Source organism: Polypterus senegalus, chromosome 14 (genome assembly GCF_016835505.1).
Source record: "Polypterus senegalus isolate Bchr_013 chromosome 14, ASM1683550v1, whole genome shotgun sequence".
Lineage (NCBI taxonomy): Eukaryota > Metazoa > Chordata > Cladistia > Polypteriformes > Polypteridae > Polypterus > Polypterus senegalus.
This window is the reverse complement of record NC_053167.1, coordinates 124,590,188-124,662,276: the sequence shown is the minus strand read 5'-3', so window position 1 is coordinate 124,662,276 and position 72,089 is coordinate 124,590,188.

Below are 72,089 nucleotides of genomic sequence, written 5' to 3'. Positions count from 1 at the left end.
TAGTTTGAAGGGCCAATGGCTCTGGGAAAGAAAGAGTTGTATGTTAGCTTTAGTTTGAATTAACCTGAAGTGTTTACCAGAGGAGAGTTTATGGATAAATGATGAGCTGAGTGAGATGAGTCTGTGGTGGTCCTTATGACATGGTTAGTGACACAAGAGGTACAGTATACAGGTCTGCCACAGATGGAAGGGCACAGCCAACTATTTTCTCAGCAGACCTCACAACATGCTGTAATTTATTTCCAGACAATAATGGAGAATCTGATTATACTTTCAATTATGGCTTTGTAAAATTGAACTAGGATTGGCAGGGAAATATTTAATTTCTTTAGTTGGTATAAAAAGTACAATCACTACTGGGCCTTTTTAGTGATGTAGGTGGTGTTAAGGTCCCAGCTGAAAGTGTTTGTGATAGATGTGTCCAAAAACCTGAAGGATTCCACCATATTGACTGCAGAATTATTTATTTCTAGTGGGAGAGGTTATAACTGCTGTTTGTGAAAGTCAATTACCATTTCCACTGTCTTGGTGGTATTAAAGACTAGGTTGTTGGAAGCACACCAAGACAGAAGATGAGACACCATTCTTCTACATTATATCATGACAATGCCCCGAGGCAGACAGCTAAGGCAACACTGGAGTGGCTGCAGGACCAGTTTCTGACTGTCCTTTAGTGGTCCAGACTTAAAGCACATAGTGCAGTCAGCCAGCAGCCATAGCACATGGGCTTCAGAACAGACCATCCACTTGAAGCTAAGCATTTTCAGGCCTTGGATGGGAGACCATCTAGGAAAAGCTTGGGTTGCTGTTGGAAGAGGTATTGGTTAGGCCAGCAGGGGGCACTTACACTGAGGTTGGAATGTGGATCCCAGTGCTTCAGTTCAGTGATGGGGACACTGTGCTGTAAATATGGTGCTGTGTTTCAGATGAGATGCAAAACCGAGGTTCTGACTCTCTGTGGTCATAAAAGATCCCTGGGCATGCTTTGTAAAGAGTAAGGTTTATCCCAATGTCCTGGCTAAATTGCCCACCATGGCCTTGCCATTCTGGCCCCCTAATCATCCCCTGTCTCTAATTGGCTATCTCTCTCACCACTTCACCACCTAATAGCTAATGTGTGGTGAGTGTACTTGCGCAACAATGGCTGCCATCCCATCATTCAGGTGGATGTTGCACATTAGTGGTGGTTGAAGTGGCTCCCCACTCACTTAAGTACTTTGAGTAGCAAGGAAAGCTCTATATAAATGTAAAGAATTATTATAATAATTAAAATGAGAGACCAGAAAGTCAGTTTGCAGACACTTCCCATCCAATCTAATGGATTTTCAGAGGATCTGCCAGGAAGAAAGGGATAAATTGTCCAAATCCAGGCGTGCAACGCTTGTAGAGACTTCACCAAGAATACTTGAAGCTGTAATTGCTACCAAAGGGGCTTCTTCAAGGTATTGAATTAAGGGTCTGAATTCTTACATACATGAGAGGTTTCATTTTTTGATTTTCAATTATTTGCAAACCTTTCTGGAACAGACAGACAGACAGACAGACAGACAGACAGACAGACAGATAGATAGATAGATAGATAGATAGATAGATAGATAGATAGATAGATAGATAGATAGATAGATAGATATGGAAGACACTATATGATAGATAGATAGATAGATAGATAGATAGATAGATAGATATGGAAGACACTATATGATAGATAGATAGATAGATAGATAGATAGATAGATAGATAGATAGATAGATATGAAAGGTAGTATATGATAGATAGATATGAAAGGCACTATATAATAGATAGATAGATAGATAGATAGATAGATAGATAGATAGATAGATAGATACTTTATTAATCCCACGGGGAAATTCACATACTCCAGCAGCAGCATACTGATAAAGAACAATATTAAATTAAAGAGTGATAACAATGAAGGTATAACAGACAGACAATAACTTTGTATAATGTTAGTGTTTAAGGGGATGGAATTGAAGAGTCGCATAGTGTCCTCAGTCTGTCAGTGGAGCAGGGCGGTGCTCCTCTGCCTGGAGATGATCCTGTTCAGTGAATGCAGTGGATTCTCCATGATTGACAGGAGCCTGCTCAGTGCCCATCGCTCTGCCACGGATGTCAAACTGTCCAGCTCCTTGCCTACAATAGAGCCTGCCTTCCTCACCAGTTTGTCCAGCACACCACTGCGTAGAAGAGGGCGCTCGCCACAACCGTCTGATCGAACATCTGCAACATGCTTTCACTTTGACATTGTGGGCTATTGAGTATAGACTGATGGAAAAAAATGGCAAATGTATCCATTTAAAATTACATCTACAACCCTATAAAGTGTACAGAAAGTGAAGGTGTCTGAATACACTAAACATTTTGAATCCACTGTATATTACAGTATATCTTTAATATAAATTAGAAAAAGTAGAGGTCCGGGGTTAGACTCCCAGAGGGCCTCCACCGATGAGCCCATTCCCTTTGTATTGTTTGATCTCTCACTGATGAGCCAACATGAAGTCATTGATGCCAATCGTCTAAACAATTTAAGACATGCACACAATTCAGCGCTGTTAGCCAGTAGAGAAGAAGAGCACAAGATCTGTTAGATGCAATGCGAGGTGTAAGTACCTGCATGGATCTTAATTTCAGTTAACACAAAGCAAAGGTCATAGTTGTAAATGAATGCAGGATTAATATCGATATTAGAAGGGACGACATTTGAATTGACCAGATTCACAAATACAAAGATATGTGGTTTACCACTTTGATGCTAAGGTGGAAGGAAGAGTTACAACAGAACAAGCACTTTTTGTGTTTATAAAATGAGAAACGCCCTTTGTAATAGACAATTAAAGTTAAAACTGAAGCTTCAGATTCTAAAATGTCATATATGGCCGGCACTTCTTTACGGTTGCAAGTCGTGGACACTTAAATTCAAACCCCCTACACAGGATAAACACATTCAAGACGTAGACTTACAGGGGGACAGAGAGGATCACTAATGGAGAGGTTCTTTATAAAACTGAATTAGACACTGGAGGTGGAAAAGAAGTAAACTTTGGAAAAATAGAAAGATTTGAAATGGGCAATATATTGGAGGGAAAGAATGAAGAAGAATGTGTAAGAGGAAGGAGAAGGACATCCTGGATGAGTAATATAAGAAAGTGGACTGGAGTTAACAGAGAACAACTGATCCACATGGTGAGACATGGATGGTGATACAAAATGTAACTATCCAACCTTAGTCCCCAAGGTGACATCATCAGAGAGAGACAGAGATAAAGACTTATGCCAGTGTCCTTGAGAGATCATGCTGCTAAAGTCTCTCGGTCTTGCAGATTCATTCAATACAATTTTCACAAGATTTGAAAGTATCTGACAAGAATATGCAGCACAGCTCCTGGCACAGGTTTTGGTCGTGTCACGTTTGGATTCCCACAAATCTCTTCTGGCAGCAGAATAGGCATGTGTCACCAAATGCAGCGGAATATCTGATGATCAAGACAGGCACATGTCACTCCTCTTTTCAGGTCACTACACTGACTTCCAGTAGCACCTCATAATAAGTTCAAATCCTCCATGCTTACCTCCAGAGTAGTCAATGACCCAGCATCTCTGTGTATACGGAGACACTTGTGAGGTCCTGTGCTTATTCTCGACCACTCTTGTCTGCTGTTGAATGGTGTCTGGTGATGGCCCCTCTACGTGGTATCAAATCTCAGTCCGGATTTTTCACATGGAGCTCATGGCTCCATGTAAAGACTCTCTTGTTTGGTGAGTTCCTATCTAACTGATATTAGCTGTCAGGATCTTGTAACCAAGGAATTGTAACTCACTTGCATTGTGTTCTGAGCTCTTCACTTGTGACGATCAATTTTGTACTCTGTAACTCTTGCTCCCAACCAGTCCTCCAGACTTTTTGTCAGTTATGTGGATCTCTTTTTGAAAGTCATATATATGTTGCGATAGACAGCCGGCAGCTCATCCCGGCCGACACATCCAGGACACTAAATGGCGTCCTCCCTGTAGCCTTGAGGTGTCCCGGATTCCAGCAATGTCATCATGGAAAGTGGAGTCCGTTTCTTCAGCCCTGTTGGGTGCCGTGGGTACCACCAGGGGGAGCTCATCCAAAACCTGGGTTATTGTTACAGTTATACCAACCCAGAAGTACTTCACAGTCACAAGGACGGAAACCTGCAGTACTTCTGGGACACTTGAGAAAGGACTATGTGGAGCTGACATGGAGAAGGAGGACTTCTGGGTCATGGAATTGAAAAGGATGATGGGAAACCCCAGCAGACTGAGCCGGAGTTGGGAGGGTGTGTTACACAGCTGCTGGGTGGAGAGGAGGATTGATTGGTGTTTATTTTATATTTATATTTTATGGTGTTTATAAGAGGACTGTTTCATTTATGTTAGGTAGAATGCCCAGAGGGGACTGGGCAGTCTAATGGTCTGGAATCCCTACAGATTTTATTTTTTTATCCAGCGGTCTGGAGTTTTTTTTTGTTTTTTCTGTCCCCCCTGGCCATTGGACCTTACTCTGATTCGATGTTAATTGTGATTTAATGTTGATTTATTTTGTTTTCTTATTGTGTCTGTAATTTTTCTATTCTTTATTATGTAAAGCACTTTGAGCTACTGTCTGTATGAAAATGTGCTATATAAATAAATGTTGTTGTTATTTCTGATTACTGATTTGTTATTGTGTATAGTGGAGGTGGAGGTGCTTTGTGCACATTGTTATAGTAATAAATTCATTATTGGGACTTTTTATCTTTTGTTTTGGCATATTGTCTGCTCCCCCTACTGTCACAATATATATATATATATATATATATATATATATATATATATATATGTCTCTCTGTATGTCTATTCATTTTCACGAGAGAACTACTTAATGGATTTAGATCGGGTGTTTTTTTTCTATAATTTGCTTGAACATTCCAGTTGATTTTGCGACTTCTCTTGTTGTGCTAAGAATCATAGTTTGCTTGCAGTGCCAATTTATTTGCACTAATCCTAGACAGAGGCTACAGACCAAGGGGAAAGGGGAAGCGTCACGTCAGGAGTGGGTAGCCGGGCTGAGCCCTCACTATCCTTTATCACTAATACGCGGGTGGAGCCGGGGGGGATGGCTAGTATATAGAGGGTGAGTCAAAATTATGTTAACATTTGAATGGCGGAAACAATTTAGTAGAGCATTAGAACACTCTAGACGAGAACAGGCCATTCAGCCCAACAAAGCTCGCCAGTCCTATCCACTTATTTCTTCCAAGAAAACATCAAGTTGAGTTTTGAAAGTCCCTAACGTGTTACTGTCTACCACACTACTTGGTAGCTTATTCCAAATATCTATCGTTCTTTGTGTAAAGAAAAACTTCCTAATGTTTGTGCGAAATTTACCCTTAACAAGTGTCCTCGTGTTCTTGAGCAACTCATTTTAAAATAACAGTCTCGATTCCCTTCATAATTTAAAACACTTCACTCCGGTCTCCTCTTAATCTTCTTTTGCTTAAACTGTAAAGGCTCAGCTCTATTAATCTTTCCTCATAATTCAACCCCTGTAGCCCTGGAATCAGCCTAGTTGCTCTTCTCTGGACATTTTCTAGTGCTGCTATGTCCTTTTTGTAGTCTGGAGACCAAAACGGCACACAGTACTCAAGATGAGGCCTCATCAGTGCGTTATAAAGCTTCAGCTGAACCTCCTGTGACTTGTACTCCACACATCAAGGCGCTATATATCCTAACATTCTGTTAGCCTTCTTAATGGCTTCTGAACACTGTCGGGAAGTCGATAGCTTAGAGTCCACTATGACTCCTAAATCCTTCTCATAAGGTGTACTCTCGATTTTCCGACCGCCCATTGTGTATTCACAAAACATACTTCATATGTGCAAGATGATTTACAGGAATGTCTCAACTTGTTCGCCATCATGTTCAACTCACAAAAACCAACAAGCAACAGTACCATTTAAAGCCCAGACACACATTTCATAGATAGGAATAGATGATACCACAGTTCGTATTCTGTCCTTCAGTTCATTAATATTATGAACTTTTACACACGCACTCTTTTACCATACTCCATAACCAGAAATCACAGGGTGTCAAATCAGGGGAGTGTGGAAGCCATGGCAATGGTACACCACAACCTATCTATCAACCTGGAAAGGTGTGGTCGAGATAAAAATAATCTGTTAGTGTTAACATAATTTTGACTCACCCTGTATATAAAATCCACCGTCTGTCTATCTGTATGTATGTCTGTCTGCTTTTCACAAAAAAACTACTTAATGGATTTAGATCTGTTTTTTTTTCCATCATTTGCTTGAACATTCTGGTTGACTTTGCGACTTCTCTCATGGCGCTAAGTATCATAGTTTGCTTGTGGTATCGGTTTATTTATTTATTCTGAGAGAGAGGCTGTGGGCTGAGGGGAAGGGGCGGGACCCTCCTCACTCACGCACGAGACTCTGTTTGAGTCAATGTACCACTCGCCACGTGTTGGAGCGTACCTTGCCTCCGCTTAGCTAGTGATACCTGTTTGTGCAACAGACATTATCATCTACAGATTGTTAAGGAGTAATGTTTTTGAGAGAGAGAGAGATCACAGCTATGTGTGTTTTAGAGGGTAACTGCTGATAGCCAGTGATATCACAGCCATGTGCTTTCCTTCCCACACGGAGGACGCTCTCCTGTCAGAGCTGAACATGATCAGATACAGTGGCACCGTTTCACATTGGAGAGTAACTATCTACCTTCTGCCTGGCCAACATTACATTTTTTACAAATTTTTGTATTGATTTTTAAAATTTGGCCTGTTTCACTACTACGTGGGCAGAGCAGCGGGGGACAGGTAGTTTTGGATAAAAGTATCTGCTAAGCACAGACATGTTTATGCAACAGCTTCTTGCCTCAGTAATGGATTAATGGCTTTTTGAAAGTTTCTATGTGTGTGTCATTGACTCCTTTTGCTAAAGTGTGTCTTTTCCTAAGTAGTAAATGACTTGTGGGCAAATGCAGACAGAGGCCATTTATCTGTTCTCATCCTTTTAGATCTGAGTGTCGCATTTGACACCATTAATCACAATATTCTTAGAAATCGCCTTAGTCAATGGGTGGGCCTCTCTAGCAGTGTTTTAAATTGGTTTGAATCCTACCTGACAGGTAGAAAATTCTGTTAGTTGTGGTATTTAAAACTCAAAGACACATGATATCTTATATGGTGTTCCATAAGGCTCTATCCTGGGTCCGCTGCTCTTCTCAATCTACAGTGAACCCTCGTTTATCACGGTTAATCCGTTCCAGACTCTACTGTGATAAATGAATTTTCGCGAAGTAGGATTCTTTATTTATAAATCGAATATTTTCGCAGTTAGAGTATAGAAAACCTGTTTACGGCCTTTTAAATACGTTTTTTAACATTATTAGAGCCCTCTAGACATGAAATAACACCCTTTAGTCACCATTACACTTGTATTACCCAATATATTAGACAAAATAAGAGAAAATAAGACATATTAGACGTTACAAATATCATATTACTAGGCGCACTCGCCTTTTAAGGCGACCGACTTTTATCCTCAATTTTTGTGCGCTCCATGTGTACATCAGGCATGTAAGTGTAGGGAATGAGAACATCAAAGTGCCCATTCATAACATCTCCCGAAAACCTACGTTTTTTTTTATCCCCTCAAGTGCCTGTCCAAAGTCGTACAATGTCAGCCCGAATCTGTACCGCTAAAGGCGGAGTTTCATGCACTAAATAAGCTATAGATGAGAATAAGCAAGCACCATCTCCCCTGATATTTACTACGTTGTGAGGCATTTGTACTCCATCAACATTAATTATTTCCAGAGACATAACTTTGTCTATTTTTCCAGCGCATCGCGCACAAAAGCAAAGGAACGATGACAGCACCAGAACTCTGCTCACATCGCGTCACTTCGTACCTCAAGCCGCAAGTAGTAAGTCTGTGATAAGTGGAATACCGCAACGCTTTGCACTCACGGGACGGAAGGACAATCCCGAACACATTTGTATAGTAGATTATTGTACTGTACATTTAATTGCACACAACCACTAACCTATGAAGGCACGACCTCAGTAGGAGAGTCTTCAGGTGGTGTAGTATCTTCAGCAGGTGCGTCGTTGTCTTCAGTGAAGAAGTACTAGGAGTAGGCAGTGGGTGTCTGGGTGCGGCTGAAGAACATCTTGATAGGCAGTTGCTGGCGCTGTCTTTTCATATGCGTGAGGAGGCTTTTGTAGGGTATTGCCATCTTTAATCATATCCAAGAGTTTCACCTTCTCCTGGATAGTAAGCATCTTCCTCCGGCGCTTAGTTTTATTGTCAGAAGGCTTAGAAAAAGCAGCACGTTTGGGAGCCATCAAAGGGATTAGATAAAAGTTCTCAGAAAGCACATGCGTAGTGACATAAGTGTGTATGAGAAAAAAATCGCGATAGAGTGAAGCCGCGAAAGTCGAAGCGTGATATAGCGAGGGATCACTGTACATGCTTCCGTTAGGTCAGATTATCTCGGGACATAATGTGACTTACCACAGCTATGCTGATGACACGCAGCTGTATTTATCAATAGCACCTGATGACCCCGACTTTGTTGTTTCACTAATACAATGTCTTACTTGTGTTTCTAAATGGATGAATAGTAATTTTCTCAAGCTAAATAAAGAGAAAACATAAATTTTAGTGATTGGCAATAATAAATATAATGAGGTTACTAGAAATAAAGTTGATGCATTAGGATTAAAAGTCAAGACGGAGGTAAAGAATTTAGGGGTAACTATTGACTCTGACCTGAATTTTAAATCGCATATTAATCAGATCACTAGGACAGCATTTTTTCACTTAAGAAACATTACAACAACAACAACAACAACAATTATTTATATAGCACATTTTCATACAAACAGTAGCTCAAAGTGCTTTACATATTAAAGAATAGAAACATGAAAGACATAATTATAAAACAAAATAAATCAACATTAACATCGAATAAGAGTAAGGTTCAATGGCCAGGGGGGACAGAAAAAACAAAAAAACTCCAGACGGCTGGAGAAAAAATAAAATCTGTAGGGATTCCAGACCATGAGACCGCCCAGTCCCCTCTGGGCATTCTACCTAATATAAATCAAACAGTCCTCTTTGTATTTAGGGTTTTCATGGAAGGACCTGATGATGATGGTCACGTAGACTTCTGGCTTTCAGTCCATCAATGTTGGAGCATCATGAAGCTTTGAGTAGGTGGTGGTGGCGCAGGCAGAAACCGGAAAAAAGAAACAGAAAAGAGAGTAGGGGTCAGTACTGATTTTAGAGCCACCATGAATAGTTATTTTCAGGAAATTGAACATATACAGTATCAGGATTAAGTTAAATTAAGATTAAAATGAAGTTATAAAAAGGCCATGTTAAAGTAATGTGTTTTCAGCAGTGTTTTAAACTGCTCTACTGTATCAGCCTGACGAATTCCTATTGGCAGGCTATTCCAGATTTTAGGTGCATAACAGCAGAAGGCCGCCTCACCACTTCTTTTAAGTTTTGTTCTTGGAATTCTAAGGAGACACTCATTTGAGGATCTGAGGTTATGATTTGGAATATAAGGTGTCAGGCATTCCGATATATAAGATGGGGTGAGATTATTTAAGGCTCTATAAACCATAAGCAGAATTTTAAAGTCAAAGTTTAAGTAAAGTTTAAGTAAAGTAAAGTTTAAGTAAAGTTAGACCTCTTATATCACTGAAAGGTGCTGAGAAATTAGGTCACACTTTCCCAGTTTTCTGTGGTGGTGACCTGCCCCACCACCACCTAATCAAAGCACCATGATGTTCCTACATTGATGGATTAAAAGCCAGAAGTCTAAAAGACCATCATCATCAAGTCCTTCCATGAGAACCCTAAATACAAAGAGGACTGTTTATTTATGTTAGGTATTATGCCCAGACCGGGCTGGGTGGTCTCATGGTCTGGAACCCCTGCAGATTTATTTGTTCTCTCCAGCCGTCTGGAGTTTTTGTCTTTGTCTTTTTTTCTCTTTTCTTCATCATGTAAAGCACTTTGAGCTACATTATTTATATGAAAATGTGCTATATAAATAAATGTTGTTGCCCTAAGATTATGTCAATTAAACCAACTGCCATGCAACACGTTAAACAAAGCTATGCTTGGTTCAGCATAAGGCCTACTCACGCCCATATCCTTAACTTTCTTTTCTTCACAGCACTAGCTTAAAGTTCACCTTTTATTTTTATTTTTTTTTTACCTATTGGCCGTATATTCAGTCATTCAGGTAGATCTATATTTCATCTTTTCAAATGTAGCACTCACTTCACGGTGTATTTTTGTGTCACTTAGTGTAATGCCGTGGCCGTTATACTTTAAATCTATGTGCTACGGAACGAGGATTGATGGGCCTATTCTCCACCAATTATCCTAATAATGATTCTTATTGTAAACATGTTTTTATTTCAGAGTGCTTAGCGGCAGAAGATTTGCCGGCCCCTCTGCTGGATACAAAGTGTCCCGACAATCATTTTGTGAACGGTAATAACCTCAGACACATTGTGTTCCTTTTGATCACATTTGATGGAGAAGCAATCCATATGAATTACCTTCTGCCGCACTTAAGATTTGGCTCCGTTTTTTCCTGCCCTATTCATACAATTCAACGCTTATTGACACGGATGTCCTGTACCTTCATATTCACTCATTTGACTCGCCAGGGTGCAAAAAACGGTTTCTCTTTGTCACTTTTAACATAACTAAATAGAACAGAATGTGACAATCTGCACTCTAAAAAAAATGTCTTTTGGTTAATTCAGTTTTACCCTACACGTCACTTGTGGCAACCTAGAGAGATGGATTTGTTGTCAGATTGTTACTGTAAATCAAAGTCTTATGTCCATCACGATATTTCAAGTTATATTTTTTTAGGCTGATTGTATGGCATAGAGGATAAGGATTTGGACTTCAAATTTTGAGGATTAAAGTTCAAATCCCACTATTGATACTGTGTGACCACAAGCAAGCCACTTCACCTCCCTGTGCTCCAATTGGAAAAAAGCAAAAAGAAACGTAACCAATTATATCTCAAATGTTGTAAAGACGTCAGCCAAATAAATAAATGTAAAGGAGAAAAGTCTACAATGCAAATAAAAACAAGTCTGCCAGAACATAATAAGCAATTGGTAATAAAAAATGCAAAGACTAGATGAGTGGACTGATATGGATAATGTTCTATGACTTGACCATCATAATGGAGGGACTACACAGATGGATGAATGTTCCTCCTAGGATATCTGCCGCTCACTGTACTCAACCGTAGTCCACCTTGGAAAGGCAACATGGGATACCTACCTGTCTGGTTGGGATGGGTGGTGCTACCTGCTTCAACTGGGAGGAATGGATAAGGAATGGTGAGAGTGGGGCTGCCTCCCATGATCTGGTGTTTCCCTAGAGGTAGAAATCCTGTACTAGATGTACTGTGTGTAGATGGGTGAAGAATTGGCTAAAACACAGGAAACAGAGGGTGATGGTGTGAGGAAACCCATCAGAATTGGGAGTTGTTAAGAGTGGTGTCCAACAGGGGTCAGTGCTAGGGCCACAGTTATTTTGAATATATAAAATGATTTGGATAGGAATACATGGAACAAGCTGGTTACGTTTGCAGATGATATCAAGCGTGGAGGATTGGCAGATAACCTTGAATCATTACAAAGGGACTTGGACAGCATACTGGCGCGGGCAGATTTGTGGCAGATGAAATTTAATGTCAGTATATGTAAAGTATTACACAAAGGAAATAAAAATGTGAGCTTTGTGGAATAAATACCACAAACAAATGAAATCTTCACAATATAAAGGCTTGGGGACCGGCCCCGTATATTGTCCTGCGGACAAATGAAATCAAAACGATGCAAAAAGTTATCAAAAGTACATGAACTGTAACAGATGACAATGTGGAATAGACAAAATGGCGTTTTTATAGAAGGGTGGATGATGGTAACAGGAAATGATTGGCAGGAAGTGACGGTGTCATGGTGGAGGAACCGGAAGTGTTGTCCAAGGTGAGAGCCGGAAGTGATGCCATATGGATTTGGTGGAAATGACATCATGGTGGCCATTTTGGAACCCGGAAAGAGCCACAATTACTTTTCTTCGGTTCTCCTGTTGAAGGAAGAGGTTCAGGTAAGTACCACGTGACAATCCTTCCTCTCGCGAGATTTCACTCACCTTTGGGTTTTTTGACTGCCTCCTAATCGCACATGTGTGACAGCTTTTAACACACAATGGGAGGTCTGAAAATCAGAAGTACACCTTATAAGAAGGATTTGGATAACTCTATGTTATCAACTGCCAGGCAGTGTTCAGAAGAAATTAAGAAGGCTAACAAAATATGAGGTTATATAGCGCCCTGATGTGTGAAGTACAAGTCCAAGGAGAGTCTGCTTAAGCTTTATAACCCTACTGGTGAGGCCTCATCTGGAGTACTGGGTGCAGTTTTGGTCTTCAGGCTACAAAAAGGACACAGTAGCACAAGAAAAAAGGTCCAGAGAAGAGTGACTAGGCTGATACCAGGGCTACAGGGGATGAGTTATGAGGAAAGATTAAAAGAGCTGAGCCTTTACAGTTTAAGCAAAAGGAGATCAAGAGGAGACCTGATTGGGGAGTTTAAAATTATGAAGAGAATTAGTCCAGTAGTTTGGGACGGTGACTTTAAAATGAGTTCATCAAGAACACAGGGACACAGTTGGAAACTTGTGAAGGGCCCCGTCCCTCTCCCCTCGGCCAACAGCCTCTGTCTGGCGCAAATAAATCAGTGCCGCAACCAAACTATGATACTTAGCATGATGAGAGAAGTCGTAAAATCAACCAGAATGTTCAATTAAATTATAGCAAAAAACTCAATAATGCAAAAGTAGACAGATAGACACACCTTGGATTTTATAAATGTAGTGATTTTATAACAATTCTTCATTGCCCTCTTGTTTACTATCTGGGGTCTGAAGGACAAAACTCTCTAGGAAGGAGTGGAGAAAAACTTTTTAGAAGAAAACCTGCAAAGGTTTTGGTTAAACAAAGGGTCATTTGAACCCCGGACTATCGACTACATACTTGTGTCTGATACTTGACATTTCCTACAGGTTATACAACTATACACAATGAGATACCACACAAAGCTATCATAAACAGTAAATTTTACACAAAACAAATGCAAACAGCACATCAAAGATACACACAGCAAAGACAAATAAAAAGAACAAAAACAGGCTTCCTCGACTGCTCACGTATAAGCAGAGGTGGGTAGAGTAGCCAAAAATTGTACTCAAGTAAGAGTAGCGTTACTTCAAAATAATATTACTCAAGTAGAAGTAAAAAGTAGTCATTCAAAAAATTACTCAAGTAAGAGTAAAAAAGTACTCAAGTACTGAGTAACTGTTTGATCATAATAAATTATTTACTTTTTAGAAATGTTGTAATAAGACAGACAAAAATATAAAATAATGTGCAAATTCTGATATTTCTATCCACCCATTCATTATCCAACCCGCTATATCCCATCTACAGGGTCACGGGGGTCTGCTGGAGCCAATCCCAGCCAACACAGGGAGCAAGGCAGGAAACAAACCCCGGGCAGGGCACACACACACCAAGCACACACTAGGGACAATTTAGGATCGCCAATGCACCAAACCTGCATGTCTTTGGACTGGGGAAGGAAACCCACTCAGACACAGAACCCAGGTCTCCTTACTGCGAGGCACTGCGCCACCCTCTGCTATTTCCAAATAATAAAATAAAAAATGAGTAAAAATAAATAACATCTTTACAAAATAAAGATGCACAAATAACACAAAGTTCCAAATCTCAGTTTTTCACAACAAAGCTTTTGAAGCCGAGACTTACAGTAGGTAACATGAACAGTGCAAACTACTTACAGTGACAAGATATACTGTACACCAGAGGTGCCCAATATGTCAATCACGATCGACCGGTAAATCGGAAAGAAAGTGCAGGTAGATTGTGTTGCATTCAAAAAATTTTTTTTAAAATGTTTGTCTGTCATATATCCTCCCTATGGCGTTTGCCACTTGATTGACATACAGGGCGGCCAGTCTGAGATCTCTTCTCTTCTAACACACTGGTCATCCCGCACACACGATCAAACGCGTGAGCTACTGCAAAACTCCGGTTACCTAAGTGATCTAGTTAGCCTTCCAATTTACATCGACTAAAGAAAGGATTTTAAAAAAAATTGGCTGGGGGAGGGGGTAGGGTATGGGCTGGATGTGGAATTGGAAGAGGATTTTTTTCCCTCACAATGACACAATCGAAGTGCGCTTGTCTGATCTGTCAATCTATCATTGCTATTCCAAGGAAGGAAAATGTGGAAAGGCACTTTCAAACTGTTCATAAAAACTACGAAACTGACTTCCTTCCAAAAAGCGATCTGAGAAAGAGAAAGGAGAGGGAACTAAAATCGTAGTTAATCGGACAGCCGTCATTTTTCACTGAATTCAAAAGCAAAGGCAGACACACCGAAGCATCGTTCCAGGTGAGTCACTCGATCATTAAACATAGTCCTTCCAAGATGGAGAGATGATAAAAGAGGCCTTCGTTGAGGCAAATGGCTAGGGAGAAATTCCTACTGCGATTTCAAGACCCCTGGTCGGAGAAAAAGGACTTTCTCCTTGTCATTAAACATGCAGAACACAAGCAACGTAATAACGATCAATGGCCGGTAGACTTGGCATTTTTTTTCCGATCTGACCAACATGTTGAATGAGCTTAATTTACAGCTGCAAGAAAAAGAGGAAATCATGGTCAATATGATTAGCTCAGTTAATGCTTTCAAATGAAAAATCTGATCTGAACATCTGTCCTCAAATCTGCAGCGCCTTGATTTGGGGAACACCCAAAACCTCGCGTCAGAGCTGGAGACGCATTGGAAGGCGTGTGCGCAACTTCACGGCATACGCTACACAGAGCAGATTGAAATTTGTCTGTCAGACTTTGACAGATGGTTTCAAGACTCAGCTTTACTTGAGCCAATCGCTACATTTAAGTGCTATCCATTTAGGGAAGATGTTGAGGGTGATTCACCCGCATCAAAAATTGCAACACTGTTTCACCTAAAACTCCTCTACAGTGGAGGATGAGATTTTGACACTACAGGATGACATTCAGCTGAAGTCTGGGGCTCATGGACAGTTTTGGAACTTACTCACAGAGGAAAAGTACCCAAACATGAGGAAATGTGCTACCTCCTTGACTGCATTATTCAGCTCTACTTAAGTCAGCCTTTTCCCACATGAAGATTATTAAATCCAAATACTGCAGTGACCATAAATGTATTGAATTGTTATTGTGCCATAAGGGTTTTTCTGTTATGCAAGGTACGACAACATATATTTTATGTATAAAGTATACTCAGTATATACATTGGCACATAAAAACCCCTAAAGGGCCGTCTGTATCTATTCCTTATCAGCTCCTTAACATGTTACTTAGCAGCTTGTTGCTTTCCTTTGGTCAAGTGTTCAGTCTTCAACTGCTAAGCTCATAGGTTGGCAGAGCTCTTTGTAGCAAATGCCCAAAAAACGGGCACAATCACTACACTTTAACACCCGCGAGGGAAGTGGACGACGTTCAAAGGATATATTTGCATTAAAAAATATTCTGTCCTCGACCTCTCTTCTCCCCTTTCCACGCCCACCAATGCTTGACAGAAACCCAGATGGTAATTCGTTTGGTTAAATAAGCAAGTGAAATAAAAGGCAAATCAAAAGGAGAAGCATTAAACACAGTCTGTGTGAAACGGAGATGAATCCAGTCGTACAGCTCCAATTGATGAAGGAAAAAAATGGACCTCAACTAATATGGCTGCCTGTGCTATATTCTTAGGCATAGATAGCTCCTTGCCTTCTGCTTCACTCCCTTCTTTCTTTCTCAGTCCACGGTTCCCCTTAAAAAGAAAAGATTTCCTGCAGAAACATCCATTTCCTGCTTAGCTGTCATAGCAACATAACGCCTACACAGGGCAGCTGGAATTCTTACTGGGCGGGGTCCTACTAGACTTGCTCGTCCACAATAATGCCTGAAGAGATATTTCTTTGACAACCTCCAGACCATATAATACAGTGACGACCAGTCCAGAAAGCCAACCTGCTTGTAGTGTTACAGTATGTAGGCTTGCTACATTTTAATGTGGCACCCCTTACACCGTCCTTGGCTGTTCCTGTTTGTCTATACTGTATTTTGGGTCATGTTCTTCTTTCACTATTGCTAATTCTTTTTTTCTTTAAAAGTACTTGTAACAGCACTTGTTAAAATAGCCTACAGCAGCCCCAGCTGTATGACACTACTGGGCAGATTCAGAGGGTACAGGAGTTGCTGGGAAGAAGGTTAATCAAGCAAGCTCTTTAAAAAGGAGCCAAAAAGACGCAGAGGGGAGACTGCCATCAACAGTCTGTAACTGTCTCTATGCATCACACACACTATTGGATTATAGCTTCAACTGGACTACAGTTGCTTCTAAATGTATTTGCTGTCCTGTGCCTGCTTGTCTGTGTGGATTCATCTTAGCCAGTTACGTCTTTGTCACATGAAATCTTCACTCTGCAAAGGGAACCTGGTAGGACAAAACTTTAGATTTCCTTCAGAGGGCTGTTCACATGGTTTTCCATTCTCCATCATCATCTGCTTCTGCTGTACTGGACTGTGTTATCAGTGTTAATCGTTTACTGTGTGGTGTAAGTGAATAATTACCACCATCGGGAAACTGGGGAGGGATATCACATGCATGTTTTTGTGTGATTTTTTTGATTAATATACTTTTTAGATTTTTTTTTTCATCATTTGATTAAAATATTTTTTATTTATTGATTCATTTTGTTGCTTCTCAGTTTCTCTGTGTGGGAGTGTGTGATAGTGTGCCAAGTCAAGGCTGGGTGTGCTCCTGGGGTCCCCACAATAAATCACCATCTTCAGAAGAGTGTGAATCTTAGTGTCCTCGTGACCAGCATTTCTTTCCCATGTATTATACCACGTTTGTGCCAATTTCTTCACTCCAGTGTCATGTCTATTTGTACTTAACATCCATCCATCCATCCATTATCCAACCCGCTATATCCTAACTACAGGGTCACGGAGGTCTGCTGGAGCCAATCCGAGCCAACACAGGGTGCAAGGCAGGAAACAAACCCCAGGCAGGGCGCCAGCCCACCGCCGGGCACACACACACACACACACATATACCCACACCTTGCCAATGAACCTAACCTGGATGTCTTTGGACTGTGGGAGGAAACCGGAGTACCCGGAGGAAACCCATGCAGACACGGGGAAAACATGCAAACTCCACGCAGGGTGGACCCGGGAAGTGAACCTGGGTTGTACTAAACATGTAAGCAATAAATGATGAAGCTAAAGTAAATAATATAACACAAAGCAAACTGGCACATTCTTTCCTGCTCTCTGTACAAATCTCTACATTTCTCAAAAATAAAAGAGATTGTTTCACTTCTGGTTGGCAGTGGCTTCCCTACAGATGTGAATTAGATACCTGAGCTACAAAAAAGAGGACATGTTATTCAGACCTGGCTGAGGCAGTACTGCATATCTGCTTACCAGAATTCACTTTGTAACCAGAGATCGTGTCATTCCAGAAACTCACCTGCATGTGTGCTTTTCCTGTATGTCTGGCTTTTAATTCCCAGGCAGTTGGGAACTGACTCTTTGCGGGCTTTCCCTTTGTTCTCCATATCACTGTCTTGCCAACAGAACGTTTAACAGGATGAAAAGCTTAGCACCATGTAGTCATTTTCCTGGAAATGCTGCACGAATCAGAATAGTTGAATGGTCATTTGTAATTTGTCAGGTAATTTATAATCTAAGTTGATCTGTAAACCTTATGTAAAACACACCATGCGTACTTCTTTTATATGGCACATCAAACCAAAAAGTTAGTTGTCTGGAGAGGAATTTCTTAATCATGCTTAATCCAGTTAAGAAGAACAAGTACCGTATATGCTCACATATAAGTCAGGTCTTGAAACCCAAAAAATCGATCATAAAATCAGACCCCGACTTATACGCCCCTTCAAAAATGTAACACTTACATTTTTTTTCACATCTTCTTGCCTCCTCCAGTCTCACATCAGTTTCTTAGGCATATCGAATTTTGTTGCAGCAGCGCAATTACCAATTTCTTTCGCCACTTCAATGACTTTTAATTTAAAACCAGCTTAATACTTTCTTCTGATGAAACGCTCCACTGTAGATAAGGGATACTCTTACAATAAAGGTGTATGAGGGTGTAAGATACAAAAATACAAATCAGTGCAATCATCACTTCAGAATAGTTTGGGTCTCGTCCGTTACAGGAAATGGACGTCTGAAGCGGAGCTCCATTAGCAGCAGCTTTATTTTCTCTCTTATTTCTTATTATCCCGAGGTATCCTGTATTTACCCAACCCGAGGAGTTTCTACTACAGTATATAAACATGAGTAACAAGAAAGGGGGTCAGAAAGAAACGGAAAGGAACCTTAAAGCTACATTCAAGTCTAGACAGATATCAAGCCCAAGTGCAAGGTACGGCCTCTTAGAGACTGACCTGGAATAGGCAGACGAAAGCACAGACTTCTCAGGAACCCACTCCACTGCATCATCTCCAGACAAGAGCGAAAATGGGAGCAAAGTTGCAACTGATGCAGGTCACGATAGCTTTCCAATTCCAGAAGATCACTTGAAACTAGAAATTGCCTTGCAATCCGTGCTTTCATCTAATCCTCGCGAGCCGGAAACATCGGCTATAATCGTTTTTGCCACTTCACCCACTAAGCACGAAAGCCAAAACGATTTGTCCGAACTGAAGGAAATGATCATAACATTGCCCACGGCCATAAGTGAGCTTAAGAAAGACATTCAGAAAAATACGAAGAAAGAAATAAGTGGCTCAAGACAAACAAGAAGCTGCAAAACAAGACAAATGAGAAGCTGTGGCTGGAGCCGTGGCAGGATAATAAAGACTTGGAAAAACGCATATATAATCGTTTTGATGCAACCTTTAAAGGGATGCTGGGGAAAATTGAGGAACACATTCAGGAAAATGTGTCTAAACTGAGAGAACTTGCCGATCAGCATAAGACGTTAAGCAGACATTCACAACTCGAACTGAAATAGCGGAATATTTGGCATCTACTGCCGATGGAAAAGTTACAGCTGCGAATTCCGAAAGCAAAAAACTCGCATACAGACTTGCGGCTCTGGAAGCTGGTTGCAGAAGGAATAATATTAGAATCGTAGGTCTACCTGAGAATCGTGAAAGTCCAAACCCAGTAATATTCGTAGCTGAACTATTCTCAAAAATAATTGGAGAGGACTTTAAATCAGATATTGAGATAACAGCAGCTTATCGCATATGTGGATCAAATACTTTTAAACCTAGGACTCTAATTGTCCGCTTCAAGAGATTACAATTTAAGCTTAATGTAATGGCACTTCTCAGACAGAAACAAGAGATTATATTTGAAAATAACCACATTCATATTTTCCCTGATTTCTCACCCTTAACACCTGCTAAACGTGTAGCTTTTTACAACATTAAACAGTGGTGATGTGGGCTCTGCATCGGTCTGTCATGGTGAAAAAAGAGCTGAGCCATAAGGCAAAGCTCTCAATTTACCAGTCAATCTACGTTCCTAACCTCACCTATGGTCATGAGCTATGGGTAGTGACCGAAAGAACGAGATCGTGAATACAAGCGGCTGAAATGAGTTTCCTCTGCAGGGTGTCTGGCCTTTCCCTTAAAGATAGGGTGAGAAGCTCAGTCATCCGGGAGGGGCTCAGAGTAGAGCCACTGCTCCTCAGCATCGAGAGGAGTCAGATGAGGTGGCTCGGGCATCTGATCAGGATGCCTCCTGGACGCCTCCCTGGTGAGGTGTTCCGGGCACGTCCAACCGGGAGGAGGCCCCGGGGAAGACCCAGGACATGCTGGAGGGACTATATGTCCCGGCTGGCCTGGGAACGCCTTAGGATTCTCCCGGAAGAGCTGGAAGAAAGGGCCGACAAGAGGGAAGTCCTGGCATCTCTGCTCAAGCTGCTGCCCCCGCGACCCGACCTCGGATGAGCGGAAGAGGATGGATGGATGGAAACAGTGGTTACAGAAAGCCAATATCAGATACAGCCTCTTGTATCCTGCCAAACTGAAAGTGGATATTCAAGGTCAATATTACATCTTCTCCAGCAAGGAGGAAGCAGAAAAGGAATTAACAAAGGTGATCCCAACACTTTTTTGAAATACAATAGTGAGTTGCATCCTGTCATGGCATGGCAAGAAGATATCACCTGCTGTCTGAACTGCTTGCAGTGATACAGGTACCATAATTATACATTATTTTCTCTTCTTGGACACTTTTTGTTTATGTTTTAATTACAATTATAGGCGTATGTGTGGAAGAAATTAAAGTAGTTTTTTTTGTTTTCTTTTTTACTATTCTAAAGGAGACTGTTTAACATCATACCCTTGGTTTATTGTTATTGTTATTATTGCATTAGGGTTTACTATGCTTATCCAGGATGATTTTTTAACACCATTCCCTGGGTTTATTATCTTAATATTTCAAGACTGTTGAAGATTATATTTTACTAGCCAACCCGCGGCGTACCATATGCCGCATAATCAGGCAGTTTTTTTAATGATTTTTAAGCACAGGAAGAAAATTAACATTTGAAAAATTGGTAATGTAATAAATCAGCAAGAAAAGCAACATTGTAACAATGCACGGAACAAACCAACACACAATCGTCCGTGCGGCGCTCAGGCGCGGAGGGTGGAACGGGAAGAGAGAAGGACATCCACCCCGCTCCTTCCGTCATGCTAGTCTGCTGATTTTTCGTTCAGTATGCATTGCTTGCTCATGTGCCCACCTTCAACTCATCACTCGAGTCGTTGTCGTCTTTGCACAGTCCAGATGCACCTGTGACTCCCGTAGAGTTTTCATTGCTCTGTGCGGTTTTGGCTACCTTTCCAAGACACCCGACCACGGTGGTAGCGAAGTGGGAGGGGGGTGTGTACAAAGTGCAGGAGCATCTAAGAAGACGCATGTTTGTCGTGGATGCAAATTGCTGTATGTAGCATGTAAAACAGTTTGCTATGGTCACGCGGTCGTGCGTCGTAACTGAAAACTTTTAAAGACCGCTTACTTCATTGTGTATACGACTGTAGGTGAATGAAAAGATATAGCTCTGGAGAGGGCAACATACAATACAGCGTTTTACACGCTGCATACAGCGATTCACATTTGCGACAAATATGAATCTTCTTAGATGGTGCTGTCGCGTCCACCCACGCTCTCGAAGCACACACACTGCCTGGTCATGTGCCCACTCGTAAGAGCAACTAACAGAGACCTGCCCACCAACTGTAAGACCATGGAATACCCCTCGCAAACTGCTCTACACGCCGCATACAACGATTCACATCTGCGACAAACAAATTGTTTTACACACTGCATTCAGTGATTCACAGCCGCGACATGATTTTTCTTAGATGGTCCTGTCGCGTCCACCCTCGCAATTGAAGCATACACACTGCCTGGTCATGTGCTCGGTCACAAGAGCAACTGACAGAGACCCGGCCACCGAGTCTAAGACCATGGGAAACCCCTCGGAAAATGTTTTACACGCTGCATACAGCGATTTACATCCGTGACAAACATGCCTCTTCTTAGATAGTCCTGCTGCATTCACCCTCGTTCTCGAAGCACACACACCGCCTGGTCGTGTGGTGCCTCTGTGTGAACCGGTCAGGCACAGAGAAGGTCAGCTGCTGAGAGAGCGTCTCGACTGTTGCAGGGCCTGCATTGGTGAAGCAGGTGAGACGGTAATGAAACAGAGGCACAGGTAGCGAGGTGGGTGTGTACAAAGTGCAGGAGCATCTAAGAAGACGCATGTTTGTCACGGAAGCGAATTGCTGTATGTAGCGTGTAAAACAGTGTGCTATGGTGCACGTGGGTCGTGCGTTGTAACCGAAAACTCTGTTTTTAAAAATTGCTTACTTCATTGTGTTTTAACCTCAGTTGTGAAGGAATGTTTTAAGGATCCCATGGGATACCCCTCACAAACCGTTTTACACGCTGCATATGGCGATTCACCTCAGCGAGAAACATGCCTCCATGAACAGTCAGTATGGGTCAGAGCTGCATGTTGCCTCTACGACAGACGAATATAAATGACGGCATTTTTTCTGTGCCGTCACGTCTGAGTTGGTGGCCGTGGCTCTGCGAGTTGTCGTCGTATCCAATGGACTTGGAGTTGGTGGGCGTGGCTCCTTCCAGCGTGCGCCATAGGTGTCTCACTTGTCGGTGGCTTAGTGAATCCACGCCCCTTCCGCCGTGCTTTCCATGGTTGTCTTGCCTTAGTGAATTATATATATAGATGGTCTTGGAGTTGGTGGCTGTGGCTCTGCGAGTTGTCGTCGTATCCAATGGTCTTAGAGTTGGTGGGCGTGGCTCCTTCCAGCGTGCACCATAGGTGTCTCACTTGTCGGTGGCTTAGTGAATCCACGCCCCTTCCGGTGTGCTTTCCATGGTTGTCTTGCCTTAGTGAATTATATATATAGATGCATATAGAATGTAGACTTTATCAGCAATAGATATCTCTGCTTTAATCCTCAAACGCAGCTGCTGGGGGGCTTGTTTTGTTTTGGATGTGCTCTGTCTCTAGGTATGTCAGAGGATCGGGACTTTGTGAAGTAGGGTGCAGCCTCACTTGGGGGGTGGGGGATAAGAGGGCGGGGGGAGAGAAAGAGAGCAAGCTATATCTAATCAGTCCTTTTAATTCTTGTAATTATAACTTTCAAAATAACAATAGGCTGCATGGCAATAACTCATGGGAAAATTGCAAATTAAGGTTAAAGCTGTCTCACTTTCAGTTAAGACTACAAAATGACATTAAAAATTCAGAATCAATATCTCCATGATGGGACAGCTAACTTTCTGAACTGGAATGTTAAAGGCCTGAATCACGAATTAAAGAGAAAGAAAGTACTCTCTCACCTAACATTTCTAAGCGCTAAAACAGTATTTTTACAGGAGACCCACTTACTAAGCAAGGATCAGTTCTGGCTGCAAAAAGGCTGAACTGGCCAAATGTTCCATTCCAGCTTTACAAAGAAAGCTAGAGGCGTGGGAATTCTCATACATAGAACAGTCTCATTTGTAACAGTAAATGTAGTATCTGATTCAGAAGGGAAAAATGTGATTGTCATGGGCAATTTATTTAACTGTAAAGTGATTTTGATAAATGTTTATGCACCCAATGTCGATGATAAGGAATTCATGCAGAATGTATTTGCATCCATTCCCAATGTGAACACTCATAAAATTATAATGACATGGGACTTTAATTGTGTTTTAAATCCACTCATAGATAGGTCTCCTGTCACAGGGGGAATGACATCTAACATTGCAAAGACAATTATACAGGTTTTAACTGACTATAACCTATCAGACCCCTGGAGGTTTCTAAACCTAAACTCAAGAACATATTCCTTCTACTCACCAGTGCATCATTGCTACTCAAGAATTGATTATTTCTTTATAGATAATAATTTCTTGCCTACGATTAAATCTTGCAAGTACAACACTGTTGTTATTTCCGACCATGCCCCTCTGATCTTGGAGCTAAAATCATTATACCCCACACACTCATCTCACAGATGGCGTCTTAACCTACTTCTGTTAGCAGATAAGAACTGTACAGAATTTATATCCAAATAAATCTGTTTCTTCCTAGAGACAAATACATCCTCAGAGGTCTCTGCAGGAATACTCTGGGAAACTCTAAAGGCCTTCTTAAGAGGAAAGATTATTTCATATCTTTCCCACAGAAATAAATTAGAAACCAAGGAAGTATCAGAGCTAAGAAGGGAAATTACTAGAATAGATGAAGAACATGCCAGGTGTCCAAGTGAGGCTTGGACACTGAGGCTCTTCATAGGAAAAGGCAGGCTATGCATTCAAAGCTCCACCTCTTAACCAAAGAAACTGAACAACTCATTTTTAAATCAAGACATTATTACTATGAATATGGGGATCAAGTTAATTAACTATTAGCTTAATAAATCCACAAAAAAGAAATTCGCAATGCAATCCCAGGAATCACCAACACGAACGGAGATAAAATCATTGACCATAAAAATATGATGCACACATTTAGAGACTACTATAAATTTGTATATTCTACTAAGTTACTGAGTTTAACGAAGACAACACACAATTGTTGCATTTCTGGATACATTACAGATACCACAAACAGATACTTTTAGTGCAGAGGAACTGGATCACACTCCTCAGCCTCCCTGGAAAAGACTATTTGGGGGTCCTGGAGAGGAGGGTCTGTCAGATAGTCGAACCTTGGATTCAGGAGGAACAGTGTGGTTTCGTCCTGGTCGCGGAACAGTGGACCAGCTCTTCACCCTTGGCAGGGTCTTGGAGGGTGCATGGGAGTTTGCCCAACCAGTCTACATGTGTTTTGTGGACTAAGAAAAAAGTTTGACCTTGTCCCTTGGGAATCCTGTGGGGGGTACTCCGAGAGTATGGGGTACCGGACCCCCTGATAAGGGCTGTTCGGTTCCAGTACAACCATTGTCAGAGCTTGGTTCGCATTGCTGGCAATAATTCAAACCCATTTCCAGTGAGAGTTGGACTCTGCCAGGGCTGCCCATTGTCACCGATTCTATTCATAACTTTTGTGGACAGAATTTCTAGGTGCAGCCAGGGCATTGAGGGGATCCGATTTGGTGGACTCAGGATTGGGTCACTGCTTTTTGCAGATGATGTTGTCCTGTTTGCTTCATCAGGCTGTGATCTTCAGCTCTCTCTGGATCGGTTCGCAGATGAGTGTGAAGCACCTGGGATGGGAATAAGCACCTTCAAATCCGAAACCATGGTCCTCAGCCAGAAGAGGGTGGAGTGCCCTCTCAGGGTTGGGAGCGAGATCATGCCCCAAGTGGAGGAGTTCTAGTATCTCGGGGTCTTGTTCACGAGTAAGGGAGGAATGGAGCGTGAGATCGACAGGCGGATTGGTGCAGTGTCCACAGTGATGCGAGCTCTGCATCGGTCTGTCGTGGTGAAAAAGGAGCTGAGCCATAAGGCAAAGCTCTCAATTTAACAGTCAATCTATGTTCCTACCCTCACCTATGGTCCCTTAAAGATAGGTTGAGAAGCTCAGTCGTCCGGGAGGGGCTCAGAGTAGAGCTGTTGCTACTCAACACCAAGATGAGTCAGATGAGGTGGCTCGGGCATCTGATCAGGATGCCTCCCGGACGCATCTCTGGTAAGGTGTTCTGGGCACATCTAACCGGGAGGAGGCCTCGGGGAAGACCCAGGACATTCTCGAGGGACTATGTCTCTCGGCTGGCCTGGGAAGGCCTCAGGATTCCCCTGGAAGAGCTAGAAGAAGTGGCGGCGGAGATGGACGTCTGGGTATCTCTGCTGAAGCTGCTGCCCCTGTGACCCGATCTCAGATAAGCAGAAGAGGATGGATGGATGGAACGGGATAAACCTCTGGCGCTATCAGAATTACTAGATGCTATAAAGTCACTTCAAAGCGGGAAAGCAGCAGGCCCTGATGGCTACCCCGTAGAATTTTATAAGAAATTCTCCACTCAGCTAGCTCCCCTCTTATTAGCAAAATTTACAGAAACTAGAGACAATTAAATTCTACCTGAAAATTTTTGCCAAGCATTAATCACTGTCTTTCCTAAACAAAATAAGGACTTATTACAATGTGCATCATACAGACCAATTTCACTTCTGAATAATGATGTTAAAATACTCTCCAAAAAAAGTGCTGCCTTCGGTAATATCACAAGATCAAACTGGATTTATTAAAGCGTGACAGTTAGCTTCAATCTTCGATGCCTTTTAATGTAATATATTCACCAGCAAAGTCAAACACCCCAGAGATATTATATTTGTTGGATGCAGAAAAAGCATTTGATATGATTAAATGGAACTACCTTTTCACTAAAGAGAAATTTGGGTTTGGCTGGAACATTTGTGCAATGATCAAACTACTGTATACCAATCCAGAAGCTTCAGTTTGTATTAGCAACATTTGTTCATAATACTTTAAACTAGAACATGGTACCAGACAAGAATGCCCCTTGTCACCACTGCAATTTGCAATCACCGTTGAAACACTGGCAGTTCACTGTTGAAATGCTTAACAGATAAAGAGGATTATCAGAGAACAGAAAATTTCTCTATATGCAGATGATATGGTACTGTATATATCAGACCCACAGAATATTGTGTCTGCAGTCTTAACAGCACTTACAATATTTCAAAGGATCTCTGGTCTCAGAATTAAATTGAATAAAAGTGTGCTCTTTCCAGTGAATTCTCAAGCATACAATATCAGATTGGACTCCTTCCCTTTTATCATCGCAGATCAATTTAAATACCTAGGGGTAAGTATCACAAGTAAACATAAAGGTCTTTATCAAAAAAAATTTTAACAAAATTTTGCCGTCTGTATGGAAAAAATTAAGCAAGACGCATAGATGGTCAACCCTTCATCTCACTCTAGCTGGAAGAATTAACGTTGTTAAGATGAATATCCTTCCTAAGCTTCTCTTTTTATTTCAAAACATTCCAATATACATCAATAAATCATTTTTAAGCAATTAGATTCAACAATAACCTCATTTATTTGGAAATCAAAACATCCACGTATCCAAAAAATGACCCTACAAAGACCTAAGACAGAAGGTGGCATAGCTCTACCTAACTTTCAGTTTTATTACTGGGCAGCAAACATACAAGTTATAAAAACCTGGACACAACTAGATGAACATACACAGGCTTGGTCCGCAATAGAAATAAAATCCTGCAGTACTTCTTTATATTCCCTGCTTTATGCCCCAATAAATGCAAGTTATCGCCAATATACTAATAACCCAGTTGTGCTTCACTCACTCAGAATATGGAACCAATGCAAAAAGCATTTTAAGATAGAGAAGTTTTTGTCTGTGGTATCTCTGCATGAGAACCATCTTTTTCAACCCTCGCAAACATATGCATTTTTAATATCTGAAAAACATTTGGGATTAAATTACTAAGAGATCTTTGCAGCCTATGAACAATTACATTCGAAATTTAACTTTCCAGCAACACATTTCTTTCACTATCTTCAAATTAGAAACTTTGTTAAACAGAACTTTCCTGATTTTCCTCATGTCGCACCCTCTTCTATGCTGGAAAATATATTGCTCAGTTTCGAGGACTCAGACAGCATTTCTGCAATATATAAAATTATTTTACCGTCCCTCCCTTTCAAAGATCCAAGAGTACAACGGGAAAAAGATCTCTGACTCAACATATCAGAAAAGAGTGGTAGGTAGCAATGCAGAGAATTCACTCGAGCTCCTTATGTGCAAATCATACAATTATTCAACTCAAAATGAAATATCGAGCACATCTGTCTCACTTAAAACTGTCCAAAATGTTTCCAGGGCAGGATCGAACCTGTGAACGCTGCAATCAAGTCCCAGCCTCACTGGGTCACATGTTTTGGGCCTGCATCATTCTGGACAAAAACATTTAAGTGCCTTTCAGACATCCTTGGTGTCACAATCCCTCCTAACCCATTAACAGATGTATTTGATGTTCTTCCAGATGGGCTTAAAGTGGAAAAGGACAAACAAACTGTGATTGCCTTCACTACACTATTGTCACAAAGACGTATTTTGCTAAACTGGAAGAATCTGAAGTCTCCTTTTTTAAGTCAGTGGGTAACTAATGTTTTATATTATTTGAATTTGAAAAAAAAAATCTAATTCTCAATTAGAGGATCTGTGCAGAACTTTTTCAAAACGTGGTGTAGCTGCGTTTTTTCCAAAATTACCAAAGTTCAGCAGCTCTAACTCAAACAAAAATGGGAATTAAACAAAAGCCTGACGCGCAGAAATTATTCCACAGACAAAATATCTTCATTTTTAAAAGTTTAGTTAAGTTTCAAAGTAAAACAGTTCACACAAAAAAGAAAATTAAAATAGCAAAAAAAAAAGAAAAAAATCATGTTAAGAAAAGTTCAAAGCTTAAATCTTGTTACATTTCAAATTGTTACGAATCACTTAACGTTTCTGAAACATTTCTAAACGATCAGAAAACTGTATGCCTATCCCATCACTGAGTAGAAAATGGGTCTTTTAAGTCCCTGTTTACTGGGACCTGTTTTAAACACAACTGAAACAATTATCACACTGTATCTTAGTTGTAGCAAGAAACTTCTATCTCTTACTAACTCATAGGGGGAAAAGACTATATCATTGTCTATATCTATGGACAAAATTTATATTCTATTCAAATTAAGCAAACATTAATATGAGTTTAACTCAAAACTTTAACATTCTAAAATTGGCTCTTACACCAGGCAGGATCTAATCAATAATATTTTAGAATAAGTTGTTAAAGCACTGAGGAAGTAATTCTCTTTGCATTTCTTTTACTTCTCCATTCATCTTTATCCGCCTATTAAACTCATCAATTTATGTATGTTTACAAGCTTTAAGTTTTACTCCGTTGGCCATGCTCTCTTTCTCAGGGGTGGGGGTTGATTAGTTTTCAATCCTATTTTTTGTAAAAATTGCTCTATTTGTATGGAATGATTACAATAAAATCAATACAATTAAAAAAAATTAATAATAAAATAATAGTTCGGGTATTACCGTGACATCACGTAGGCAGAAAACATAGAAAAAAAAGGCAGAGTGCTTCATAGTTATTCTCTGGGGTGAGTATCAGCATATCATAATCTCTTGGACCAATGGCGGGAGTTTTCTGCATTCGACTTATATGACCAACATTAAAAAATAACGGAAATTATAAAATAAAAAAATAAAGTTAAGCTCCGACTTATCCACTGGAGAACTTAAACACAAGTATATATGGTAGTTAACGCGTATCTGGAAACACAAAATGTAGACCATAACTGAATGGGATACAAGGTAGCTGAAAATCCATACTAAACGTTTGAATGTTCTGTATGTGTGAAAAGATTCCTGACAGAGATGAGATCTGTTCAGACTGGGTTTAAGACTGTAATGCGTGTTATTGTATGCTATGCAGCTCAAGGCCGTTGGGATCAGAGCCTATCCCAGCAACATTGGGCACAAGGAGGAAAACACTGCTAACCAAGAAGAACAAGAACGCTCATCTCTTATTCTTTTGTAAGAATGTTTATGGAAAGATGAAAGAGAAGTGGAACAATCTGGGTGACTTCAGTCCTACTGTGCTCAGCGTTAAGTAAACATATCATCCTGTTAGCAATACCATCATACCAACAGGCAGACGCAGTGGTGCTAATGTGGCTGTGTGAGGAGCAGGGCTGTGAAGACAATACACAAAGACAACTCCATCATTTGTAATTAGACTTCTACAGTGGGTATACATGAAATGAAGACAGACTCAATTCAACTTATAACATCAGGTCAGGTCAGTTCGGGGAGCATGTACTGGTGCAGTGTGTTGCTCCATCCACCACATGACAAAACAGCTGAGGATCCCGGTTGGCAATCTCCCGGGTAGGCACACGGTCCAGTCCCACCCTCCGGAAATGATCCTCTATCTGCCGCAGCCAGGTGTTACGTTGTTGTCCCCATGGCCTGGTCCAGCCACTCCGGTCCTTAACAATGAGAGTCCTGTGAAACGGTTCACCCTCTGGGAATTGCGCCACATGGCTGTAGTGCCGTAACTGACGCTCCCTAACAATGCATGTAATGTGACTCATTCAGGACTCCATGAGCAACTGCTCATTCGACACAAAAAGTCAAACCAGTGGTACCCAAGGATTCTCTGAATAACAACCATGTCTCGCAACCACATAGCAATACAGGACTCTAAAGGCTTGGATCTTCATCCTTTTACAGAGATATTGGGTGTTCCACATACCACCGTTTTTGTGTACATTTTAAGTATTATTGGACATACAATGTCCAACTTCTCTATGCTGTGTCCATGGGGGACCCTTTAACTGATATGGGCAAGCATTTAAACTGACCAAGACATGCCATTGCTCCTGGCTTGTGTTATACATAGGGCTTAAAATGGGACAAAATGCCATATCCACACTTCCCTGTATCTGCTTTGTGAACCGGAGCATAGTGCCGCAATGTGGAATGACCTCCAAGAGGACACCCCAGTTCTCCACAATATTGCACATTTTTCACCACCGAAGGATGCCTGTCCTGCCCCTGTCGTTCAAAGTATAGGTACTGTATATACAGTAATCAAAACTGACAATCCAAGAGGGTCAATCACCCCAACGTTAAATTTAAATGTGTTTGAGGAGTAAGAAGAAGTCTTCAGAATAGATAGTAGTACATGTACTAAATGACATAACTTGCTCAGAATATCTTATTTGAGCTTTGCTGAACTTTCTTGTTTCCATTTCGGTTCTGGTAGCACCATTCATTTGTATAATGTGGCAGACCCACTTCTCTGCACGGTAACAGTCTTAGTCTGATCAGTGGAGTTGTTCTTCTGGCACCGTTCATCACCTGGCCGGGAGGACTGTGTGCACGATCATAATCAAATCTCCTAAAATGGGAGCAGTTGCCTGTCTGAGGTACATAGTTACACAAACTTGGAGGTGTGCACTCCCATTGGTAGAGATTGATGGGAAGTCCTCTGAGAGTGGCATAACAGACAACAGGGTGCATCTTCTTCATCTTTGGAAGGTGCTGGCATTAACACTACTTTTAATTTTCTTCATGTGGTGTTTGTGTCTTCTCTACCACCCTGGTTTATCATTCATTTCATGAACTACAAGAGGCTTGAATACCGCTACGGGACTGCAGCATGAAGTCTCACAGCACAATGGTGTGTCCTTCAGGAATTATGTTCATAGTTTTAAGGAAATTATCAATTGTTTCAGGAAAAGTGTCTTAACAGTGGAGAATTAAAAAACAGCAAAACTGACTTCAGCTGATTTTGACACATTTCTATATGTTAACACAGCCTACCTGACCTGGTGGATATAATACAACACGGTCATCCACACACATATAAAGGAACTTGTGATCCAACTGACACTCTATTGAGGCCATAGCAGGAGGTTATCTCAAATGGGACACGGGTGTGTCACAGCAACACGTTCCAGGTGTCCGAGCGTACGTCATGAGGGTAAAATTAGAAACAGCAGGGAATCTGCAATCAGGGATCAACATCCTTTCATTTCCGTTTTTTTCAGGACGGGGGGCTGGGCACATCTGTAGCGAAAAGGTGCCATCGTGGCAATAATCTTCATTAAGTAATGTCAACAAGCTACCTGGCACACATTTTTTTTAATATCTGATAGAACAAGAGGATGGCTTCATCCGTTTGAACTCATTGCGACACAATTGGCACAGAGCACAAAGGAACAAGGTGCCGTTTACACGCGGCTGCCCCGTGGCTTGTGGCACGTTTAGTTTGCATTTTGCAAGAGCCTTATTAGCAGATAAGATTTTAATTTTAAAGAGGCTGCAAATCTCTCTGCAAATTTGCTTAGCATTGCAGCAGTCTGTGCACTCAGCCCAGGACTTGTAAAATGTCTGTAGAACATTGGGAGTTAAGTGGACGGCATGAAATACAACAACTGTAATTGGTTATTTGAAGGAAAGTGGGACAATTGGTCTTAGTTACATTTGCAAATAATTGAACTTGTTGTATAAGAGTTATTTTCAGAGCTTCTCGCGTTCATATGAGGGGGTTTGTTTAATCATTTAATTACATACTGTGAACTTTGCTGCCCTGTCTGTTGTTTTTCTGCCACAACAAAGCTCAAAAATTTTAAAAAAACTTACAGTAAAGGCCAGATCTGCCCTTATTTCAGGTATGGAGCCGTCTATCTCAGGTGGCCTGGTCCCAAACTCAAAAGCGCAGGCCAAAAAATGGGGCACAAAAGTTCAAAATGTCCACAACAAGGGAAACCATAAACCTCCAAGCACCAGGATAAACAAATAAAGAGTTTTTTTGTTTTAGTGATCATCTTTTTAATAAGTACAGACAAATTGACAGGATATATCAATAAACAGACATAGCATGCAAAGTGACCCAGTCCAGCCACTAAGCCTGAGCCAAGGGGTAAAAAATAAAATCAAGGTGTTACAAGCCGAGATTTACACAATTGAGCTGCAGAAGACCAGGATTCAGTTACATTAGTGGAAGAACCATTAATCTGTGCTGTAGGCAACTCCAACTGTATGAAGTTGCAGAAGGAGGACTTCTAGTTGTCAACAGTGACACATTCGGGTATCTTCCAGCAGGAGGCAATAATTAGTTTGGTTGCCAGGGTACCCAGAGAGCATAACGTGTTCAAAGAGTCTGAGCAGAATCTTAGAAAGGCCTAAAAGAAGAAAGATTTGAGGTAACATAATACTGCAGGAAAGAAAGGAAGACAATAGGTGACATATGTGTGTCCAAAAGGAAAAGACAGGAGGACAGTGCCAGAACATGTGCCAGGTAAACTAAGGGAACATTGTAATAAGTAGACAAACTACTCAAAAGGTTTGGGGTGGTAGCCCTATATAATGCCGTCCAGACACAAACAAAATAATAAGACGTTCTTCTAAGGGATCAAAACATTTGATGAACAAAAGAGGTTATAACACGGGTATTTATAGGGGAAAAATCATGGCTGGGATGATTGAACCGGACATGGCGTCACAGCAAAGGGACTGAAGTGACGCCAAAAGGATGAGGCCGGAAGTGAAGTCACTGGAGGGGAGTGGAGCCTGGTGTCTTCGTCATGGGACCGGAAGTGGTATCTTCGTGGGTGGAGTTGCCATTTTGGGAGCCTGGATATGGAGAAGGTAAGTGTGCGGTTTTATTATTTTTCTTCTTTGGATCTGAAGATAGAAAGAGAGAGGCGGTAATATCCGACACAAACCCCATGTCTCGCGGGACTTCACTCACCTCTGGGCTTGTTGACTGTCTCCTAAACGCGCGTGTGTGACAACATAAATGACAGAGAGGATCAGCAGTGAGTCCCATCAGAAACCACTTACAGGGAGTAGGATAGAGTCTGTGTAAAACTCTGAACTGAGTGTGTGCTGGCTGTTTGGGATTATAGAACAAACTCTTACGTTGTTGAGAGCAGTGTCCCATGAAAGGGGTGAAAGGAACAGAGAAAAATCCAAATAGATATAAAGCACAGTGTTTTATAAGATGCTGTGCAAAGTAAAGAGTAGAGGGAATAGACGGTTTTTTACTTGGGAGGGGAAGACTAAAACAGAGAGTACAAGAAGTGATTTGGTATGGGGGCAGTCAGTGAAACAAGTTCTGAGCATAGAACGGAGTTGCAGATAGAAAAAGAAATTGGAACTGGGGAAATTTAAAAAGTGCTTGTAACAACTGGAACATCATAAGCCCCTAACTATTAAACAGATCTCTCAACACATCGATTCCAGCAATCGCTTGTTTGACACAAAATCAAACCAGCGTTACCCAAGGATCTCTGAAGAGACAATACCGAAGGAGACCATTCTTCGTCTCAGGTCACTGATTCCAAGAAGCACCAGAACTCTAAAGACTTGGACCTGCGTCCTTTTGCATAGATATCAGGAGCACCACACACCCTTTTCTAATGACTTCATGACCCACCATATTCTCCCAATCCATCTACTGACTCCATAGGAAGAGTCACCAGAGACATGAATGTCACTGCCGAGGTAAGTAAACCTCTTCATGAAGTTGGCACTCTCTCCGCAAACAGATACTCTGCTGAAGTCTGTGCCTAAGAGGTTATTAAAGGCCTGGATGTTGGTTTTTATCCAGGACACTCACAAGCTCAGTCACTCAGACTCCTCGCTCAGTCTCTCGAGAGCCCCGATCAGAGCCTCCATTAACTCCATGAAGATCAAAGTATCATCAGCAAAGTCAAGATCAGTGAATCTGTCTTCACCAACAGATGCCCCTCAGCCACAGGACCCCACGACCCTGCCCGACACCCAGTCCACGCAAGCATTGAGCAGAGTAGGAGCAAAAACACAACCCTGACGAACTCCAAAATCAAGTGGGAAAAACACAAAGGTTCTGCCTCCACTCTGCACAGCATTCACAGTACCAGTGTATAGGCCGGCAACCTTGAGGGGATCCTGCGAAGTTTCAGGATGTTTCACAGGGTAACTCGATCAACTGAGTCGAATGCTTTACGAAAATCAACAAAGGCTGCAAAGAAACTCTGCAGATACTCACGTATGCTCTTGATGACAACACCAGAAAATAATAAAAAAAATATATATATATACTGTATATATATATATATATATATATATATATATATATATATAGTGATATAAATACGGACCAGACATCATAAAAATGTTGGGGCAGCCATCCGTATAATATCCCTAGCTGCAAAAGGTTTGTAGGAGTCCAAAATAGAACTGATTCCATGGTGGTAAAATGGCGGCTTTAAGGCCCATACAGGAAATTACATCATCAAAGGGGCGTGACCTGGTAGTGAAGTCATCTGGACCGGAAGTGACGTCATCGGCGATGTGGGACCCAGAAGTGACATCGTCTGGACCGGAAATGGCGTCGTCGAGGAGGCAGGACCCGAAAGTGAGGTCTTCTAAGGTACCGGAACCTGGTAGGATTTCTCGTGAAAGGTCTGCAGGGAACTGAAAAAGACAGTCAGTGCACCCCACCCTCCCCTGGTCGGATGTGATATTAACATTACTTAAGCCCTTCAGCTGTCTCCTACTCGCACATGTGTGACATACATGCATGACACTACATTGCACTTTTACATTTGCATTTATTTGCTTAGCAGAAACTTTTATCCAAAGTGATTTACAAATTATTTCAACATCAGTCTGGGTCACTGCTTAGGAGCAAGTGATACAGGTTAAGGTTACAACATTGGCTATCACAAGTGAGGAGCTCAGAACAAAGTACACGCAAGTTACAATTACTAGCTTACAAAAACCTAACAGCTACTTTCATTTTTATAGAAATTCACCAAAGAAAAGAGTCTTCAAATGCTTCTTAAACACAGTGATGGTATCAGAAGGTCAACACTATGCTTTAAAAGAGTCAGAATTGGTACTTCACCAGAGTCTGAAATGTAGAAACTATGGGACAAGATGATAGGGCCTAGTGAGAAAGTGTATAGTCAAGAGAAAATGATCCAGCACCAATCCTTGGTGCACCCCATGCTCATCTGGTATACCCTTTACTACTCTCCACATCAATACACATGCTACAATGTTCTCAAAATGTAGGACTCATTCCATGTGAGGGCAGTCCTAGTGATGCAGAGGTCAGAGAGAGGGTGCAAAGAAGTATCTGATGTTTGACTGTGTCAAGACAGAGGAGAGGCCTAGAAGGATGAGGACAAATGACATGTTGGTAGCTCTAGCCAACCCATAACATGTCAACAACAATGTGTATGTTCATCTAGATGGAATGACCCCTCCTGAAGCCTGATTGATTATGATTCAAGCAGTCTTTTCTGTAGAAGGAAGCATGAGACTTGGTTAGAAATGTTTTGAAGATAGAAGAAGATCTGGTCTGCAATTGCCTACTGGAGAAGATACCTGTGCTTAATGTTGTGTTAATGACGAGTGTAACTGGCAAAATGGAGAAGATGGGGTCAAGTACACAGGTAGTGTGGTGGCTAGAGTCCATACATCGATGGGTTGAAGGCCAGACGTCCACATGACCATCATCATCTAATTCTTCCACGTGAAGCCTGAAATCCATGAGGACTGATTGAGATAATTGATGTTAGGTAGAATGCCCAGTGGAGGCTGGATGGTCTCCTGGCCTTGGAACCCCTGCAGATTTTGATTTTTTTTTTCTCCAGACCCTTTTGTTTTTTTCTGTTTTACCATCTGACCTTGCTTTATTCTTTGTTAATCGTATTTTTATATTTTCCTTTTTTCTTTCTTCATCTTGTAAAGCACTTTGAGCTACATCATTTCTATGAAAGCGTGCTATAGAAATAAATGTTGTTGTTGTTTTAGAGAGGAAGTTAGAAACAACAGTGGTGTAGAGTGTGGAGAAAAACTGGGGAAGAATATTAGGGCTGGTGAGAAGTGACTGCTGATGACAGACACCTTTTCCTGAATGATGGTTGCAAAGTCATCGACAGTCAAGGAGGATGAGAGTGGAGGAGGTGATGGGTTGAGGACAGAGGTGAAAGCAGAGAACATGCTTGGAGTATCAGTAGTGCAGACATGTGCTACACAAGACATTGCAGTGGCCCTGTGATTCATGAATCCAGTATCCTAGGTATGAATCCCACACTCACTCCTTGTGTGTGAGTGGAGTTTTCACATCCTGCCCTTGTCTGTGTGGGTGATTATCTGACAACACCTAAGCCTTGTACCTGAGCCCAAATGTACCAACAGTGGGACAAGTGGCTTTAGAAAATGGATTGATAAATGGGTGGATGTGACATAGCATTTTTGCCTTCCATTAATACTTCGAAATTAAAATTGCATCATTCAAAAAGATTTTATTAATCCTTCATATTAATTTAAGTGACAAGATGATTGCATAATTCCCAGGAAATGTCTGCTCCACAGTTTTTTCACACCTCCCACGCTGCTGCTGATAATTCAGTGACTGATTTTGATTTCTCAGCATTATGAAGATTAACATAGCATAATATTCAGAAAATGGCTTAGTCCAGTTTAGGTTCCTGATTGGGCCAGAGTATATCACAGCAGCATGGGACATATGTAAAGTGGAAGACATCCCTGGACAAAGAAGTGGAAGACATCCCTGGACAGAGCACCAGTTCATCACAGGATCCGCACTCACCCTGGGCCAAATCAGAGTCACCAGATATTATCTTTGGGGGTATGGGAGGCAAACCAGAGGACAGAGAATGCAAACTCACCACAGACAGAGACGGGGCATAACGTTTGTGGCCAGGATGTTGGGTCGGTGAAGGTCGTTGGGTAGAGGGGTCTTTTCATTGGATTGGCTGGCCCAGCGCTGAATCAGCTGTGGAATGGCCAATAGGGGGAGGCAGCTTGATGGCCGAGGTCTCCAGGACTCTGAATAAATCCAAATCGTATTATGTGATATCATCTATTGTTGGATTCTGCTCTGTACTTGTAATATTTTTATTTTACTATTATATTGTACCAGTAACTGCGCACTGCACGATAAGGTGCAGTGAATACACTTGACTTGAGCATTCATAGTTTTCCTCCTCTTTCTCTGTATGTTTAGCATTCATTTGCTCAGAGGTTGATGCGCTTGCTGCTTCCTGAGCAGCTCTTCTTTTCTCCACCCTAGTGGCTCGCTTCTTCTCTTCTTTCATCGGCATCTTTTCACGTTAAAACTGATTACGTCAGTGTTTGTGTTGCAGTTACTTGTTCTTTTGTTTTTCTTCAATCTGCCTCAAGAATGATTTAATATATGAAGAGTTAGGGGAAGTAATGGCGGAGGTGGCAGGGATGAGAATGGCACTCGTACTCATGTGCCGCACGGGCACTCTACTGGCCGCTGCTGAGAGTTGATTCTACAATAAAATAAAATAAAAATAACAAGAGGAATTACCTTGGAGGTCAATCATCACCACAAAAGCGGATAGTAGACGCCATGTAGTATATATGTACCAAATTTCAGGTCAATAGTTCAAATGGTATGCGAGTAACAGGTGATTTAAAATTCTGGTTAGACAAACGAACAACCACGGTAGCGTATTATATACAAAGATTGAGGATTACTTGTGCTCTGTTCTGTGTATTTTTTGATACCCACTGCACACCCTACCTACCTGGTAAGGGGTCTCTCTCTGAACTGCCTTTCCTGAGGTTTCTTTCATTTTTTTCCCTACATGGGTTTTTTTGGGAGTTTTTCCTTGTCTTAATAGAGAGTCAAGGCTGGGGGGCTGTCAAGAGGCAGGGCCTGTTAAAGCCCATTGCGGCACTTCTTGTGTGATTTTGGGCTATACAAAAATGAATTGTATTGTATTGTATTGTATTTTGTGTTCCTACAGTGCTTTCTGATGGGGTGTTGATGCTGAAGAAAGGCCAGCCTTCCACTTCCTTGCTGTAGGCACTTTGTCAGAGCCCACCACGGTAGCTTCAGGCACAATGTAGGAACCCATCCACTTTGCAATCCTGAAATGCATTGAAGACAGAGACAATGTTGAGTGTATTGAGTGTCGGATAACATTACATACAGAATCTCCAAATATGAAAGCCCACTTCCTTGTCACTACACTGGTTGCCTGTGTCATTCAGGATTGACTTTAAAATTCTGCTTATGGTTTATAAAGCCTTAAATAATCTCGCTCCATCTTATATATCAGAATGTCTGACACCTTATATTCCAAATCGTAACCTTAGATCCTAAAATGAGTGTCTCCTTATAATTCCAAAAGCTAAACCTAAAAGAAGTGGTGAGGCGGCCTTCTGCTGTTATGCACCTAAAATCTGGAATAGCCTGCCAATAGGAATTCGCCAGGCTAATACAGTGGAGCACTTTAAAAAACTGCTGAAAACACATTACTTTAACATGGCTTTCTCCTAACTTTACTTTAACTTAATACTAATACTCTGTATATTCAATTAATCATAATAACTATTCACAGTGGCTCCAAAATCCGTACTGACCCCAACTCTCTCTTCTGTTTCTTTTTCCGGTTTCTTTGTGGTGGCGGCCTGCGCCACCTCCACCTACTCAAAGCATCATGATGCTCCAACATTGATGGACTGAAAGCCAGAAGTCTACGTGACCATCATCATCAAGTCCTTCCATGAGAACCCTAAATACAAAGAGGACTGTTTCATTTATGTTAGGTAGATTGCCCAGAGGGGACTGGGCAGTCTCTTGGTCTGGAATCCCTGCAGATTTTATTTTTTTTCTCCAACCTCTGGAGTTTTTTTTTTTGTTTTTTCTGTCCACCCTGGCCATCGGACCTTATTTATTCTATGTTAATTAATGTTGACTTATGTTTATTTTTTATTGTGTCTTCTATTTTTCTATTCTTCATTTTGTAAAGCACTTTGAGCTACATTTTTTGTATGAAAATGTGCTATATAAATAAATGTTGTTGTTGTTGTTGTTGTATGCTTGCTCAAGGGTGCAGACTCATTGAGAGAGCAACAGTGGGTTCAGTAAGTATTCAGACCCCTTCACTTTTTCAAATTTTATTATGAGCTAAAATCATTTAAATTCATTTTCATTCATCAAGCAACACCCCATACCCCATAATGACAGAGCCAAAACAGGATTTAAGGAATTTTACAAATGCATTCAAAAAATCACATTGAAACAAGTATTCAGAGCTTTTGCTGTCACACCTGTAATTTGGCTTAGCCAATTCCTATTCTGTTGATCGTCCATGAGATGTTTCTACACCTTGAAGTTAATTCAGTGTACTGGAGCTGATTAATAAATGCACACGCCGGCCTACAGAAACCCCCACAGCTGAGCCAAAACCAATCCATAAGGTCAAAGGAATTGCCAACAGAGCTTAGAAGACAGTATTGTGTCAAGGCACAGATTTAGGCAAGACCACAACAAATTCCTGCAGCAGTGAAGGTTCCCATGAGCACAATGAGTCAAATAATTCTTAAATGGAAAGTTTCACCTTTCAAAAGGACACTGTCCCTAAGCATATACTGTAACAAGGACAACACAGGAATGGCTAAGAGACAACTCCAGGAATCTTCTTGAGTGATCTAGCCAGATCTCAGACTTGATCTCAATCGAACATCTCTGAAGAGACCTAAAAATAGCCGTTCACGGATGGTCTCCATCCAACCTGACAGAACTTGATAGGATCTAAAGAAGCATGCACTGATACAGCGGGTTGCTGCAACCCACCACATGACGAACCACCTAAGGATGCCAGATTAGGACCTGCAACAAGAGAAACCTCAGCACCACACTTGTTTGAATGGAATGGAGCAGTGTGAGGTTTTTGCCAGTGGCCGGAGTGCCAATCCTGCCAACAACCCGGTCATTTTCCCTTGCAATTTGGAGGACCTGCTTGCAGGGCTGGATGCAGGTTATCATCATACCCAGGGCAATTTGGCAAAATTCAGGTGCTCAAAGCTTATCATGTCAGACTCAGGAAGACTGCATACAATTTTTCTACTTACATCCATCCATCCATCCTCTTCCGCATATCCGGGGTCGGGTCGCGGGGGCAGCAGCTTAAGCAGAGAGGCCCAGACTTCCCTCTCCCCGACCACTTCTTCCAGCTCTTCTGGGAGAATCCCGAGGCGTTCCCAGGCCAGCCAGGAGACATAGTCCCTCCAGAGTGTCCTGGGTCATCCCCGGGGCCTCCTCCCGGTTGGATGTGCCCAGAACACCTCACCAGGGAGGCGTCCAGGAGGCATCCTGATCAGATGCCTGAGCCACCTCATCTGACTCTTCTCGATGCGGAGGAGTAGCTGCTCTACTCTGAGCCACTCCCGGATGATTGAGCTTCTCACCTTATCTTTAAGGGAAAGCCCAGACACCCTGTGGAGGAAACTCATGCAGAGCCCGCATCACTGCGGATGCCGCACTGATCTGCCTGTCGATCTCACGCTCCATTCTTCCCTCACTCATGAACAAGACCCCGAAATACTTGAACTCCTCCATTTGGGGCAGGATCTCTCCCCCAACCCTGAGAGGGCACTCCACCCTTTTCCGGCTGAGGACCGTGGTCTCGGACTTGGAGGTGCTGATTCTCATCCCAGCCACTTCACACTCAGCTGTGAACCGTTCCAGAGAGAGCTGAAGATCACATCCTGATGAAGCAAACAGGACAACATCATCTGCAAAAAGCAGTGACCCAATCCTGAGTCCACCAAACCAGACCCCTTCAACACCCTGGCTGTGCCTAGAAATTCTGTCCATAAAAGTTATGAACAGAATCGGTGACAAAGGGTAGCCCTGGCGGAGTGCAACTCTCACTGGAAACGGGCTCGACTTACTGCCGGCAATGCGGACCAAGCTCTGACACCGGTTGTACAGGGACCGAACAGCTCTTATCAGGGGGTCCGGTACCCCATACTCCTGGAGCACCCCCCCACAGGATTCCCCGAGGGACACGGTCAAACGCCTTTTCCAAGTCCACAAAACACATGTAGACCGGTTGGGCAAATTCCCATGCACCCTCTAGGATTCTGCTAAGGGTGTAGAGCTGGTCCACTGTTCCGCGACCAGGACGAAAACCACACTGTTCCTCCAGAACAGTCATCTTCTTACTTCTTACATTATATTCATAATAATTTTGAATTTATCTTGACTAACAATTAAATCTTTGAATTCAAGATGAGACAGTTTACTTTTTCATTGCTTTGAAAGAATGCTTTATGTTTTATGATTTAACCCCAGTTAAGAAGGAAGAGGGAGTTAGGTTAATATATTTCTGGTAATTTCTGGCAGCATTGTATGTGTTGTTGTGTACACCAGCTGTTGCTTGGAAGTGGTTTAAGAGACAGGCCTCCAGTGTTATATATTTCCATGCTGAAAAAGCATTCCAAAATGCATGATAAGTGTGTTTTAAAGGCCCAATTAAAGGGATAAATAGAGACAGCTGATAAAACACAGCCAGTTTTGATAACAGCCAACGTTGCTCAGTTGTATCCTTCAATCATTTTAAGGCCCTGTCCACAGTGGCGTTCAAATCTTGGTAAAATGAATGCGCTCTGAGTGACCAAGGCGTTTAAGTTTCATTTTGTGGTGGTGCTTAATTGACTTCTTTATGACGTTACATTAATGTTTGTTTGCCTCTTTCAAAGACCAACCTGCTGCCCAGATTGTAGTTTTGTGAGTTTACCTATGGGGGCACAGCCCAGGGTGTTTATAACCTGAGGGGTTTGAGGTTCATCCTTCATTGGATCCGCAAAATATGGATCATTTGGCTTTATTTCATCTGAACATTGACCTCCTTGTGTTAAAAATCCTCCTGATCTGGTGACATAGGTAGAGAAAACATCGCCGCCACTACCAGGTTCACCTCTGCCTGCACAGCAAGTGTCTAATCTATGAAGAAAAATGAAGATTTCTGAAAAAATTCTTCAAATTCTGTCAGATGTCAGTTTTGAGTTTTAGTCCTGTCAGTATTAGTCCTGAAAAGCGGCTACTTGTCACCTTGAAGTAAACAAATATACAAACAGTACACGGGTATGTACTCAAGAACTGGCATTAATAATCCATTGGTAGCTTAGGTTACATCATTAGCACAAACCGTTTTGAATTCTCTATTATTGTCAGTATTATTTTGTTGATAATGCATGTGAATGTGTGTATGTGAATAATGTGTATAAATGTGTGTGTTGTAACTTAATGACAAGAGAAAACATAAAGATTTGAGGATCCACCCTGTATATTGCAAAGCAAAAAAAATAGCAACCAAGTAATCAGAAAAGACTGAGTCCTAAAGATGACTGACTGAGAAAAGAAAGGAGTGGGCTTTTTTAGTTACTGTGTTAGAAGGGGCGGAACCATTTGGGGTTTGGTGGAAGTGAGGTCAGTAGGAGGGCGTGGTCTGGACAGGAAGGCGGAAGTTGGTGCTGGTTTACATGGGTGTCCCTTCTGTGGATCTGTAGAAGTGGAAGAAGAGAGGTTAGTGCACTTTATCAACCCTTGAGTTGACATGTTACCATCAGTTAAGCCCTTTGACTGCCTCCCAGAAAGATGAGACAAAGAGCCAAAATAAGGTTTGGGGCAGCCACCCGTGTAATTGTTCCTGGCTGCAAAATCATTGAACTTAGTGTACAGTTGTGTACAGGTTTGAGTCCAAAAAAGAACTGTCTTGATGAGGCAAAGGTGGCGGTTTAAAGGGAAAGTAGAAGAAGTGATGTCAGCAGGGCCGGGAACCGAAGGTGGCGTCAATGGGGTGGAACCGGAAGTGATTTCACTGGGTCCAGAACTGGAAGTGTTGTCATTGGAACCCCAGAACTGGAAGTTACAAAGGTGGTCACGGAAATGGAAGTGATGACAGCGAGACCAGGAGGAATTTCTCATAACTGATTTGCAGTGGAAAGACAGAAAGGATCATCATACTCTGCCACCCCCTAGGCTGGCGTGGAATTAACCTCATTCAGGCCCTTTAGCTGCCTCCTACGTGTGTGACAATATTATTATAATATATGTATATATGTGTATATATATTTAATCTTGGGACATTGAATGAATGACACATAAATGCACTCATTGGGATTTAGGCAGAAACTGACACCAAGAAAAAGCTGGATGCAATGCTTTTGTAATGCCATCCTATTGTGCATCTGACCAAACACAAGTGGTGAAAGCCTATGAGGGTGGTCTGATTCACTGCAAAGAGCAGAAAAATGCTCAGCCTTCAATCCACGCTGACCTGATGCCACAGACGGTAGAAAAACGCTCAGTTCAGATACCCGTGTGGACAGGGCCTAAGTCACGTTGCCAGCAGAAAGCTTCAACAAGAACTAAATCCCCCAATCAGAGGGAATTAATGAAGAAATCAGGTGAAAAAAAAGAGTTGTTGATATCTTTCAGTATGGAAAGGGCTACAAAGCCCTTTCTAAGGTTCTGGGACCACACCAAACTCCATAGCATCCTAATGGAAACACTTGAAACAGTAACAGTAGTGGCCAACCTGCCAAACTTCCTCCAAAATTATTCATGATGTCACAAAGAATCCTAAAAATACATCTAAAGAACTGCAGACTCCTGTTGCATCAGCAAAGGTCAGTGGGCATGACACTGTAATCAGAAAGACCCTGAGAAAAACAAGCATCATTGCAGAAAAGCAAAGCAGAAGCCACTGCTAACCAAAAAGAGCAGAAATGCACTTCTGTCATTTACTAAGAAGCTGTGGGACAATCTCCAGACATTTTTGGGAGAGTGTCCTGTGGACAGATAAAGCAAGGCTGAAATTTTTTCGATGATGACAGTCCTATTGTCTCTAGAATAAAGCAAACACAGCATTCCACAGTCAAATCGTCATACCGGCAGTCAAACATGGTGGTGGTAGTGTGATGATGTGCAATTCTTTGCTGCCTCAGGACCCGAATGACATACAGTGGTGTGCAAAAGTATTTGACCCCCTTGAAAGTCTTCATAATTTTTTGCATGACAAAAGATTTGTACACATACTGTATTTGTCTATTCAGTATTTTGAATGTGAACTCTGATGCTGTAACAATATATTTCCAAAGTCAAAGAAACCATTTTCCTTAGATATTTAACTGAAAAAGAAAAACTCAAAATGTAGCATTTGCATTAAGTATTTAAACCACTGTGTTTTGGAATCATGCAGATACAGGTCAGGAGCTTCATTATATGTTCAGGTCAAACACCAGAATGGTGAAATTATATCCACCGATCCATTATCCAACCCACTATATCCTAACTACAAGGTCACAGGGGTCTGCTGGAGCCAACCCCAGCCAACACATGGCGCAAGGCAGGAAACAAACCCTGGGCAGGGTTCAAGCCCACCGCAGGGCACACACCCGCACACCAAGCACGATCTAGGGACAATTTAGAATTGCCAGTGCACCTAACCTGCATGTCTTTGGACTGTGGGAGGAAACCGGAGTACCCGGAAGGACACAGGGAGAACATGTAAACTCCACACAGGGAGGACCTGGGAAGTGAACCCGTGAAATTATATGTGAGATGTAAAACTACTTGAATTGCGAGATGCAATCACATCAGCATGGACTAGAATCTCAAGGGAATGTTTCCACCATCTTGTGGATTCAATGACATGAAGAACTGAGAATGTTTAGACAGCAAAAAGCGGCCCTACCCAAAAATTAGCACAGTGGTCCTAATAATTTGGTCAGTGAGTGTATATTCATTTATTAATAGCATAATTAGACATTCTCAAGCCTAATGAATCCAATTTTTGGTCACAGAGCCCAGACTGTGTCCAGGCACCAATGGGTGTAGGATAGACAGGAGTCGATGAAGGAGGAGGTGCCAGTCCACTGCAGTGCTATATTAAAAATATCCATGACCTGTCATAATATTATGAAATATAGTTTCTACAATTCAATACATTGGGTGTAGGATAGAAAGGAGTCAACGGAGGAAGAGGTGCGGGTGCACTGCAATGCTATATTAAAAATATCCATGACATACCATAACATTATGAAATATCTCTCTATTATAAATGAAAATCTTGAGATGAGACTATTGTCAAGAGATTTTTTCAAGTCCCACCCACCTCTCGACCATTTACAGTTAACAGCCCACGCCCACAGTCCTCTCACCTCTCATTCGTGTAAATGCTTTTGTCAGACACAGTTCCTGTGCTCTCAGCTCTTATAAATTTTGAAGTTTTCCTCACTTTAAGTTCCCAATAAAAGAAGACTTATTATGTCAAAATCTTATTGAAGAATTTCATCCCGAAGAGTTATCCACAGAAGAAATGAGTACATGGGCAATCCTAGCACCGAGAAACGATGAAGTCAAACAAATTAACGCGAAATTTGTCAATCGGTTACACGGCAAATTGTTTAACTGAGTATCAATAGACTCTGCTGAATCAGTTGGTGGTGATGGTGCGGAAGATGAAAACATCAACTGACAATATCCCGTAGAATATCTACAACCCTTAACACTGTTTGGTCTTCCACCAGCCGAATTACTGTTGAAAGAATAATGCATTGTAATGTTATTGCATAATTTATGTCTGAGTGATGGGCTATGCAATAGGACAAGGTTAGTTGTATTCAAAATTGGTCGAACAATTCTAACATGTCAAATTTTAACAGGCAACAAGAAAGATACTGTAGTACATCTTCAGGGGATGACATTAGACACCAAATTAGATCTTGATATGCCATTCGTATTAAAACGCTTACAGTTTCCCGTTACAATAGCTTTTGCTACGACAATTAACCAATCACAGAGACAAACATTCAGAAAAGTCAGTTTATTTATTAGAGAGAAAGAAACGATATTCACTCTCGGGCAGCTATACATTGTGTTGTTGTGATGTAAGTCCAAACACGGAATCAAAATTCAATGCGATATTGATGAAATGTTAATTCAAAAAATTGTTTTTACTGAAGTTTTACAGTAAAAGTGTAAGTTTAAAAAGTATTTGCATATCAATTTCAAAGCCAAACAGAACAAAAACGTATAATGCAATGAATACCTCAAACACAACACGAAATCTAACTTTCTTTCAATTTATTACGTTTTACTATTTTTTACTATGGTTAATTACTTGCTGTAATATAAAATAGTTAGTTCTATTATGCATATGTAACAATTCCCATGAAAATAACAACCTGTTTAAATTGTACATCCGCTTCCCCATATGTGAGCTGCAGAGCCTCGAAGTGGGTAGCACGTAGCGCCCACACGGGGGTTGGCAAGCGAAGCGAGCAGGGGGCAGAGCCCCGTCTTAGTTTATACAATTCAGTGGTGCGTGAGACCTAACAGCCCTGGACGTAAGACAGGACCAACCCTGGACGGAGTACCAGCTCTTTAGTGAGGCACTTTTAATGCTTTAATTCTCTTGACATTCTGTATATAACATAACATGATATTTTAATTAGTCTTGAAAATGATTACCTGTGATTGTCGGCCGAGTGTGCTGTCTTCTTGACAAAAGAGCCCACCCTGATACAAGTGCCCTTCGACTGGTGACAGCAACTCGCTCTAAGAGTGGTTTGATGATGATGAGAGCTGAGTCATTATGACTTCTCCATCACATCAGTCAGTATAGTATGTAAAACAAAAGAGAGATTGTGTGCACTGAAAAGAAGACCTACATTTTATGTGAAAATTGAATACAGAAGCCGATTCAAGGGAAACAATACAACTGTAGAATACATATTCTTGAGCAATGCCATGAAAAAAAAAATCATTCTTTTATTCCTTTATTTTTTGTTTTTAAGAGAAGGGCTCAGATTGACCGTTATGTAAGCCCTCTGTTAGTGCTAACTTTTGCATGGAGAAAAAAAAACACAAAAAAATAAATATACAGCAGGCTGATAAATCCAAAGGGACAACACGGCAGCATCCCAGTCTGGCACAGCTGATTTTAGAGACAGCCGGGTCCCTTGGCAGTGTTCCTAAATTTAACATTCTCACTGATCTGCAAGGCCTGACTAGCTGCATCGCTTCCAGCTTTGTTTAGTCAATCCAAGTGTAATGAATGTGACATTCTCAGAGCCACTTGAGCCACCTCAGGGTAATAGGAGGCTGCAGTCTGTCCTAGCTGCATTGGGCACAAGGCAGGAACTGACGCTGGAAACGACACCAGTCCATTGCAAGGGCACTCAAACACACCAAAACAGTTCAGAATTAACCCGTTAGTTATGCTATGTTTATGTTCTTAATTATTTATGCCTATTTTGCAACCTTAATATTTTATTCCAAGTGTTTGTATATTTTTCACATCATGTAGAGTATGTGATGTCACATCACTGTCTCCACACAAGGTCTGTCTATTAAATAACGACACTGTGTTTCTGTCTCTTAAACAAAGCAGCAAGAGCTGATTATGAGCACTGGCCATTCAGGTTTAAACCTGTCCAAACCTGAATGACAGGAGACAACACTCTCTGCCGTTTAGTTGATTGTCAGTCGCCGTTTAATGCAGTTGAGTTTCCCCTTGTGGGCCGGAATCATGCTTAGTTTAAAAGAATCTTTTCAAATGCTTATTGAGGGTTACGGGGAAGACTGCATGTCTTGTGCGCTTGTGTTTCACCTAAATTGAAATCGGTGCTTAAAAGAATACGTATTGAGTCAGTGGCTGCAGTAAAGAAGAAAACGTCAGATGTCTTGAAACAGCTGCTGACAGAAACTGATCTGCTCCACACCCTCGACCAATGGAACCCAAGACTGCTTCGGTGTGCAATTACAAATGGGGAGGAAAGTGAAGGGGACAAGCATTAGAATTGTTAAATAAATAAAAGTGAATTATTGTTTCAGTCTCGTTATTTCATAGACAGACCTTGTATTTCTAAATAGAAGGAAGTTTGGAACAACCATAACTCTTCCTGGAGCTGGCTGACCAGCCAAACTGAGTAATCGGGGAAGAAAGGCCTTGAGCTCCAAAGAACCTGTCTGGATATGGGAGAAAATTCCAGAAGGACAACCATTGATGAAGCACTCCTCCAACCATAGATATATATGACAGACTAATCAAACAGAAACCTCTCCTCAGTAAAAGACTCCTAGTCCCAAGCCTGCTTGGAGTTTGCAAAAAGACACCTGATGAAACCAAGATTAGCATCATGTAGACACCTGAAGGACTCTCAATCTGTGAGATAAAACCTCTGGTCTGATGAAACCAAGATTAGCATCATGTCTGGAGGAAACCAGGCATCACTCTTCACCTTGCGCAATACATTTACTTTTTTCATGTTTTATAATTATTATGATCTAGGGGATCTAGGCATGGAATTCCTAAATGGTTCCAAAATGCACTTTCAAAGATGTCCAAAATATACTGCCAAACCCCGTCTAGATAACAGGGCAAACACAAGATCTTTAAAAAAAAATGATAATTTTAACAAAATGCTCTGTAGGATGAAAAGCTCGATGGAACACAGATAGGAACTGACTGAGAAGGGACAGCAATCCATGGCAAACACAGTCCCAATACAGAATCCAATAAGTAGATGTCTGACACGTTATATTCCAATCGTAACCTCAGATCCTCAAATGAGTGTCTCCTTAGAATTCCAAGAACAAAACTTAAAAGAAGTGGTGAGGCGGCCTTCTGCTGCTGTGCACCTAAAATCTGAAATAGCCTGCCAATAGGAATTCGCCAGGCTGATACAGTAGAGCAGTTTAAAACACTGCTGAAAACACATTACTTTAACATGGCCTTTTTATAACTTCAATTTAACTTAATTCAACTTAATCCTGATACTCTATATGTTCAATTTCCTCATAATAACTATTCATGGTGGCTCTAAAATCCGTACTGACCCCTGTGAATTTCCCCTTGGGATTAATAAAGTATCTATCTATCTATCTATCTATCTATCTATCTATCTATCTATCTATCTATCTATCTATCTATCTATCTATCATATAGTACCTTTCATATCTATCTATCTAGTCTCTTTTCTGTTTCTTTTTCCGGTTTCTTTGTGGTGGTGGCCTGCGCCACCTCCACCCACTCAAAGCTTCATGATGCTCCAACAATGATGGATGGATTAAAAGGCAGAAGTCTACGTGACCATCTTCATCAAGCCCTTCCGTGAGAACCCTAAATCCAAAGAGGACTATTTCATTTATGTTAGGTAGATTGCCCAGAGGGGACTGGGCAGTCTCATGGTCTGGAATCCCTACAGATTTTATTTTTTTCTCCAGCCGTCTGGAGTTTTTTTGTTTTTTCTGTCCCCCCTGGCCATTGGACCTTACTCTTATTCTATGTTAATTAATGTTGATTAATTTTGTTTTCTTATTGTGTCTTTTATTTTTCTATTCTTTATTATGTAAAGCACTTTGAGCTACTGTTTGTATGAAAATGTACTATATAAATAAATGTTCTTGTTGTTGTTTAGAACACGTTTAAAATACAGTGATTCACTAAAAGGCACAAAGCACAGCAAAACACAATAAATCACCCACTCCAGAGCCCATTCACAATGAACTATGGGAGACTCTCTGGCTTTATAGGGCTGAGGGCAGTTCCTGGCAGAGATTAGCTCGTAGCCCTGCCTCTTGGGGAACCACCCACAAAACACATGGGACATAAACAAGGAAGTGATATATAGACAAAATAAAAACAGATAATACAAATAATAAACACAAGCAATATTAATGTGAACAAAAGAATCAAAAATGAACAAAAGGGACATAAAGTAATGATTTAAACTCCAGCCAGATGTGGAACCCTGGATGAAATGTAACAGTTTTATTTCAGCCTTGTGGTAAAATTATTTCATTTCATTTTTTGTCCTTATCAAGCAATACTCTATACCTCAGAATCACAAAATGAAAACAGAATATAACAATTTTATTGCAGATTTATCAAAAAAACAACTGAAATATCACATTGACACAAGTATGCACACCCTTTGCTACGACTCTTGAAATTTAGCTCCGATGGCTCAGGAGATGTCACTACAATTTGTTTGAAGTTCAGCTGTGGTCACCTCGATTGACTGGACATGAATAGGAAATTCACCCACCTGTCTAAAAATGGATTGAACATCATTAGGAAAGGCACACCTTTCTATTTCTAAACTGACTTTGTTAAATCTCCTTAGAACACGGGTGTCATTTATTTCTGAATGGATGAGCAGTAATCTCCACACGGAAAAAACAGAAATCTTAGGAGTTGGCAAAAATGGAAGTAGTGACAGATTTTGAAATAAATTCAAGCTTTAAAAGTCAAGGCAGAAGTAAAGAATTTATATATAATCATGGACTCCAACCTCACATTTATATAACACATTGATCGAGACTGCATTTTTAGTTTTCAATACATTTGCAAACCTTTCAGAAGACATGTTTTCACTTTATCATTATGCAGCAGGATAGGATTGCATCCCAGGTCCCCCCTTGCATGTTCTCCCCAGTTCTGCATGGGTTTCCTCCCACTGTTCAAAAACACACAGGTTGGCACTAGTGTGTGCTTGGTTATACGTGTGTGATGGTCACCCTGTGATCGACTGGTGCCCTATCCAGGGTTTGTCCCTGCCTTGTGCCTTGTGCTAGCTGCTCCCGACCCTGGTCAGGATTAAGTAAGTGAGAAAATGACATGTCTTTGTCACTTTGATTAATTGGGTGTTGATTGATTGGCACAAATTATAGAATTATCCATTGTCACACACGTGTTAGACCAAGTGACGGTAATTACCCAAAAGGCCAGGGGATGGTAAGGTGCGTTAAACCTATTTCTGTTATCTCTGTATTCCAGAAATAGGAAAACCTACCTAATTTATCATCAACAACGTCACTCCTGGTTCCGGCGCCACAAAAGACGTCACTTCCAGTTCAGGGCACAGATGACATCACTTCCGGTTTTGGCCTTGTTGTGATGTGAAATTTTGCCTACAAGTTGATAAATATTTTGTATGTATTTATTTGTATCTTAGACAAAACAATGTAATATTAGTGTTACATTATTGATAATAACATCAATGGTTTGATAGTTTAAGAACCTCTTCCCCCCTTTTAGGAATGAGTCTATTTGTAATTTTACGACAGGGTTGGGGAAAGTGCACTCAAACAAGTTTGGCGCCAATATTTCTCTGCTGAAGTCTCTCAGTCAACCCCCACAGGTAAACTGCCAAGCTTTACCTTAACACATTGTTTGGAGGGCAGGTGTGAAGGTATTCTGTCCCCCCATTGGTCTGAAGTATGGCTATTTGGAACTGGCTTGTATCAGAAGCCTTTAAGTGCCATGATGCCCTATTGGCTGTAGGGGTTGGACAGAAAACCTATAAATTTGCTTGCTTTACCCAGCTCTCTCTCTCTTACCAAACTGATGAAAGACCATCACACACCATGAACAGAAAAGAACAACACAATGAAGAGCACACGTCGACAGCCATATTGAGACAATAAAGAAAGCTGACCACAAATGAGGACTTAACAAGAGACATTTTAAATAACTAACAAGTCTGTGTGCTGCCTGAAACTACACATCAGCATTTATCAGGTTGTATGGTTGCCAATATTCAAATGTACTTTTCATATTGTTATTATTTATGAATATTATCAATAATACATTATTTAAATTGTAACTTAACTCCTGCTTGTCTTTTACTACACCTAATTGCCTGAGGTTATAAATGTAGAAGGGAAGCTGGGGAGAAGTTATAAAGTACAATACCTTATAAACAGTGATAGGTCTGTGAGATTTGAGGCATTCTCACAAAGGCTACATATTAATGATACAAAAGGGGAAAGTAGAGCCTTTAAAGCTGCTATCATATCACTGCTTCCTCAGTTCACTTTTGGAACTCAATGAGAGCAACATCTCATCTTATTTCTATACCCTTTTGCAGCCTGGGACAATATACGGGCGGCTGGCCCAAACCTTTTTCATTTGTTGAGACTGATTCTTTTACACCATTTAAAATGAAGTCTACAACACACTGAAGTGTGCAGAAAGTGAAGGGGTCAGAATGCTTTCTGAACCCACTGTATGTCTTTGGGATGTGGGAATAAAACATAAGTAACTCCCCCACCCCCACCCCCCTCCCCCCAAAAAAAGAAAAAAACTTTTGACGACACAGGAAAAAATTTGCCAACTCTACAGGGGTAGTGACCACGCTGGGATTTAACCCAAGAGTCTGGATCCATGAAACAGCAGCACTAACTGCCACACCACCTTTCTGTACAAGATGCTGTATTTGTGTGTGACTATTCATATGACTTTGTGGTTGTGCTCAGTGCACAATATGCTATGCATAATAAGTGTTACGTTTGGATTCATGTCCAGTACAATGGAGAAAAATTGGCACGTTATGAGAATATTACCTTGAAATGTGAATGCAGTATGAGACAATGGAGAGTGCTTTACTCATTACAACATTAGAACATTAGAGCAACGGTGCGGAGAACAGGCAATTCAGCCCAACAAGCAATTCAACTACGATGGTGAGTCAAAAATTATTCACACTCCGGTTATATTAAAACTGTCTTATCAGTGCTTTCCATATGAGGTCCCTGTATCCCCAGTCACTACTATGCTGGTGTGAACGTCTTACGTTAGATCGTTTGAAACTGCGGTGCAAGAAACAATGGCTGCCCCCACTTGTAATTTGCATGAAAGAAGAGCAACGTGATTCAATATTTTGTGGTCTGAGGCCGTGCCTGGTGCCGATATTTATCGAAGACTTTGTGAACAGTATAGAGAAAGTGTTTTTTCATGAAGAAGTGTGTATGAAAGGATAGAAAAGTTTGAGGAAGGTCACACAAGTGTCAGACATGAAGAAGGAGCCGGACGCCCGTCCATGTCCACGACTGAAGACAGCATTGAGCGTGCACATGAAATGATTGTGTTGAATAGACGAGTGACGGTAGATGATGTTGCAAATCATTTACAAATCAGCCATGGCTCTGCCTATGCAATAATCCACGACAGACATGGGTTTTGGAAGAAGCCCTACGAGGATGAAGATTCACGTCTGATGAAGAAGTGAAGACAGTGGTGCATTGGTGTCTCGCAGCTCAGGAATACGAAAGCATGTTGATGGATAGACAAAGCGTATTGAAAAGCAAGGAGATAATGTCGAAATATGATGTATTTGTCTTTTCTGAAAGTTGATTAAAATAAATTCTACAGCCAGAGTGAGGATAATTTTTTACTCACCCTCGTAGATTGTCCAGAATAACATCATGTTGAGATCTGAAGGTCTCTGAAGTCCTACTCTCCATCACACTAGTCAGTAATTTATTCCATGTGTCTAGAGTCCTTTGCCTTCAGGCATCCCCTTCCACAGATGTCCTGGATAGCTGGGGCTGAGGGTCCAGAGATGGAATGGGTTGTTTTAATCAATCAGCCTTGCTGTCAGTTGTCATTATCAGTGCCCTCCATTTTGTAATTGCAGAAGTAGGCGAGGATCTGCTGAGACACATCTACTCTCTTCAGCCTCCTCTTTAAGCAAAGATGGTGCTGAGCCTTCTTGACAAGCCAAGTGGTGCCGAGTTACCACGAGAGGCCGTCAGCCATGTGGACCACTGAGTGCATAGGGTGCTCAAGCCTGAATCCCAATTTGATCATCCCATCTATCTCTCCCCCCACCCCTAATTGCCCCATTAGCCTTTCTAGACAATGTCCAATCAATTTAATTTGCAACCGAAAAACCCCATTCAAGTTCTGGAAATATCTCAAGGAGAATTAAAGCAAACAGGATGCACCTGAGCCCAATCTGGAGTGCCACAGCAAGGGGTCTGAATATTTATAGCAATGAGAGATTTCAGTTTCTGACTTTTAATAAATTTGCCAACCTTTCTGAAAACATTTTCACTTTGTCATTGTGGACCAATGAAGTAAAAGCATAAATTCAAAAATTAAATCTACAACACAATAAAGTGTGCAGGAAGTAGAGGTGTCAGAGGAAGCTGCACCTCTGAACACCTCCAGTTAAACTGCTTTCTCAGTATGCTGCTTACTTAGACAAATGTAAAGCACAATTTGCAGAAATGCATTGAAACTTGGGCAACATCAGGAAATACAGGTACCACTTCGTGAAGGGAAAGTATTGTGCCAGAATCAGACTTTTCATGGCGGGTTTTTAGCTGGTTTTAACATTTTAGGCATCCCGACATCTGATCTGACCAGTTTCAGAGCGATTTCTGTCAGTGTGCCTCTGGGTGTCAGGATGCAAGCCTGCGGACACAATCACTCAAACAAGAATCACTAAATCTGAATGTCAATACATAATGGCAGAAACCTATTGATTTTAAACTAAATTGCTTTAGTACATTTTGCCCTGCAAAGATAACGATTTTGATGGCACACTATTCAGAGTACTAGAAGAAACGTTTTTCCAACAAAGTACAATTGTTCCATTTTTTTCCACATAATAAAATATTGATTTGGTATATTTCATTGCTAAAAATCAGAGGTTCAAGTAGGGAAAGTTCTGTTGTGGACTCCTCAGATTTAAAAAAAAAAATGATTTAGTGCCCACTATTGGATTAAGATCCCAACATAGGCCTGTTCTGGAGAATACAGTCAGTTTTTGAAACCGAAGACTACTTATATTAAGTTTTTATTTTGCTGAAATAAACTATGATGAACTATAAAGAAACTAATTTACAAAGGAATTTACCAGACCCTTTAATGTTTACATTGAATTTACATTGAAAGCATCCTCTCTTGTGACCCAAATACATTTAAACATTCTTTCTGTATTGTATCAGTAATTTATTACCTTAATACGTTTGATTTGCAATCCAAGAAACTTACGCTGGGCGGCATGGTGGCGCAGTGGGTAGTGCTGCTGCCTCGCAGTTAGGAGACCCGGGTTCGCTTCCCGGATCCTCCCTGTGAGGAGTTTGCATGTTCTCCCCGTGTCTGTGTGGGTTTCCTCTGGGTGTTCTGGTTTCCTCCCACAGTCCAAAGACATGCAAGTTAGGTGCATTGGCAATTCTAAATTGTCCCTGGTGTGTGTGTGTGCATGCCCTGCGATGGGCTGGCACCCTGCCCGGGCTCTGTTTCCTGCCTTGCGCCCTGTGTTGGCTGGGATTGACTCCAGCAGACCCCCGTGACCCCACAGTCCAAAGACATGCAGGTTAGATGCATTGGCGATCCTAAATTGTCCCTGGTGTGTGTGTGCTTGTGCCCTGCGGTGGGCTGGCACCCAGCCTGGGATTTGTTCCTTTGTTGGCTGGGATTGGCTCCAGCAGGCCCCCATGACCCTGTGTTAGAATATAGCATGTTGGAAAATGGCTGAAATTTATGCTGCTTTTAGTTTAAAATGGTCCGTCAGATTTTATAACTTAATGTTAAAAAGAAAACGGACCGTGTAGAAAAAGTGTTGTCATTCTACATGGTGTGACCGAAATGTCTGCAAATCCCCTTAAATGAAAGTCTGCTATGTTAATCACGTTAATCACATCTGAAGTGATTGATTTGTAATTTTACACTGTGGAGCAGAAGGACAAATCAAGGGAAAATGTGTCTTTGTCCCAAACATTCTGGAGGGCACTGTAGATCACATTTCCATTAAGACTTCTATTGATTAAGTAGATCACTGGGCTCAACACAAATGTTGGTTTAATTTTTATGTATAATATCTATGACTTGACATTGTACCATCAGTATTATATTCCGAACTATATTTTATTTATTTGTACAAAGTTTACATTTGATAGCTGATTTCTTCTTCTCTGTAATGCAACATGCTGCTCTGGCAGACCAAATTTCCATCTTGAGACAATAAACCTGAACTGAAACCATCTCGGATGCTGAAGTTTCTTTCTTCCCCTTGCTTTTACCATTGTGTTTTCACTAAACACTCAACATAAGGGGCCATCTATATTGATTTAATCATTCTTTAGGCAATTAGATTCAACAATAACCTCATTTATTTGGAATTCAAAACATCCACGCATCCAAAGAGCGACCCTACAAAGACAAAAGGCAGAAGGCGGCATGGCTCTACCTAACTTCCAGTTTTATTACTGGGCGGCAAATATACAGGTGATAAAAACCTGGACACAAATAGAAGAACATATACAGGCATGGACCGCAATAGAAGTAAAATCCTGCAGTACTTCTTTATATTCCCTGCTCTGTGCTCCAATAAACACACGTTATCGGCAATACACTAATAACCCAATTGTGCTCCACTCACTTAGAATCTGGAACCAATGTAGAAAGCATTTTAAGACGGAGAAGCTTCTTTCTGTGGCACCTCTGCAAGAGAACCACCTCTTTCAACCTTCACAGACATATGCAGTTTTTAATATCTGGAAAAAATTTGTAATTAACTTGCTTAAAGATCTTTATATAGACAACGTCTTTGCATCCTATGAACAATTACATTCCAAATTTAACATTTCAGCTACAAATTTCTTTCACTATCTTCAAGTCAGGAACTTTGTTAAACAGAACCTTCCAGATTTTCCTCATCTTGCACCCTCATCCATGCTGGAAAAAATATTGCTCAATCTCAAGGACTTAGACTCCATCTCTACAATATATAAAATCCTTTTACAATCCCTTCCTTTTCAAAGATCCAAGAGGACACTGGGAAAAAGATCTCTCAATTAATATATCAGAAAAGGAGAGGAAAGTAGCAATGCAGAGAATTCACTCAAGCTCCATATGCGCAAAGCATACAATTATACAAATTACAATTATACATCGAGCACATCTGTCTCGACTAAAACTCTCCAAAATGTTTCCAGGGCATGATCCAACCTGCGAACGTTGCAACCAAGTCCCAGCCTCAACAGGTCACATGTTCTGGGCCTGCACCAAATTCACATCAACCAAAATTTTTAATTACCTTTCAGACAGCCTTGGACTCACAATCCATCCTAACCCATTAACAGCTGTGTTTGGTGTTCTTCCAGAGGGGCTTAAAGTGGAGAAAGACAAACAAATTGTGATTGCATTCACTACACTTTTGGCACGCAGACTTATTCTGCTAAACTGGAAGAACCCAAACTCTCCTCTTTTAAGTCAGTGGGAAACCGATGTGTTATACTATTTGAAATTGGAAAAAAATCAAATACTCAGTTAGAGGATCTGTACAGACTTTTTTCAGAACATGGCAGGATCTAATCAGTAATATTTTAAAATAAGTTCATGAAGAGAATTTATTAATTTAGGTATGTTTACAAGCCTTAAATTTCACGCCGTTTAGCTTGCTCTCTCTCTCAGGGGTGGGGATCGATCTGTTCTTAACTCAGTTTTTGTTTTTCTAAAAACTTGATTGCTTTGTATGGATTGCAATAAAATTAATAAAAAGGAAAAAAAAAATATATATATATATATATATATTGATTTGCATATTCAAAGGGGTGTATTTCTGGAAGGTTGGCCACTCTGCCAACCTTGATAAGCATGTAAAATGATATTTGCAATACAAAAATAGTCAAAAAAAATGATGCTTTTCTACCTGTGTGTCACTTTTTTATTCTTTTCTGCCACTAGTGTAATGTAAATGTAAAAAAAAAAAATAAAAAGAACACGTAGAGTGAATTTGATGTGCGTCGTTTGACTGGCAAGGTGCAGTCGGAGAGGGTGATTTATTAGGTGTGGGTTAAGCATTTTGATGAAAACAATGGATCCGCCAACTTGAATGTCAGCATTCAGAGCTGCTTAGCAACAAATGCTGCTGCTTATTGAGTTAACTGTTTAGCACTCGGTCTCTGAATAAAGGAGAGCCAGTCTCTTTGGGCTGTCTATTCTACACAAGTCAAATCTGTAAGAATGGTAGAATTTAAAACCTTCAATTCAAGGGTTTCTACTGCCACCACACAACTCTAGTGTACGTGGTGAAGATCCTGGCTTGATGGCTCCCTGTGCAGTGTTTGAACATTCTCCCTGTGTCTCTGCAGGTTGTCTGTGTTAGGCTTCATTTATTGACCAATCTCCCTGCTCTTAGACCCTGGAAAAATCTTCATTCATGTCCTTCTTGCAAAACTCCAGCCTCTCCTGACAATGAGGCATTGTCTTCAGCAGTCGGTCTTAACTTCAGGCTGCTTCACAATGGATGTTATTCTGTCCTTCAGGCTGCTTTCTTAGATACATAGAGAGTTTAACCTTTAAACCATCGGAACCGGCTCTAGTCAGTTCCCAATGCAATTTGCCAGCACGCTGGATACCGAGTATATTCGGCAAAGAATATTCGTTGAACGTCGCAACCGGCTAAAGTTGGCTTCCAGTGAAACTTTCCAGCCGAGTATATTCAGTGACGTACATTCATTGAACTCCACAACCAGCTAAAGTTGTTTCCCAGTGCAGCTTGCCAGCCGAGTATATTCGGCAACATGCATTTGTTGAATACTGCAACCTGCTAAAGTCAGTTCCCAGTGCAATTTGCCAGGGGCCAAGTATATTTGGTGACATACATTCATTGAATCCAGCAACTGGCTAAAGTCGCTTCACAGAACGATTTGCCAGCACGCCGGAGCTGATCAGTCAGTGCTGTATATTCGTTGAGCAGTCAGCTCATGACCACTGCTGGCCCACGGCAGAACTGGAGCATCACTGTCCCCATTCAGCTGCTGCACTAGACTAGCCAGCAAGCATCAGCGCTTACCTCTGTGTGCTTGCATTCAGCCAGTTCAAGCGCAGTTGGCTTGGTGATTTACTGAATCTCATCAATGGCATCAGTTGCACCTTTTACATATAGTAATTGATTGTTGCAGTAGTTTTTTTAATCATTTTTACAGTTCATTGAAAGTATGTGAAATGATCAGTGTTGTAGTAATTGTGATGTTCTTTGCATGAAAAAAAATGTGCTCCACTAAAATTTCACATTTTCTTTGTGAATTGTGACGTTTCCTAAAAAGGTGCAGCAATAATGTATTTGCCACCCAGGGGTGCATTAACCCCCCAAGTATGTGGCGGTTTAAAGGTTAATCATCCGTTGCATATTGCTAATGTTCACTTGAATCAACAAGCTTTCAGGATATTCTCCCCTTGACACTGAACTGATTATGCAGATATGGGAAGTTGATGTTATGTTCTGCTAGACCTGGTTAGTGTTAGTATATATATATATATATATATACACACACACACACAGACACACACACATATAAACATATATACATATATACATATATATACACATATCAACATATATATACACATACATATACATACATATATACACACATATACATATATACATACATACAGATAAATATACATATATACACACATACACATACATATATATATATATATATATATATATACACATACATACATACATACACACACATATATATATATATATATATATATATTGTCACAAAACGAGACAAAGACAGAAAAAGGTTTGGGGCAGCCACCCATGTAATTTGGTATCCTGGCTGCAAAAGTCGTTTTCTTTTCAAAATACCAGCACTGAAGTGCTTACAACAGAGTCCAAAACAAGACTGTCAGAGAAGGGAAAAGGGAAGGCTTTTAAAGGGGGAGGCAGGAAGTGAGGTCATAAGGATCGGGCACGTGTTCATCATTCATTGGATTAGGCCCGGATGTGACATCAGGGGCCGGAGCTGGCAAGGTCTGTCTCCATTGGCTCGGTCCCAGAAGTGACGTCCAGAGAGACAGGTGGAACCTCCCGGGTTTGGTCTACAGGGAAGTGAGAAAGAAAGTTAGTGCACTCTGCCACATCCCGGCATGCCTCAGAACTGCCTTCACTCGAGCCCTTTAGCTGCCTCCCATGCGTGTGTGTGTGACAATATATATACACACAGACAAATATATATACATATATATACAGATCTACATATATATACATATCTACATATATACACACATATATATATATACATATCCATATATATATACACATATATACATATCTGCATATATATACATACATACATATATATATATATATATATATCTACATATACTGTATATATATATACTGTATATAGCAAAATCCCTGCACTTCGCAGCGAGGAAGAACCTATTTCTATATTTATATATTGTATATATAAAAATGTATCTATATCTATATCTCTAGATATCTATCTATATCTATCTATATACACTCACCTAAAGGATTATTAGGAACACCATACTAATACGGTGTTTGACCCCCTTTCGCCTTCAAAACTGCCTCAATTCTACGTGGCATTGATTCAACAAGGTGCTGAAAGCATTCTTTAGATAGGATAGCATCTTGCAGTTGATGGAAATTTGTGGGATGCACATCCAGGGCACGAAGCTCCCATTCCACCACATCCCAAAGATGCTCTATTGGGTTGAGATCTGGTGACTTTGGGGGCCATTTTAGTACAATTAGTACATTGTCATTTTCAAGAAACCAATTTGAAATGATTCGAGCTTTGTGACATGGTGCATTATCCTGCTGGAAGTAGCCATCAGAGGATTGGTACATGGTGGTCATGAAGGGATGGACATGGTCAGAAACAATGCTCAGGTAGCCCGTGGTATTTGAACGATGCCCAATTGGCACTAAGGGGCCTAAAGTGTGCCAAGAAAACATCCCCCACACCATTACACCACCACCACCAGCCTGCACAGTGGTAACAAGGCATGATGGATCCATGTTCTCATTCTGTTTACGCCAAATTCTGACTCTACCATTTGAATGTCTCAACAGAAATCGAGACTCATCAGACCAGGCAACCTTTTTCCAGTCTTCAACTGTCCAATTTTGGTGAGCTCGTGCAAATTGTAGCCTCTTTTTCCTATTTGTAGTGGAGATGAGTGGTACCCGGTGGGGTCTTCTGCTGTTGTAGCCCATCCACCTCAAGGTTGTGCGTGCTGTGGCTTCACAAATGCTTTGCTGCATACCTCGGTTGAAATGAGTGGTTATTTCAGTCAAAGTTGCTCTTCTATCAGCTTGAATCAGTCGGCCCATTCTCCTCTGACCTCTAGCATCAACAAGGCATTTTCGCCCACAGGACTGCCGCATACTGGATGTTTTTCCCTTTTCACACCATTCTTTGTAAACCCTAGAAATGGTTGTGTGTGAAAATCCCAGAAACTGAGCAGATTGTGAAATACTCAGACCGGCCGTCTGGCACCAACAACCATGCCACGCTCAAAATTGCTTAAATCACCTTTCTTTCCCATTCTGACATTCAGTTTGGAGTTCAGGAGATTGTCTTGACCAGGACCACACCCCTAAATGCATTGAAGCAACTGCCATGTGATTGGTTGATTAGATAATTGCATTAATGAGAAATTGAACAGATGTTCCTAATAATCCTTTAGGTGAGTATATATATATATATATATAGATATAGATATAGATATAGATATAGATATAGATATAGATATAGATATAGATATAGATAGATATATCTTGGTGGACACTGGTGGTGAGGGATGCCGTCAAGCTGAAGAAGGAGTCCTATAGGACCTTTTTGTCCTGTGGGTCTCTGGAGGCAGCTGATAGGTACCGGCAGGCCAAGCGGAATTTGTGGACTTGGAAAAGGCGTTCGACCGTGTCCCTCGGGGAATCCTGTGGGGGGTGCTCTGGGAGTATGGGGTACCGGACCCCCTGATAAGAGCTGTTCGGTCCCTGTACAACCGCTGTCAGAGCTTGGTCCGCATTGCCGGCAGTAAGTCGAGCCCGTTTCCAGTGAGAGTTGGACTCCACCAGGGCTGCCCTTTGTCACCGATTCTGTTCATAACTTTTATAAACAGAATTTCTAGGCACAGCCAGGGTGTTGAAGGGGTCTGGTTTGGTGGACTCAGGATTGGGTAACTGCTTTTTGCAGATGATGTTGTCCTGTTTGCTTCATCAGGCTGTGATCTCTCTGGAGCGGTTCGCAGCTGAGTGTGAAGCGGCTGGGATGAGAATCAGCACCTCCAAATCCGAGACCATGGTCCTCAGCCGGCAAAGGGTGGAGTGCCCTCTCAGGGTTAAGGGAGAGATTCTGCCCCAAGTGGAGGAGTTTAAGTATCTCGGGGTCTTGTTCACGAGTGAGGGAAGAATGGAGCGTGAGATCGACAGGCGGATTGGTGCGGCATCCACAGTGATACGGGCTCTGCATCGGTCTGTCGTGGTGAAAAAGGAGCTGAGTCGTAAGGCAAAGCTCTCAATTTACCAGTCAATCTACACTCCTACCCTCACCTATGGTTATGAGCTATGGATAATGAACGAAAGAACGAAAATTGCGAATACAAGCGGCTGAAATGAGTTTCCTCCGCAGGGTGTCTGGGCTTTCCCTTAAAGATAGGGTGAGGAGCTCAGTCATCCGGGAGGGGCTCAGAGTAGAGCTGTTGCTCCTCCGCATCGAGAGGAGTCAGATGAGGTGGCTCGGGCATCTGATCAGGATGCCTCCTGGACGCCTCCTTTGTGAGGTGTTCCGGGTACGTCCAACTGGGAGGAGGCCGCGGGGATGCGAGCAGCTGTTGCTGGGGGTGCCAGAAAATTGTCATCGCAAAGCAGAGCCTTACTGGAAATTTGAGGCATTTGAATTAAAATTGGAGATCAGAGGGTATAACGGTGATGCGAGGAATACATTCAGAGTGTGGCGCTCTGCTGGTTTTTTGTGTAGCTGCCTTCATACTGCTTCTCGGCTGCTTTATAAACGAACGCCATATAAGGCTGTCGCTTCTCCTTGCTTCGCAGTTCTGTACTGTTTTATTGTTCGTTTATTACGATTGTTATAGTTATTGTGTAGCTATTCAAGACTTACTTTACTGTTCAGGTACCCATCTCCTTTATTTAATCCGCGGCTTGTACACTATTTTTTGTTCATTTATCACGATTATAGATATTTATCAATTCCCTTCTAAAGCTGACTGCCTGCTCATATAAGGCGCTCCGCTGTTTTTTTGTGGAACAGCCTTTACACAGCTTCTCCGCTGTTTTATAAACGAACGACATATAAAGCCATCCTTTTCCTTGCTTTACCAAGGATGCTGCCTTTTTATTTAATCCACGGGTTCTCCACTGTTTTATTGTTCATTTATTACGATTATTATAGTTCTCTTTATATATCACGTTGTCAGTTCAGCACTCTGGTTGTAATATGACGAAGCTGCGCGAGCTCACTCTTGAAAATGCAACGTATAGTTGTCCAGGAGAAAAGCAATCTTGCCTGAAATTAATTGGCAACCTTTTATAGGGTCAGTCCTTGAGACTTATTACTTCTCATTGCGAAGCTCTTCCTTCATTTCTACGTACTGCGGTCACAGTCAGTTTACGTGATTACGTGGGAGGCATGATAATGTCACACGCAGCTCCGTCCCCCCACGGCCATCGAGCTAACGTACATTACAGTATATGGAGAAAAACAGGTTCCAGTTATGATCATTACGCATAGAATTTCAAAATGAAACCTGCCCAATTTGTGTAAGTAAGCTGTAAAGAATGAGCCTGCCAAATTTCAGCCTTCTACCTACACGGGAAGTTGGAGAATTAGTGATGAGTCAGTCAGTCAGTCAGTCAGTGAGTCAGTGAGTGAGTGAGTCAGTGAGGGCTTTGCCTTTTATTAGTATAGATATCACAAGTCAGACCAGAATTGCAACAGGAAAAGGCCTCACCCCAGGCAGTCCCCAAACTGTAAAGGCCGTTGTGACTCAGGAGTCCCAGCAGCACATAAGTTGCATAAATATTTCCAAAAATTGCCATTTAGTGAGGAATTACCGTCTAAACCTGACTAGATACAAAAGGGGCCTAGAAGAGTCTTTATAAAAAAAGATTTATGTTAGCAAAAATGTTCTATAGTACAAGAAGCTCCTTAGATCACAAAAGGAATTGTCTGAGAAGGCAAGGCAATATCATAGTAGCTACAGTCCCAATACAGAATTCTAAGGCAAAGTAAGGAAAGCACAGGTTCAAATATTCAGGAAATCATAATAAGCACCCAGCACAGTAAAATACAAGTAAACACTCCACTCTCTAGCGCATTCAAAATGAACCACAAGGAACTTATGGGAGGCCTTTTAATTTATAGGGTTGAGGGCAGTTCCTGATGGTGATTGACATTTGTTCCCATGTTTTGGGGAGCCACAACTAAAACACAAGGTAAACAGCACAGACTACATATAACAATAAGACAAAAACCAAAATAAAGAATGAACATTAAGTACTGTCATAAACTCCACAAAGAGCCATAGCAAGGTTTGGGGCAGCCACCCGTATAACTGGTATCCTGGCCGCAAACTGTAAAAATGTTACACAGCACTTCTTCTTCTGATGTGCAGAAAACCAAGTCCAAAACAGAACTGAGGGAATAGGGAAAAGGTAGAGTCTTTTAGAGGGGAAAACAGGTAGTGAGGTCAAAGGAGTCAGGCTCATAAGGGTCATCAGCCATAGGCTCGAGCCCGGACATGACATCACAGGCGCCGGAGCCGGCAAGTTCTTCTTCCATCGGCTCAGACCCGGAAGTGACGTCAAGAGGGCCAGGCGGAATCTCCCTTGAATTGTCTGCAGGAAAGGGAGAAAAAGAGTTAGTGCACTCTGCCACATTCCGGTATGATTCAGAATTCCCCTCACTCAATCCCTTTAGCTGCCTCCCATGCGCACATGTGTGACAGTACATAAATTAAAGAATCAAAGAGACACTAAACACAAACTTGAATTCCAGCCTGAGGGGGAACCCTGGCAGAGATATGACAAAAGACGGGCTTTCCAACCTGCACAGGTCCAAAATTAGGCTCAGGCTATTAAAGTACAAAAACCTCAAAAACAACAATGGAGAGGATGACCATAAACCTCTAGCCTTTCAGACAAAAATTAAACATGCTCTGGGAAAAAGATTTTAATTAAAGGATCAGGGAATGAAACAAATTAAACAAAAATATGAAGGATAGTTGATTCCAAATAGAATATAAAATCAGAAATATGGGACAAGAATCAGAAATTACCGAACAAAAAGATCCTGACAAAACTGATGTCAAAAGAAGACTACCTTTTTGTTTGTGTATATACATTTCTTCATTTATTTCCTTTTTGTAAATTTTGGGATTTGGGCTACTTTACTGTAAATATTGCATATATTTATGATTTTTTCTTTTTCCTTATTGCGTTTTCTGTATCATTTGCAGTGGGACTGTGTACAAAAGCCTGTTTTGTTTGCAACATAACTGAACCCAATATTTGTGTTTGTGTCTCCCTGTCTTACGTCTTTCCTTCTGTTCCAGTTCAGTCCTACAAGACGCACAGTGCGTTTGTTGTCTTCTTACCCCCTACATCCAAGTGTCTCTCTTATGATATCATTAAAGATTGACATTTTGAAATAAAATTTTAAATATGAACAGATGAGTAAGAGGCAGCATTCCATGGGGAATCTTTCTCTGGGTACAGGTTGACTACCCTTGTTGCCCTACTGAAGCGACAGGCCTGTCTATAAAGTCCAGAGGCTTCCGTTGGACTCCATGGCGCTACTACACCTTGGACTGTGTCTAAAGGGAGAGAATGCACAGAAGAAAAGGAAAGCTACAGCTCCATTAAGGTATCATCCGATTTCCGTCTCATTTGCCATGCATAAAGCCTAAGAGTATCTCCGTTAATGATTAAAGGTTCCGCGCAACATCTGTAGAGGAGGTTGAGTCATGGCAGAAGATGTGGTGGAGGACATGGATTTTTTCTGAGAAAAACAAATCTATAATTGAACTTTGGTCAAGTAAGAATATTGTTCAGCATTTTCCTGGAAAGATGAGGTATAGAATATGGACAACAGATCTGTTTTAACAGCTGGCAGTCTTTGAAGGCTTGTGATCATTGCCATGCTGCTGAGAAAGTGGCAGAAATACCTGCACTCTGCGACGGAGGCAGGCCCTTGTTATGTGTCTTCTGATTTATGTTCCTTTATCTCTATTTACTTATTCCTTGTCTGATGCATTTATCCAAGGTGACATAACAATTGAGTTATAATTTATTATATATTTCTTTTGTTTATCCAATAGGAACACACGGCAGGTGATGCAAATTGCTTATGGTCACAGTGGGATTTGAACTTGCAACTTCCATCCATCCATTATCCAACCCGCTATATCCTAACACATTGTCATGGGGGTCTGCTGGAGACAATCCCAGCCGGCACAGGGCGCAAGGCAGGAACAAACCCGGGGCAGGGCGCCAGCCCTCCGCAGGGCACACACCCACACACCAAGCACGATCTAGGGACAATTTAGAATCGCCAATGCACCTAACCTGCATGTCTTTGGACTGTGGGAGGAAACTGGAGTGCCCGGAGGAAACCCACACAGACACAAGGAGAACATGCAAACTCCATGCTGTGAAGACCCGGGAAGCGAACCCAGGTCTCCTTACTGCGAAAAAGCAGCGTTACCACTGCGCCACCATGCCACCAACTCGCAACTTCTGGGAATGAAATTCAAATCCTTAAATACTACATCTGATTTTTTTTTGTCTGGGTTAAAATGTCATTTCATACAAGGTGAGACAGAAAAATAACCTGACTGGGCTGGGGGCTTTTCTGGTAAACCTTCTGGAGGTCAGCTGGACGTGAATCATAGAACTATATCCCCCTCCTACACGCCCTCTCAAACCGCTGACCGCTAGGTATATCCTGTGAATAGCCCAGTCAGTATTTGCACAACAATCACTACACGAGTTGCTGCAATAATGTTGGGTGAAAAAAAATCAAACAGCGAATCAACATCAAATTTCTCACAAAATTGAAAAAAACGGCCACAGAAACTTATGAAATGATAAAAACAGTGTACGGTGATAACAGTTTGTCTCGGACGCAAGTTTTTGAGTGGCACAAACGTTTCAAGGAAGGACAACAAAATGTGGAAGACATTCAACGCCCAGGTTATGCTTCACCAAGACAACACTTGTGTGCAAAATGCTTTTTCCATAAAGCAGTTTTTGACTTACAAAAATATTCCTGGCCTCGATCATTCTTTCTGTTCGCCCGATTTAGCTCTCTGTGATTTTTACTTGTTCCAGAAAATCAAAAGTGACCTGTGTGAGAAAGCGCCCGACCCGGCTCAGACTTACGCAGAGGCATGTGTAAAATTCACACAGGCTTTATTAGTTCTTCAGCCGTGGGGCACGTCTTCCTCGTGTCCCACAGGCCCAACACAGTCCCAAAGCACTTCACACAAAACACCAACAACTCTCCACCTTGCACCACCACTCCTCCCAGGCAACCTCGTCTTCTTCCTCCCGATTCTGGCCCTTTAGAGGTGGAGGCTGGCCCGTTTTATAGCCCACCCGGAAGTGTTCCAGGTGCTTGACCACCTGGTCCCAATTGCACCTCCGGGTGGGGCTGATGACTCGTCCAGCCGGGTTGTTGAGTCTCGGCAGCACTCCCTAGCGACCACCCCATCTCCCAACCAGGCTGTGGAGGACTCCATGTCCCATGGAGCCTCGCGGGAGACTGGGAAATGAACATCGGCCAGGGAGGCTGCCACCAAGCGTCCCGGGGAGGTATTGAGCTGTCCATGGTGGTTTCCCCCGAAAACATATGCAGCAGGGGCATCCCGGCCGGGCATGGGACCCGGCTGTCCATCATACCTGAAAGGAACACATTTTTAATGGCAAGCCTGTTGAAGAGTCTCAAGCAAGAAGACTTCCAGCACTGTTTCAATCAATGGAAGATACGTATGGAGCGGTGTAGAGATCGGGAGGGGGGTATATAGAAGGTGACAATGTTTGAAATGCTGTAATTCATCAATCATTTTTTTTTTTACCAATTTGGTTATTTTTGTGTCTCACCTCGTATTGTAGCTATTTATGTATTTTACGAGGTGGAATCCACAAATTTCCCGGACCAGTATAGGGTGTAATTATCGAATCTACCGCTCGGTATTTAATCAGTCCTCTGAGTGGCATCATGCTGAGTTTTATTTCTGCCATTTATGCTACAATTGCTCAAGTGACCTTGGCATTTTTTTTTTCTCCAAGCCACCAGGGCAGAGTTTCAAGAAACAATGATTGTCTTTTACGATATTGATGGACTTGCTCATATAGAGTTTGTTCTTCATGGACCAACTGTTGATCAGCAACCTTACTTTGAAATGAGGAGTTTTCCATGGAGAAGAATCAGTAAAGAACATCTGAAGAAGCAGTGCATGCAAAACTGGAGTTTGCCCATGACGGTGCCCCTGCACAAACTGTGCTGCCAACTGAAGAGTTTTTGACCACAGACGATGTGATTGTTGCTTCACAGTTTCCGTATTCACCAGATCTCTCTCCCTGTGACTTTTTTCTTCCCAAAACTACAAATGAGATTGAAGGGAAGAAAATTGGCTACTGTTGAAGAAATCAATGAAAAAATGCAAGAGTCATTACACATGGTAACAATGAGTACAGGAAATGTTTCCAGGAATGGCAGAAGTGCTGGGACAAGTCTATTGCATCTCTAGGAGCATATTTTAAAGGTGAATAAAAGTTTCAACATTAACAGACTTGTTCATAAAGTGTTGGGTACAGTTATTGAATATGCCACTAGGTATTGTGTGCCCACAAGTTTGGTTATTCAACCCACCAATTGGCATCGTGCTGAGTTGTATTTCTGGTGTTTATTCTACAATCACACAAGTGACTTTGGAAATTCTTTTTTCCTCCAAACCACTAGCATAGATTTTCAAGAAGCAATGATGATTGCATTTTTTTCGACATTGACGCTCATAAAAAGTTGTAGATGCCACGTGGGCTGGATGGGCATTCTGGCTGGAAAGGAAACAGGAAGCAGACCCGGAAAGAAGAGATGGATGGAAAGCCCCTGTAAAAGAAGAGTTGGGGAGTTTTTATTCCCCCAGGACTCTAGATGGCAGCAGTCCCGGAGATCCATGCCCAATGGGAAGCCAGCAGGGCATGCCGGGAAATGTAGTCCAGCAGGGCAGCCCTGCTGGGGTCACTATGTACCGCAAAAGGGTGTTGCATAGAAACAAGCTCCCTACTGTGATAATGGACTTCTGCGTGACCCGGAAGTGCTTTGATTGGTCAGTCGCCCTGGCACTGGAAGTACTCTCGGGTCTGTAATAAAAGGGACCGAACTCCCTTATCCAGGTGAGTTGAAGCTGGGTGGTAGAATGGCAACACTTGACTGGAGGAGGGCAGTGTGGTGGTGAGAGAGTTCTTGGGAGGAGAAAGAAAACTTGTAGGTTGTGCTTTTTGTATTGTGTTGAAGGTATCCGTGGTTAATAAGCAACCTTTATTTGAACCCAGGACTGTGATTCTGTGTTTGTGTTGGGGTTTGGGCTTGCTGACACCCAGGGCTCCATCACAAAGTTTTTTTCTCGATGGACAAACTGTTAATCAGCGACATTAAACTGAACTGCTGGGGCATCCACACAAAAGCAAAATATCTGGAGCAGGATGTTGCATCAGGTCAATGCACCTGCACACACTGTGTTGTCAGACAGAGAGTTTTTAACCAAAGACAGCGTTGTTCTGGCTTCACAACTCCCATATTCATCAGATTTTACACCCTGTGACTTCTTTTTGGTCCAAAAATTAAAATTGAGGCCGGAGGAAAGAAGATTTGTTATCATAGAGAAATAGAGGCTCTAGACACGGAAATAAGGGTTTAGTACAGGAAATGTTAACAGGAATGGAGGAAGTGCTGGGATAAGGGAATTGCATCTGAAGGTGAATTAAAGGCAATAGCGCAAAGTTTTATAATAAAGGATTTTTTTTGAGATTTTTCAGTCTCATATGTTTATAATATTTTATTTTTTTTAATATTGTAACAATGGCGCTATACACAGACAGACACGGGAGGCACACTTATAAAACAAATAAATGTTTTATTTTTCTTCGCCTGTGGGCAACGCCTTCCCCGTTCCCACAGACACAACACAGTCCCAATAAGCACCAAACACAATCACCACAATACTTTTTGCCTTCTTTTCACCTCCACTCCTCTCCAGCAAGCTTTGTCTCCCTCCTCCCGACTCTGGCTCTCAGAGTGCTGGGGTACTGGCTCCTTTTATAGCCCACTTCCGGGTGTGGTGGAAAAACCACCCACGTGGACTCAGGAACCACTGCAGCCGCCCCCTGGTGGTGGCCACAGACTCCAAAATCCCATGCCCGTGGCCCCAATGCAGCTGCCATCTAGCATTTCGGAGGGGTGTAGTGTCCTGACCAGGCTTGCTCCCCCAGTCCATACAATGAAGAGGCATCCTGGCCGGACAAGAACCCCCACCATCTGTGACAAAATGTATTTCTCCAGCCAGAGCGCTATGAACACTTTATGTTGATTTTTAAAAAGTGTAATATGCTGTCTGCACACGTGATGCACATTTATGTTTAAAAGGTTTTTCCAGGGGAATTTTCAACTGTAGACCGTTCATCGTACTCACAAGCTTGCTGCCTTTCAGATCAGGTCAACAAGCGCACCTCTGATCTTTGCAGTTCAAAGTCTTCATCCCTAGTTTAAGTGCCACCACATGAGGCATTGGATTGGTTTAGAAATGACACACTTAGTGAGTCTAATCGTTCCCACCCAGTTTAAAACAAAATCCACTCATGGTTGTGTCCAGAGGTGTATATCATACTGTACGTCTGGCTTTAGCAAGAATAGCTTGTCAAGGATTACAGATAATCCCAAACTCCTCCTTGTGCTTGTGCTTTCTATAGAATCTCTAGTTTTCTAACTTTGATCCTAGCTTAGCGATTTGGCTTAGATGCATCTTAGAACTGATTCCTTGTTTTTTGTTCCTTTCCTTCACTCAGTCAGTCTCTTCCTCTTCTCACCTCTGTCATGATCTGAATTTGTAAGTTATTTTTTTTTTGAGAAATCCCAGATGAGGTTTTACAATCTAAGGAGCAGAGGTGGTGAAGGTAGACGAGTTTGAATAATTGGGTTCAACTGACCAAAGCAGCGGAGAGTAAGGCAGAGAAGTGAAGAAGAGAGTGCAGAAAGGGTGAACTGAGTGGAGGACAGTGGCAGGAGTGATTTGTGATAGAAGAGTAGCTGCAAGAGTGAAAGGGAAGGTATCTAAAATGATAGTGAGGCCAGCTATGTTGTATGGTTTGGAGACGGTGGCCCTGAGGAAAAGACAGGAGGCAGAGCTGGAAGTGGCAGAGTTGAAGATGCTACGATTTGCACTCAGAGTAATTAGGGTAGACATGATTATTAATGAGTGTATTAGAGGGACAACACAGGTACAGCAGGCTGGTGACCAAGTGAGAGAGGCGAGATTGAGATGGTTTGGGCATGTGAACAGAAAAGGTGAGGGATACATCAGGAGAAGAATGCTAAAGACTGAACCACCAGGCAAGAGAAAAAGAAGAAGGCCAAAGATGAGGTTTATGGATGTGGTGATGGAGGACATGAAGGCAGTCGGTGTGGCAGAAAATGATGTAAAATAAAGGGATAGATGGAGACGGATGATCCACTGTGGCAACCCCTAAATGGGAGCAGCTGGAAGAAGAAGAAGAAGAAGACGACATCTATCTTTGTTTTTATTGCCCAGAGAATCTTAATTCTGTTGTTAATTTCTTTCCACATGGAAAAATTTTTGTTTCCTTATGGATGCCGCCATTTTGCCAAAGTCATGTTGGCCGATCCATCCATCCATTTTCCAACCTGCTGAATCCTAACCACAGGGTCACAGGAGCCAATCCCAGCCAACACAGGGCGCAAGGCAGGAAGCAATCCCGGGCAGGGCGCCAGCCCACCACAGGGTTTACACACACCAAGCACACAGTAGGGACAATCTAGAATCGCCAATCCACCTAACCTGCATGTCTTTGGGCTGTGGGAGGAAACCCACGCAGACACGGGGAGAACATGCAAACTCCACGCAGGGAGGACCCGGGAGGCGAACCCGGGAGGCGAACCCGGGTCTCCTAACTGTGAGGCAGCAGTACTACCACTGCGCCACCGTGCCGCCCATGTTGGCCAATGCTATAGTAATTATGCAGAAGTTGGCACTTGTGGCCTCATACTCTTTGAGTATTGGGTCAAAACCTTGTTTGTGCTTTTACTTTTTAGTTCAAACTATTATTTACTGAACATGTTATCTGAAATTTGAGTGTTTTGATTCCTGCATGGCATTCCAAACTTGGCAACAGT